The 66,626-nt window shown below is 47.0% G+C and overlaps 2 protein-coding genes and 1 pseudogene across 4 annotated transcripts in view; all 3 read left to right on the top strand.

The window, feature by feature from the left end:
• Window positions 1–13,033, top strand: part of LOC308504181 (solute carrier family 22 member 20-like) — a gene marked incomplete at its 5' end in the record, with an annotated part of 15,326 nt that extends 2,293 nt beyond the window's left edge. Inside the window, 8 exon segments of the mRNA XM_081064306.1 lie at window positions 1,014–1,032; window positions 1,342–1,510; window positions 2,061–2,184; window positions 3,059–3,174; window positions 4,294–4,508; window positions 6,730–6,838; window positions 7,002–7,205; window positions 12,802–13,033. Coding sequence (XP_080920432.1) covers window positions 1,014–1,032; window positions 1,342–1,510; window positions 2,061–2,184; window positions 3,059–3,174; window positions 4,294–4,508; window positions 6,730–6,838; window positions 7,002–7,205; window positions 12,802–12,898 — 1,053 coding nt within the window. The 3' untranslated portion in view covers window positions 12,899–13,033.
• A 17,376-nt stretch (window positions 13,034–30,409) lies between these two features.
• POLA2 (DNA polymerase alpha 2, accessory subunit) lies at window positions 30,410–61,156 on the top strand. Of its 2 annotated transcripts, XM_081065116.1 has the most exons (19): window positions 30,410–30,488; window positions 30,999–31,188; window positions 35,381–35,505; window positions 36,012–36,103; window positions 36,688–36,745; window positions 41,779–41,885; window positions 43,964–44,157; window positions 44,797–44,885; window positions 47,934–48,089; window positions 48,624–48,686; window positions 49,180–49,222; window positions 53,888–54,012; window positions 54,580–54,618; window positions 55,265–55,338; window positions 58,314–58,422; window positions 58,708–58,814; window positions 59,492–59,551; window positions 59,815–59,941; window positions 60,704–61,156. In XM_081065116.1, the coding sequence occupies exons 2-19, from the start codon at window positions 31,110–31,112 to the stop codon at window positions 60,854–60,856; spliced, it is 1,800 nt and encodes a 599-aa protein (XP_080921242.1). In that variant the 5' UTR covers window positions 30,410–30,488; window positions 30,999–31,109; the 3' UTR covers window positions 60,857–61,156. The 2 variants fall into 2 exon arrangements, with proteins under 2 accessions (XP_080921242.1, XP_080921243.1); XM_081065117.1 differs by lacking the exons at window positions 30,410–30,488; window positions 30,999–31,188 and adding an exon at window positions 31,489–31,625.
• LOC308504137 (complement component 1 Q subcomponent-binding protein, mitochondrial-like) lies at window positions 32,039–33,741 on the top strand (annotated as a pseudogene). The gene is made up of 2 exons: window positions 32,039–32,047; window positions 33,069–33,741. The product of its transcript is annotated as a complement component 1 Q subcomponent-binding protein, mitochondrial-like (transcript).
• Window positions 61,157–66,626: the final 5,470 nt, after the last annotated feature.

Genomic DNA, 66,626 nt, shown 5'->3' with positions numbered 1-66,626 from the left:
ACTGGACCCATGAGCTGGCCGCTCACTGGAAAGAAGCGTCCTCATCAGTTTATTATGGTTGCCTTGTAAGAGTGCTCCATGATTTATTTACCAGCGCCCCATGGAGGACATTTAGGTTGTTTACAAGTTTCACTATTTACAAAAAAAAAAAAAATCATGCAATTAAGAGCCATTATATTTATTGTATTTCCATTTCTACCAACGGTTAACATCCTTTGCCCTTTCTTTCTTTCTTTCTTTTCTTTTTCTTTTTTTTTTTTTGGCTTATTGGTTGTTTTCCTATTGATTTGTAAGAACTCTTCCGATATTAGGAAAATTTGCCCTTTATCTGTTACCATGTTTCCCAAAAAATAAGACCTAGCTGGACAGTCAGCTCTGATGCATCTTTAGGAGCAAAAATTAACATAAAACCTAGTCTAATATTATATTATATTATATTATATTATATTATATTATATTATATTATATTATATTATATTATATAAGGCCGGTCTTATAGTAAAATAAAGACTGGGTCTTATATTAATTTTTGCTCTAAAAGATGCATTAGAGCTGATTGTCTGGCTAGATCTTATTTTCGGGGAAACACAGTATGTGAGTTGCAGTTTTTCTTTCTTTTTTTTTTTTTTTTGCTGACATTATGACTTTGCTTATGGTGGTGTTTGTTTGTTTGTTTTTATTGGGGAAGGGGAACAGGACTTTATTGGAAAACAGTGTGTACTTCCAGGACTTTCTTTTTTTTTTCCAAGTCAAGTTGTTGTCCTTTCAATCTTAGTTGTGGACAGTGCCGTTCAGCTTCAAGATGTTGTGCTTGTCCTTTCAGTCTTAGTTGTGGAGGGCGCAGCTCAGCTCCAGGTCAGTTGCTGTTGCTAGTTGCAGGGGGCACAGCCCACCATCCCTTGCAGGACTCGAGGGATTGAACTGGCAGCCTTGTGGTTGAGAGCCCACTGGCCCATGTGGGAATTGAACCAGCAGCCTTCGGAGTTAGGAGCATGGAGCTCTAACCGCTTAAGCCACTGGGCCGGCCCGGAAGTCAACTTTCTTGATCTTTCCTTTCATTACTTTGGGTTTTGTGAAATTCTTAGAAAAGCCTTTCCTGACTCTAAAATTGAAAAAAAGAAATCTACAATGATTTCTCCTAATATTTTTGTGGTTTCATTTGGGTCTTTGGTCCACCTGGAATTTACCTGGGTGTAAGGAGTGAGCTCAGGACAACTTTGCCTATGTCTCAGTGAGTCTCTAAGATAATTTCAAGTGGCCCCCGTCATTATAGAGGGGACAGGTGAATTAAACAACCACCTGAGCGATGAGTACACTAAGCCTGTTGTGGTTTCTTTGCAGTCGTGGAATGGATGCCCACCCGGGGCCGGACCGTGGCGGGGGTCCTGCTGGGGTTTTCCTTCACCCTGGGTCAGCTTCTCCTGGCCGGAGTGGCATACCTGATTCGCCCCTGGCGCTGGCTGCAGTTTGCTGTCTCTATTCCTTTCCTCATCTTCTTCCTCTATTCCTGGTACGTCCTGAGCAGAGTGGGAGGGAGAGGGTGCCTCCGTTTGACTGAGCCCTCACCTGTCCCTCTGCGAGGCTTGGTCTGTGCACTGACTGGGGCCTGCTGTGTGTGGTGGGGCCACGGGCTGCCGAGCACACACATGGCTTTGGGGGAGCTCCGGTAAAATCCTTTACGTTAGCATGGGCTCCAGAACATACGAGTGCTTTTATCTTCATCAACTCATTTGTACCTCACAACAACCCCACAGCATTTTATAGGAGGGGAACTGAGGCTCAGCCCAGGGAGGGTCCATGCCTTATTTAAGGCCGCACACTGGGGTCAGAACTAGATTCTAAAATTCAAAACCAGATCTGTGGAAGTACCAGATCCCATGTAGTCTCTGAGTACCCTTAGTTATACACAAAAGGGAAGTCGGTACGTCCTCCAGTCTCCCTGATTCTGCAGACACCTTTGTGATGGTCTGAAAGAAGGTAAATGAAGGCTACTTGGGTTTGGGGAATGGAGTGAGCTCCACCCAGCTCTGGATCATTCTTCATCCTCCCCTTGGTCTCAGGTGGCTGCCAGAGTCATCCCGATGGCTCCTCCTTCATGGCAAGGCCCAGCTAGCTGTACAGAACCTGCGGAAGGTGGCAACCATGAACGGGAGGAAAGAGGAAGGGGAAAGGCTGACCCAGAAGGTAGGCTGATGGCTGGAAGGAAAAGTAGTTTTCAGTTTTGCTGGTGGCCTCAAGATGTGCTGGTGACTTCTCAGGACTCACCCACCATCTAGGTTAAGAGTTTGGGAATAAGGGAATAAACAGAGTGGGAAGAGTTCCTGTGTGGCAAGGATGTTTAATCATTGGATGGGTGTGTGATCTGGGATAAAAAATTTCAGTGCTTTGTTCATCAGACTATTCTGTGCAATGGGAAATAACTCAACTCACATTGACATCCAGCTGAAATTTAAATAAAATAATAAAAGCAATGAAAATATTAAAATAGAGATCATAGCATGCAATTATTCATGAACCAAAAATAAAAGTGCCACTTATTATAAATACTATTTGTGATGACAGTTACCATTTATTATAAATAAGTACCATTTATCGAGCCCCACGGTAGGCATATGCTAAGGGCTTTACTTACACAACCTTATTTAAGGTCTTATTTTTGCTGATGAGGAAACTTAAGTTTGGATGGGTCAGGTAATTTGCCTAAGAACACCCAGTGGGAAGTGGCAGAACCCCTGCTCGTAACCTTTGGCCAAGACTGTCTCAGAATCTCTACCAGGAATAGTGTGTGATGGTCCTGCTGGAACCATAGGTAATTATTTCAGCCTAATCAAAAGGAAGCTCAGGAGCCTTGGGACTCATGTTGGAGCCTCTGCTTCATCCCAAGGCCCTGGAAATAGCCCGTTGAGGGCCATCAGTCCCAGGATGGACAGGAGATTAGGGCCAGCCATCTTGCCAGGGACCTTGACCGTGGCCCTCCTCTCCACGGATGAAGGGAGACCCAGCAGGGAAATAGGGTCCCAGATCCCTCTCTTCCCCTGATCAAACTTTCCTTGCCCAGGTGGTGAACTCCTACATCCAGAGTGAGTTTACAAGTGTCCGTACCTCCAACTCGGTCTTGGACCTCTTCCGAACTCCAGCCATCCGCAAGGTCACATGCTGTCTCATGGTGGTCTGGTAGGTGATGGGCTCACGCCCAAGTCTTTGCCCTGAGAAAAGGACACATCTTTTGTCCCCACTGAGTAACTCTTAAATATGCTTCATGCAATGAGGAGGTGAGCCTTGTGAATTCAATCCTGCTCCAAACCTGTTCTCCAGGGTCCTCTGGCCCTTTACTGGGTGCTGAGATATGGTCACAGAGGAAACATCCATGCTGACCTAGGGACCCTGCATCTGGGCAGTGGGTCTCACCTGGATAGGGGCACCTATTGGAATCACCTGCACAGCTTTTCTAAAATGTATGTCTCATCCTGATATACCCTTGGTGATGTCCAGGGGATTCTGGGAAGTGTCCCACTCTGGAAAAACTCTTATGGGTGCAGAAGGGGACAACAAGGAAACAATAATTTCCATGATGTATGACAAGTGTCCTAATAACAGTCCTCCTGATTGGGGCTGCTGAGGGCTTTACGCAGGAGATGCCCTTTAAGTGAGTTTTTAAAGATGGTTAATAGAGTTTGCCAGGTGAGCAGGAAGGACCTCCTACGTAGATAGGCATGAAGATGTGAAATGGGCAAAAATACTAAGGCAACGCCTACCTGTTCGCACAGACTGGAAGCTCGCAGATCCCAAGTGAAGGGGCTAATTAAAACCAAAATACAACAAAAACCATTTCATTTTGATAGGATGTCCTAGATGTTAAAATACCGTGTTTCCCCGAAAATAAGACCTAGCCGGACAATCAGCTCTTGTCTGGCTAGGTCTTATTTTCGGGGAAACATGGTAACAGCGATTGGTATTGATGAAGCAGGGAATGTAGGCCATAAACCATCGGTTCTCTTGAGCAGACCCCGGCCCTCTCTTTAGTGGTAACCAGCTGGGCTCGGGTCAACCAGACTCCCGGGTCACCTGGAGCGAGTCAGCCAGCCTCCCACGTCTTAGCTTCCTACTGAAGCCCCCGCCCTTAAGGTCCTTGTGAGGACTAAAAGTTCAGACAAGTAACCCCACACCTGGCCCTGGGAAACGCTCAGGTAAAGAGTCTGTTCTCTGATTTGAGTTTGGGGCTGTGTCCCCAGTGCACTGGAATTGTGGGATTGTCCCTCACTCTGATGCAGACTATCCTGCCGCCTCTCCCAGGTTCTCCAACTCCATGGCTTACTACGGCCTGGCCATGGACCTGCAGAAGTTTGGGCTCAGCATCTACGTGGTGCAGGTCCTGTTCGGGGTCATAGACATCCCAGCCATGCTGGTGGCCACCGCCACCATGATTTATGTGGGCCGCCGAGCCACCGTGGCCTCCTTCCTCATCCTGGCCGGGCTCATGGTGATTGCCAACGTGTTTGTGCCAGAAGGTGAGCCACCCGCTTCTGCCATTACCATCTGGGAGCCTCTGGGGTTTGCTGGACAATAAATGTAACAAGGGAATGAGGCTGAGAGACATTTCTCCGGATCTGGAAAGAGAATGTCAGTTAGGAGAGTTTAATTAGGCACTCAGCGCCCAGCATCAGCGCCATGGTGGCAACCCTACAAAGGACATGAGTCTGCTCTCAAAGCACTTACCATCTGGTCAGGGAGATTAGACTGATACATAAAAACAACTGGAGAACTGAAGGGCTGGCTGGTTTGTGTCCCCTGGGAGTCTGACCCTACAGCATCTCAAGGGCTGAGAAGTTCAAGTTTGAACCTCAGCCTCGGGCCCTGGAACAATGGTTTGCAAACCTGCCTGTAATTATTACCACCTGGAGACCTCTGACAACTCCCAATGCCCAGGGACTCCAGGCCAATGCAGTTACCATGTTTCCCCGAAAATAAGACCTAACCAGAAAATAAGCCCTAGCATGATTTTTCAGGATGACGTCCCCTGAACATAAGCCTTAATGCGTCCTTTAATTAATTAATTTTTGGAGCAAAAATTAATCTGAGACCCGGTCTTATTTTCAGGGAAACACGGTAGTCTCAGCAGTGGGACCTAATCCTCAGTATTTAAAAAACTGTCCAGTGATTTCAGCAAGAAGCCAAGGTCAAGTATCAATATCCTAGAATGCGTGCTGAGCTGAGGGCCGCAGCTGTGACCCCAGCTGCCACCGTGGCCGTGGGCAGGGTGTCTGGTTTCTCTGTGCTTCAGTTCCTCCCTGTAAAATGGATAGACTATTACTATTGGTACTTTGACATATTTTCCTCCAATCTTTTTTCTATTTATAGTTTTGTATTTGACATAATTGAGATATTACTATGTATAAATATACAATAACTAACATAAAAAGGATTATGTGTATATATGTGTGTATATGTAGAATGTATCCATTTTCACACATGTTATATATGTTATATACATATATATGCACACATGCTTTTCCACGTTAGTACAAATGTTTCATGACCCTCACTTTATATTATTATATGATATTTTATCTAGATTGGTGTTTTTCAATTTTGGCTTCACGTTAGACTCTCCTGGGGAACTTAAAAAAAAAAATTACCCAAACTTCAGCCCAGCCCCAAGAGGCTTTGATGTAATGGAGATGGGTAGGGCCCAGGTGTGGGTGCTTTATAAAATCTCCCCTTCTGTTTCCAATGTGCAGCCAGAGCTGCCATCAAGCCCAGAGGCCACACCATAGATTCCTTGACTGTTGCCCGCTGTTGGACATGGGCACTGGGATTGTGCTGTTGATAACCAGCAGCCTGACACGCGTATTAATAATGGTGGTAACAGCAAACACTGCATGAGCGCTGAGCACTTTGCACTCATGACATTGTGGCACGCTCATCACAAGCCCGTGAAGCAAGTGCTGGTATTTTCTTCATTTCACAGATGAGCACAGGGAGGCTCAGAGAGGTTCATAGTGACCGAGGTCACTCAGCTGGGTCAGAGCTGGGATTTGACCCAAACCTAACTCCAAAGCTTGTTTTGACTCCCCAGCAGGACTTGGTGACAGATGAAAATAAGACTGTGTCATGCAGGGACTCTGGGTCCCACTCTCCGCATAAGAACACAGGATATGGTGAGGCCAAAAAGGAATAACCATGGAGCCATAGATAGGGGAGTCATGCTACTATATTCTCGCTGGCGGCTGGTTGAGACACAGGAAGTAGGATCAACGCGATCCGCAATGTAATCCGCTTGCTAACCGCACTTGCTAGCCGCAAACCGCAGTTCACTTCTCTGCCAGCCAACCAACCCCCCACCATAGCCACGGCAGTTATATTAGTAGCTAATAGCTAACCGGTTACAGATGATGGCTATCTCATAATTGAGCCAGCACCTTTCCACGTGAGGTTGAGAGCCTGGAAACTGCTCTTTGGGACTCTGTCCCCACAGACAGGAAGGAGGCAGAGGTCAGAGAAGGACAGTGTGGGCACTTCTGGGTCCCAGGTGGGAATTTGAGATGGTAGGAATCCTGATTCTCTCTCTCCTGGTTCTGGGCTCTCTGCCCACCATGGCTCTGCCCGTCACACCCGTCTAAGCTTCCTCCTGCTTTCTCCTCCCACCCTTTCCCCTCCTGAGTCCCCTACTCCCACCACTATCCATCTGTGCCTCCCTGTTCCCCTTTTGGGCTCTGTCCCCTCCACCAGATATGCAGACATTGCGGACAGCCCAGGCAGCACTGGGCAAAGGCTGCCTGGCCAGCTCCTTCATCTGCGTGTACCTGTTCACAGGAGAGCTGTACCCCACGGAGATCAGGTGGGTGCCTTGAGGGAGGCAGGGGAGAGCCCCTGGCACTTCTGGTGGACACCAGCTGGGCTTGCCCAAGCAGGACCCCTCTCTCCTTTCTGCTCTGCTCCCCGGCATTGCCAGCCCTTTGGTGTCCAGACCACAGCCACTGACCTGCCCACACTCCCAACAGGCAGATGGGGATGGGCTTCGCTTCAGTCAACGCCCGCCTTGGGGGCCTGGTGGCACCCCTGATCACCGCCGTTGGGGAGTTCAGCGCTGTCCTGCCACCTGTAGGCTTCGGGGCCACCCCGATCCTGGCTGGTCTGGCCGTTTGCTTCCTGGCTGAGACCCGCGACGCACCCCTGGTGGAGACCATCGTAGCAATGGAGAGGAGGTGAGGGGCCTCTGGGTGCAGTGTCGGGGAGGGGTGGCCAAACAAGCTGCAGTTCCTGTGAAACAACTGAGAGGCAGAGAGTGTCCTCCAGCTGCTGCTAACACATTGTCATGTCATCGTGGCAGGGCCAGTGAGAACTGTGCGGTAACGACCAGCCATGCCTTTCACCTTCATCTGCAGAGGCTTAGCTTTCCACAAGAACAGACCCATCAATAAACAGTGCAGTAGAAGCAGGAATCAATTGTATATTGAGAATAATAAGAAGGTGCATTGATGCGAAGCCTGTCAGAGAAGTGGGGGTGACGGTTTGAGGGAGGGGCTGCAGTTTGAAGCAAAGGCAGGCCCATGTAGCTGCTGTGGCTTTGAACTTGGTTCAGAGCTTCCTGGCAACAGTAAGGAGGACACTGTTAAGAAAAGGAGGACTTTTTTCTTATTGTCAGAGAAGAAAAAGAATACCAGTTCCTTGGGGACAGGGAAGCTTTACTTAGCACTGGAAGAAATTTCTCTTGTGGGTCTGCTTAGAGAGGTGACTCAGTAAGGTGACAGCAAAGTCCTTGACAGTGTTTCTAAAATAAGTGCCAGAGGGGACTTCATATGGTTTCTTGAAGCATTTCTCAGCAACAGTGGGCTCAGGGAAGATGCTTAGTCTTGGGGAGCAGGGGTGAGGAAGGTAACAGGGCCCAAATCTATAGCTTTCTCTGAGATCCAGCTTGATCCCACAGCTGAACCTATCTATGCCAGGAGGCCTATCTGGGGGGACTGTGTTTAAAACTCTTAAAAATGACCTTCCATGAACATCGCACATCTAACCTGAGCCATGGACAAAGGCTAGACTCAACACAGACCAAGGATCTATTCCTTGACAAGTCCTGTGAGTTCTGCTCCAAAATGTATTTGCCCATCCGTCTTCACCTTCGTGGCCAACCCCCTCTTCTTGGTCACCATTATCTTTTGTCTGGACAGCTACACGAGCCCCAGATCCTCTCTATCCCTCCCCACTTTCTCTATACAGCACTTCATGTGAAAGGCTCATCATATAAAGAAGCACGTCACCCCCTCCTCGGAGCCCTGCATTGCCTCCCTGGGGCACTGAGGATCAAATCTGAAATCTGATAAAAGGGTCTCAGGATCTGGCTCCTGCCCACCTCTCCTCCCCCCCAATCCCCGCCCCCATCAGCCCACAAGACTGTTTCATCTGGAATGCTCCTCCCTTTGTTCTTTACTGGCTTGACTCCCACTCATGCCACAGATGTAGGCGCTGGTGCTGGGGAGATATTTGTTGATAACCCCATTCAGAGCTTGCTTGGACGTACTCTGAGATATTGCCTGAGAAGCCCAAGTACATGAAAAAATGATTGGAGAAGTGCCCTCCCCCAATATTACAGACAGAACCACTGTGATGGTCTGGCCTGTGCATTTTAAAAATCAGGTTTGCTTACCCTGGCTATAGAAACATCCCGGTAATGCCAAATTAAATTTTAGTTGTAGGTAACATAGCTTCCTTTGATCCTGCCAGGATCAATTTATAATAAAACTACTTTATGCTGTTACTGAATATGAACCAATTAAAATTTTGAGACCATTTAGTAAGAATAATTAAAGCGCTTATAGTAGTTAGTAATGGCCCATTCATTCTCACGAGTCTGCTGGAGTTGGTCCTGTTAGGAGTCCGTTCCTCCCAGCGGGTGGGGAAGCGTTTGCACAAGCTGAAAAACTAATTGACATCCACAATGCGGGAAGCTCTTTTTAAGCTCAACAAATATTGCCAAGTAGTCCATATTTTGTATCGCTTTTTATTGCTTCTTTTTAAAATTGTATATGTGTATGTGAATGTGATTTGGAACAATCTCCAATGTACAGAAAAAGCTCTAGTGCCAGAAAAAGAGCTTTATATTCTGAACCATATGTGAGAAAGTTGTTGACATCTCTTCCATATGCTTTCATGTGTATTTCCTCCAGCTAAAGATATTCTCCTACATAACTACAATATATCACCCAGTCAGAACATTCATGTTGGCATATGACTGCCAAGTAATCCTCAGACCTCATCCAAGTTTTGCCGATCTGCCCCCCCTCGCCCCACCCACTCCCAACAACACCCTATAAAAGCAGGAGGATCTGGTTCAGAATCACAAGTGGCATTTAGTTGTCATGTTTCTTTCAGGCTGGTTCCTCGATTTTCACCACTCCAGCAATTACACAGGGTATTATAAGTGGAAGGGCTTACAAGACTCCACAGAACACACTTATCTAAGGCTTTCGTCAGACAAAGGTTACAAAACAGTAGGAGGGGGGAAAAAAACAGGCAAAAGTCAGGAAGGCTTGGGGCACCCAGGTGCATTCCTTGGGGTCCTCTCTTGATCCCCAGGATGTATTTCATCTCTGCATCCCACGCCATCAAGGTGAATGTGAGATAGCTTATGGCATCAGAGAAGCCAAGGCACAAGTTTGCTGAGAGGTCTTTTATATCCCGCTGGTCACAGCTCAAACCAGCTATGTCACCAGGTAAAGCAGATACAGACCATGGTGCTTATTTAGAAGTAGAACGGGCTGACAGCCTGGGGAAATAAAGGCCACTTTATTTCCAGCAAGAGCGCTTCCAGATGGAGCCCTGTTGCAAGCGAGTTGGTGAGATTTGTGATGCTACTTGGGAATATTTTGCAGAGCTGGAGGCCAAGGATTTTACCTGGTGTTTAGGCTTTTTGAAATCTAATTCATGTATTCAGTTATTACTTACTGAGTTCCTACTATGTACCAGTGCTAAGTGCGCGATGTAGAGTGAACAAAACAGATGTGCTCTCTGCCCTCTTGGCACTTAGGAGTGAGACACATAGAGGACAAATACACACAAATAAATGTGTAATGAAGAGAGAATAACTAAGGGGATGGGAATGCCTCTAGACTTAAAGGAGGAGGAGGGGTTAGCCTGGCTGAAAAGGGACGCATATCCCTGGAAGAGGGAACAGCCTACACAAGCCCCCTGAGGCCCCAGAGAGTTGGGGGGAGCCGAGTGACAGCCAGGCGAGGACTTGAAAAATGGGGCTGGAATGGTGGGCAGGGGCAGCCCTGGAGTCCACGAAGACAACTTGGACTTTTTTCAGTCGGGAGAGAAACCACTGCAGGGCTTGAAGGAAGGGATTAAATGTGGTCTGATTACTATGTTTCAAAGCTCTATCTGTCCCGTTGGCATTATTAAATCTCAGCCTCAATGGGGCCTTGGGTCTGGGCGTTTAGGGCAGTTGCTCCAGACAGTTACATTCTCATGCACCCCCACCTCTCACCACGGGGCCTTTTATATATTTCTTCCTAATCACACCCTACCCTCCCAATAACATTTGAATACCACAGAAGCACTGTATATCTGTCCGTGTCCTTTGGTTCTCTGGAAGGCCACAAACCAATGTAATATCTCAGATTTTTTGCCCCCCACCCCAAGAACCAATTTTTATCACCCCCATGAAAAATGCACGCTCCATGATTATGCTCATGTGTTCCAACAGCCGTAAGGACTCCTTGCAGTTAAGATTTTTAGCTCCCCGGAGAGTCTTATAATCAGATACACTTTTGGTATGCCCCTATGTGATTCTCAGGGGTTCTGGTCCATGGGTCTCTTCTAGAACCTGTCTGGGGTTCTTCTCCACAGCTCCTATCCAACCGAACATGAGACAGAAAAGCCTCGACTTGTTTTAGTCTGGTAGGAAATGGTGACGCTGAGGAACGGGAGGGGAGAGAGAGCCTCTCATGAATTGGTCAAATGGAGTTTCAGATCTTTGGACAATAAGAATTCAAGAACTCCTCAGCCCATCTCCTTTTTCTCAATTTCTAATCTCATCAAATAATTACGAGTGCCAGTCACAGGGCTGGGATGTCAAGGATTAAGATGAGAACAAAATGATCCTTTTCTAAGGTTCGAGTTACCAATCCCCAAGATGGCAGCAAGCCAGGAGGGATTAGCTCTAATATACCGATAACATTGGTTCCTGAGGTAAAGATAAAAGTGGACTTCCCCCAGATTTATTTCATAGGCTGACAAAACTCCATTTGTAAATAATTTATTTCTAAGTAGATTGCTGGATCCTTCATTAATCACAAGACCAGATACTATTTCTTCAAAATGGTCTGAATGCCTGGTGTGGTCCTGGGGTCAGCCCCAGTGAGCTTATGTCCCAGTTTGTTGGAGCCATATAGCAAAAGAACAGTTGACTCACCCTATTCAAAAAGTCCTTTTGTATAAAAACAGAACATTGACAAAGGAGGAAACGCCAATAAGAAGTAAAGTGAGGAAAAATGTCTACATCAGTCGTCATCAAAGACTTACAAATTAAAACAGGGAGATGTTGTTTTTAAATATTCAATAAGGAAAGGTTTTAAAACACAGTAATAGTAAATGCAGGAGATATATGCGTAGGGGAAGGAAATGCCCCTGCATCCTTTCTGGAAGTTTCTTTGGCATTACTGATCATGAGCTGTAAAAATTTTCATATTCTTCTAAGCAGCAATGACATTTCCTGGAAACTGCCCTAAGAAAATAATCTGAAATGTAGACAAAGTTTATTTATAAGGATATTCATCACAATGCTTAATGTACCAGGAAAAAATATAAACTTCTTCAAATATCCAACAGTTTATTGTGTAATAGCTAAGAATTTTGTTGATGAGGAGTTTTTAATGACCTGGGGGATATTTACAATATACTGTTTAACAGTATAATATAATTACTTAGTATATTTTCCTAATTGTGTCAAGAAATAGAGAAATATGCTAAAATGGTAACGGGTTGCTTCAAAGTATGGATGACGTTTTGTGTTTTCCTGGTTGCTTTACATTTTAAAAATTATCTCCAAATTATATATGTTGTGCAGGTTTTCTTTAGTAATCAGGGGGAAGAGGCACACAAGTTAAAAATGCATAAGATTTCAATTAGGTGTTTTTCCAGGCATAGGGCAGCTCCCCCTTTAAGGCCTATAAACTAGGGAAAGGATCTGGGTGAGGCAATGCTCCTTAAAGCCTGCCAAGATGGTGAGAAGACCCAGAAAAGAGGAGCCTGGCCTGGAGAAAGTTCCAAGGTTCCAATCAGTGATCTTCCATGGTGCTCCTGCCACTGTTAGGGGGTGCCTGGGGAGGTGAGGGGTGAGGGGATAGCTTTTCAGCCTTTCAAGCTCTCCACCAAGGCCAAAGCCCAGGCCCTTAGCCGGCTAAGACCTCCTGCCACCCTCCTTCTACCCATGCTGAGCACCAGTTATACAGCTGACCAAGTACTTTTTTTTTTAACTTTTTATTTATTTAAGTGTGTTTTTCCAGGACCCATCAGCTCCAAGTCAAGTAGTTGTTTCAATCTAGTTGCGGAGGGTGCAGCTCACAGTGGCCCTGTGGGAATCGAACCAGCAACCTTGTTAAGAGCGCCGCGCTCTAACCCACTGAGATAACTGAATGCCCCCAAGTACTTTTTTAATGCTAAATTCATTATATTTCAGACATTTAAAATGAAGACCATGGCTTTCAGGTCACACAACAAATAAACCCTTGAACATCATGTACCCACCACCTCCCTTCTAACTTTCCATGTCATTTTCCATTTGTCTTTTCATTTCCACAGAGTTAAAGAAGGCCTTCCCAGAAAGGATGAAAAAGGGAAGAAAGAAGACATTTCTCTTCAGCAACTGGGAGCTTCTCCCCTCATAGAAACCATCTAAGCTGCCAAGAGCCTGGCACTTGCTGGCAGCACCTCGGCCTGTGTCATAGCCCCCACGGCTTCTCCTGGTGCTGACTGGGGACAAGATTGGCCGAGGACCAGGGTGGCTCTGCCAGCCCATGACAAAGAGTCACCCACAAACCAGGGCTGAGGCTCCTGGAAGAAACTCGACTATCAGCAGCCATCAGCTTCAGGAATCTAGACAGTCAGGAGAAACTGCTCCCAGGGGCCAAAGGAGGAACTCGCTTCCTTTCTCACCCCTGACTCTACCCCTTAAAATCTCTCTTTTCATTCTTGTTAACACTGTGAGAACACTGTGTCTTTGTAGGGTTATGGTGACATTTTTTTCTGTTTCTGGTCATGCTTCCCACTTGCCCTTGAGGAAATTCCAGAACTCACTGTGCTCTACTCTTTAGGCATTTACTCTTTCCTGCCTTACACAATTAAAGCTCTCTCCCCCATGTGTGACTTACCGCCTCGAAGGCAAATGTCTCCATAGCATGGCCTTCTTGCCAGTCACAGTGGGCCTTGGAGGTGCTACATGCTCAATAAATATTGATGAATAAATGATGAAGCCAGTCTCGGGCAATGGATGGAGACCTCTACCCATGGTTGCATTCCCAGTAACACCACTTTGCAGAAGTCATACAGAGGGGTGAATCCCTGGTATGGTGCCTCTGACCTCAAATACATTTCCAGCCCGTATGCTGGGCCTGTGCCTGCATCCCAGAATTCAGATTACATTCATGAGGGATTCAAATCCTGGCCCATGGGTGGCCTTGGGCAAATTTCCTTGCTTAACCCCATCTTCCTGGAGTTGCCAGAGAGTCAAACGAGATCAACGCTCAGTCCCCTACAATCCAAGGAAAAGCACAATCTAGAAAAGAAGTTGGATTGTCAGTTTGGTCAGGAAACACTGCAACCTGACATTTCACCAAGGTCAGTCTTTCAGCAGTGTCGCCCTTGGAACAGAGCTTAAGTGAGACTCCTCCAGAAGGCCTTTCCTTGGTCCCTCCATAGACGTAACCTCTCGTTCAGTGATCTGCTACATGAGCTTTTCGTTTGAATTATCCTCAACCCACAGGCCTCAGCAGATCTGTACATTTGAAAGGCGGAGGGCTGCTGTGCTTGGTCACACTTTAAGATTCACCTGTGAGTCACCTGTTCCAGGTAGCACACTCTGACCTCCCCTGCCTGCCTCGGGGCTCCCAGGATGCCCTCTACACATCCTCCACACTGTGTTGTAATGGATCCATTTACCTGCTGGTCTCTCCTGGTAGCTCCCTGAAGGCAAGGCTAAGTCATCCTTGCCTGGTATCTTGGCCAGCACACAGTAGGTCCTCCGTTCCCATTGTAGGAGCGAATTAAATAGTCAGAAGGATTTTTTAAAAAGGGACTTGTCACTGCTGAACACTGAGGGAGGAGGCAGAAAAACTACACGAAGACTGGGTAGAAGAACAAGATTTTGTATGTATTTTAAAGACAAATCTGTTATAAACATCATTTCATTCATTTTTTTAATTTATATTTTATTTTTATTTTTGAAGATTTTATTGGGGAAGGGGAACAGGACTTTATTGGGGAACAGTGTGTACTTCCAGGGCTTTTTCCAAGCCAAGTTGTTGTCTGTTCAATCTTAGTTGTGGAGGGCACAGTTCACTCCAGGTCCAGTTGCCGTTGTTAGTTGCAGGGGGCACAGCCCACCATCACTTGTGGGAGTCGAGGAATGGAACAGGCAACCTTGTGGTTGAGAGATCACTGGCCCACGTGGGAATCGAACTGGAAGCCTTCGGAGTTAGGAGCACGAAGCTCCAACCACCTGAGCCACTGGGCTAGCCCCTCATTTTTACTTTTGAAGAAAATTTAAAATAATGATCCTCAATCCTGAAATCAGCTGTGAGCTTTTAAAAACTACCTATGCCAAGATCCTCTCCCCAGGATTTTGATGTCCTTAGTTAGGATCGAAAGCCGCTGATCTAGAAATAGTTTTCCTAACCAGCAAGAGAATTTATACAACTTAACTCAGTAGATAGGGTAAATGATAACCATACTATGAAGTCCTAGTTAGTGGGTTAGTTACCATGAGGTTGATAAGCTAATTTGACTTCTCAAGACAAAGATAATACCTACCTTTACATGAACAAGTCGGATTTTCAATAACAAACATTCTAGCAATAACGTTTCCTATGATGAAAACAAATAATCTTGAGGTTACAGGTCACAGTCCATGGGAGAAAATCACAAAGTCTTTGCCTACTCCGTCCTCAGCAAGAAACTGTTAAGTGAAGACAAATTCCCGATGATGATACATAGACTGGACCATCTAAGCAGGATTCCACTCGGCTGGTATCCCTGTAATAACCTTCTGGTAACTGGCAAACAGCCTCTAGACTTCTTGACTTTTATATCCTAAGGCACTGACCAGCCAGTGCATTCATTTTCAAGAGTCTTTGACAATCTTCTGGGCATCTCTAAGTTTCTCATTCGTTATCACTGGGCTTTGTGGCTGCAGGGAGATGGTTGCCAAGGAGCCCGGGGGCTTCCATATATCAAGGATTACCTGGGCCAGGTAAGAGCAGCTAAGGTAAATGGTAAGGCTGATGGTGTCCCAGGCTGCTGCTACCAACAATTGGAAAAGAGACACACGTGGCTACAGTAGCGCAGACCTCAATCATCACCGTCGCCATGTTCTAGGTACTTCCTCCCCAGCCGTCCCCAAGCACACGATTGTCACTGTTAGGAGGTTAGAGTCCATCCTGAAGAGGCTCCGAGCAGAAAGCCTCCGACATTTGCAAAGGGGCACCTCCCGTCATGAGTCCAGATTGCTTTTCGTGAATATGGTAATGTCTGATGAATATGACTTTTCTGGGGGATTTCCTACTACTTCTAGACAGTCATTTCTAGAGTAGTTGTATGCAAGAAAGGATGACTATGCGAAATACAAAACAAGAAAAAATAAACCACAGCTTAAATAATGCTACCATTGTTATCTCTTCAGGACAGGCTTTCATTGACTGCCAGTCCCCAGGGCCACTTCTCTCTTTAGCAAGCGCTCACTCAATGGCAACCCAAGGTCAGTTGTCATATAATCCTTGCCCACATCCAGCCCAACCTGGAGAGAGAACCCTGCCAGTTCTCCTGGTTCCGCTGGCAGGGCGGTTCTGAGCACACCCTTTCTCTTTCCTAGGCCAGCAGGAGGTCTCAGAAGGACTTGGTGAGGATTATAACAGACACATTGGGCAGAAATGCAGCAGCTGAGACGCCCAAGTCGAGAAGGGCAGCCGGCACAACGTGGTCCAGGCCAGTTCTGGCTACAAGCAAAGGGACCCTCCGGCATTAGCCAGGAATGACTGAATACAGCTTCATGGCCAGCTTCATGGGTGCAGCCTAAACAGTTGCACCGGATCCCACGCTCAGAATGGGCCCACATTTGCCTCAGTGCCCTCCTGCCCCATCTCGAAATTCTTAATCATTTTTGAACAAGAAGCCCTGCATTTTCATTTTGCTCTAGGCCTCTCAAATTCTGTAGGGGGCCTGTCTGCACAAAGCCAGACCTTTTCCATGGAAAGCGTTAATCTGTGAACAAGACATGGAAGAAGCCAGGAGAAGGAACATGGAGATACATCACTATTCGGAGAAACCTATGACACGTAACACAGTTTCTGTGTTGTCACTTTATTTTACCATAATGTTGAGTTTATTTTCTTCTCAAACTTGTGCCTAAATTCTTGTAAACACATAAAAATTAAGAACTGACAGATTACTTAATGTCCATCTGAAGCAAAAATTTCAATGTTTGGAAGTAAATTCAATCAGCCAACTTGTAATGATCATTTTCATTTACTATGCTAAATAAGACGCTGTTCTTGATCAGCAAACCACACTGTACGCAATACATTTTTGATGTTTAAAAAGCAGCAGAGTGACTTTAGAACATAAAGGGTACTTAAGTATTATACACAGAAGTAGAAATAGCTGAATTTCTTCTTTTATCTGAAAAAGGCTCAAAACATTGTAGTTTTTTTTTTGCCCGATTAGGAAAAGAGATATAACTAATAAACTGTTTAAACACATTAGTCAAAAGAAAACAAGATAAAGAATCATGAAAGAATGGAAAGACAGAATCAGCCTGATAATTATGAAAACTAGGATGTCAGAGTAAGCCAGGTGTAACTACTAAGACAAACTGAATGTCTGCTGTTCACTGAAAGTGGGGGAAGTATAACAATTGCAGATTTAATTCCATATAAACTGAGCTGAAGATGCATTACAGCTTTGTGGCCATGTGCCAGCTGCTGGTATGCATTCAGGGAGTTTGCTTTGCTCAGTCATAAAAACGCAGCTAATTCTAAAAAACAAAACAGAAAAAAAAATTGCCTCCTTGATAGCTCTGTCTTCCAAGGCTGCCTTACACACCAGCTCATCTTCCTGAAAGCGTAGACTGTTCCCAGAATTAGCCAGAAGAACCTTTGGATTTATTAAACTTGCCAACCTATCAGCCCAAGAAAGCTAGCATGCTGGAGCCAGCAGCACTCCTCCTGCTGGATCTTAGGGTGAAACATGTCAAAAAGGGAACAGCACCCCTCCTGAGCCACCATCCACATGTACTCACCAGCCTTGAAGGGGAGGGATCGGGAGGCAGCTCTTTGATAAATGGGCCAAAGGGTGGGGGAGGCAGGGGGAACGCAGTGAAAATGACCATGTTGGGTGGCTCTTCAGTGAATGTTTGTTAAAGAGAAAAGTAGAGTTCATCTTCGTGTTCACATGATCTATGGAGACCCAACTTAACTCCCATGATGTCACCTGTAAGGCAAGATAAACAGCCAAAAGTGGGGCCCAGCTCAGTCCTACTCTGGTTCTCAAAGGACAGTTAATATCACATCCTTAGGAAGAATGTGTAGAGGGTGACAATCTTCCACCTCGAGAACAGGGCTGCGATTGTGAGGGGATGAGTGATTGATGCCATTTCCATCTTTTTCGTTTCATACACAAGACTCCCAAAATAAACAAGTTCCCTCTTCTTCCTAAATTCCTGCAGTAGAAAGTGTTTCATTCAATTAAAAGACGCAAGTGGACTGACCATAATCCAGGGCCACCTAACCCATACACCACTTTGAGTGAACTTGAAGAAGTTACCCCCTCCGTGCAGAAGGAGCTCCCTGGGCACTCAGGTTGCCTTTGTACAAGTTGGACAGACTCTCACCCCCGGGGAGATACAGCTTCACAGCAGGAGGCACAGCTTGGCCAACAAACATGGACCAGATTTCAGTATCCCCATCCCCACCCATTTGGCCAGACACCGTTGCTCAGTGAACAGCCTGCACAACTGCCCTCAGAGGTTCTGCTTAATTGCTAAACATTAAGCAGTTCCACAAAAAAAGGAAAGCAATTTGCCTAGACTAATTCCTATCATGTGCAATTTACTGATAATTCTTAAAACCTCGCAGCAATAACTACTTTTCTTTCTTTTATTTTTTTAAGAAGAGGATTGTTAACTCAAAGAGAATCTCAGGAAGATTTCAGGTTACATAAAAGGAAGTGGAAAAAAATTAGAAAAGACTCAGAAAAACATTTGGGCAAAGGTACCACACAGGTACAAATGACATGGTCTCTAGAGTCAGTTGGAGGAGAGTTCAGATTCTGGCTACATGACCTTGGATAAATCATTTAGTCTCATTTTCCCCACCTTGAAAATGGAGATAATGTGCACCTTACAGGGCTATTCTGAAGAGTAAAGGAGGTAACATTCATTCATTCATACTTCCTTACTGAGCACTTTTTGCATGCCAGGCACTGAAATACAATTGTGACTATACAGATAGGGCCCCTACCGTCTAGTGTGGCACCAAAAATAATACCAAATTTCCGTTAGAATAAGAGTTATAAAAGGGTATGATAGAGGGTAATCAACCCAGTCAGGTGGGTTTGGGATAGTTTCTCATTGGTCTATGATCTGAAGAAAGAGTGGGAGCTGCCAGGCAATGAGAAGGGTGAAGAGAGACCAAAGCAAAGGGAAGGATATGAGCAAGGGTTCTGTGGCAGGAGGAAGAGTGGCTCATTTATGGAAGCAAGGCCACTGGGGCTGGAGCATGGAAATCAAAGGGAAGAGTGATACCAGAGGAAGCTGAAGAGAGGTAGCTGGGACCAGACTGGGCAGAATCTTGAGTCCTTGATAAGACTTCATCCTATGAATAGAAAGTGAAGGATGGGTCTTATGCAAAATGGGGCAAGAGGCAAGAGGAGACAGGTGTGACAGGATTACATTGCTTTTTGAAAAGATCACAGTGGCTGTGGAGTAAAAAAGATTGGGAGGGAGCCAGAGTGGTGTGGGGACCAACTGGAAGGTCATTCCAGCCATCCAGGTGAGGGAATGGTACCCTGGACTGGGATGGTGGTGATGGAGAGAGGAAAGGGGTTCACTGGGGAGAGAAGAGGGAAATAAACAGGACAGGCAATGTGGTGGGAGGGAATGAGAGCTTCGTCTGGTGACTCCTGGACTTCTGACATGTGGGCCTAGGTGGACATGGGTGTCATTCTCTGGAACAGGCAATCCCAGAAGAGGACCAAGCTATAGGGGAAAATCCTCATTGAGTTTAGGGAAGCCTGAATTTAAGATGCTTTCTCTCCAAAAGGGACACTAAGAAAGCAGTTGTGGGGGCGGCCGGTTGGCTCAGTTGGGTAGAGCGTAGTGTTCATAACACCAAGGTCGCCAGTTCGATCCCCACATGGGCCACTGTGAGCTGCACCCTCCACAACTAGATTGAAAACAACAACTTGACTTGGAGCTGATGGGTCCTGGAAAAGCACACTGTTCCCCAATATTCCCCAATAAAAATTAAAAAAGAAAGAAAGAAAAGAAAGAAAGCAGTTGTACCTGCACCTCTGGCCTCAGAGGAAAGATCTAGAGACCAAAATCCACCAGTCATTCATGTGGAGGTGGTACCTGAAGCCGTAGTTGTGGGTGAGGCTCCCTCAACAGCACTTGGATCATTGGCAAACTTTAAAAAAATCGTACACCTGCTTGTATATGCTTGTTCTATAATCAAATCACCACATACATGTTTTAAACCTTTTATTCTGTTGCTAAAAATTTTATATCTGACAATTTGGTAAGAAGTCATTGAGCCACGCAGGCAGCCACAGGCCCTGCTGGCTGCTGAACCAACCTGGACCACGGCCAGCACGGGAATTCTCAGATCCCAGGTGCCAGGTCCGGCAGTCTCTGGGCACCAGAGCTGCATTAGTTAGAAGACACACCGAGAGAGTCCAGAGCAGGAGCTGGGGCCAACAGGATCGTATTTGAATTTCAAAGAGATCACAATAAGGGGCGTGGCCGTCCATAGCAGTAATGCCACATGGGGTTGCCTTAAGGAGTAGGAATAACAGCAGAGACGCACCCAGCATGGTGGCCCACCTGGAAGTGTTCAGTAGATCCCAGCTGTTCTTATTATGCCTTGGGTTTACTGTCTTTGGGACCCAGCCCGCTCCCACCATCTCTCCACAACATGTCTTATGACATGACAGTAACTTAATAAACAGTAGTTAATTGGTTCAAGGTTTATAGCTTTATTAAAATCTTGCCTCCCTCTATCCAGAAAGACTTAATTTCACACGGCAAAGTGTGGGAAATCTGGGAAGGAAGGACTGTTTGAATAACAATCCTGGAGATGCTCAGTCCCTGAGACTGTCACACTGCCGCCCCCTGGTGGCAACACGCCTATAGTGCCTCCGGGTAACGTTAGTATCAAAGAGAAATAAAAGATCACAAGAATTAACTAACTGTACACTTAAAAAGTTTAAGGTGGTAAGTTTTATGATGTTTTTACCAAAATAAATAAATAAAATAATAAAAGTGTAAAATAAATGAAATTATAAGCCCTTTCTCACTTGACTTAGGATATAACATTGCTTATCTTGGGGTTACGTTGTAGTACTCTCAAATTTTACATCTCATTAATACCAATTACATTATTACATGACAATTAAAAGTATTTCTGTCCTATCTCTACACTTTCCTAAAGCCCTTTAAAATTTCTCTTTGACATCCTCGGGGAGTGTGTGTATTTGTGTATGTGTGTGTAATTATATACTATTACACATATATTATAATTGAATAGATTATAAAAAATATTATATATTACTTTATATATATTGATGCTATTTGACTCAATTCTCTTAAAGCCACCCTTTATTAAGTTTGCAGTTTCCAAACATATAAATTCTTGGCATCATGTTCCATCTGATTTCCACTTTGCATCTGCTCCTACGAGGGTACAGAATACATGTGACCTTATCCACCCTGTGTGTGCCAACAGCAGTGTACCTCTTTCTATTAACTTGTAACAACTGTGGGGTCCATGAGGTCCCCACTTGCAATCAGGAAAACCGCTATGGGAGCTGGTTTTAAATCTCACCTCATTGTTCCCTGAGAGCTCCCCACAATAGGTTCCCTAAGAACTGCTCCACAGTTTACCCCATTTCCTACCAGCTGTGTGATCTCCAGCAAATTATCTAACCTCTCTGAATTTACAGAATCCCTATCAGTAAAATGAGATTAACAGTGCGTTTCTCAACGGAATGCACTAAAAATCAAATAATAAAACACAGAACAAGTATTGTAAATTGTAAAGCACTGTGCAAATATTGTATTCCTAAAGATTGTGTTTTTTGGTTGGTTTGTTTGGTTGGCTGCAATTAAACCATGGACCTGGGGTGGAGACCTGGTCTGGACTGGATCTGCCTCTGTCATTTTTCAGAGAACTCTCCCCAAACATATGACTTCCCTCTCTGAGCTTTTATGTTCCAGTGTGGGGATAAGAGCTAACAATACTCATAACTCAGGCATTATGCCAACATTACATGACATAGCAATCGTTAAAAGGCTGTCCCAGAACAGGTGTTGGTCTGGAAGCCTCCCCAGGGAGTGGCCTCTTGGACTAGAAGCTGCCCCTCCCTCTACCATCTGCAGCCTGGATTTTCCACCCACAGACTTCAGTTTATGTTGGAAGAACAGCATGTCACTGCACAGGACATTGCTCATAAGTTATTCCCTGACCAAAGCATTTCTTTGAGATAAGTCACTTGAAAAAATGACAAGCCCTTCCCACACTAGCCCTTCAAGATAATAAGGTTTATTCATAGCTTAACAGAAATTATATTAATTATATAGTGTCTCACATTAAAGAAAAATATTTAACACTTATATTGCTTACAAAATACAGCTACGTGACCTTTTTTAAAAATAAAACCTTTATTGGGATAATTCACCCTTTCAAAGTGTACAGTTCAGTGGTTTTTAGCATATTCACAATGGTGTATATTCACACTACTGTGCAACCATCACCACTATCAAATTTTAGAACATTTCATCACCCCCAAAAAGAAACCCTATACCCATGAGCTGTCACTCACCAATCTTCCCTCTCCCAGCTCCTGGCAACCACAAATCTACTGTCTCTATGGAGCTCCTTGTTCTGGACATTTCAATGGAATCATACAATATGTGGCCTTTTGTTTCTGCCCTTTATTTAACATAATGCTTTCAAGGTTCATTTATGTTGTGGTATATATCAGAAACTTTATGACTGACTATCTCATTGCATGGAGATATACACCATATTTTATTTATCCATCCATCAGTTGGGCATTTGGGTTGTTTCTACTCCTTGGCTATTATATAATAGTGCCACCATGAACACCTTGTAGAAAAGTATTTGTGTGTACTCATGCCTTTAATTCTCTTGGCTATATACCTAGGAGTGGAATTACTGGATCACATGGTAATTCAATGTTTCACTGTTTTCCACAGTGGCTGCACCATTTTGCATTCCCACCAGCATGTCTAGGGTTCCAATTTCTCCACATCCTCAACATTTTTGTTCTTTTTTTCTCTTTAAATTATAGCCATCCTAGTGGATGTGAAGTGATATGATTTGCATTTCCCTAATGACTAATGATGTAAGCATATTTTCATGTGCTTATTGGCTGTATGTATATCTTCCTTGGGGAAAGTCCATTTAAGTCCTTTGCCCATTTCCAAATTGGGTTGTTTGTCGTTTTCTTGTTGAGTTGTAAGAATTCTTTATACTAGTATATGCTGAATATCAGACCCTTATCAGACATATGATTTGCAAATATTTTCTCCTCTTCTGGAGATTATCTTTTCACTTTTTTGATAGTGTTCTTTGATGTACAAATGTTTTTAAATACATGATCTTTTAAATGAAAATGAATGTTTATTTCATCATTATAAAAGTGACACATTTTACTACACCCACGAGTTAAAAGAGGAAATTATTCTCGTGTGGTGTTGGGTACAATTCAGGAGCCATTCCTAATAAACCCTAAATAAACTAGAACTAGAGGAAAACAACTGAGCCCGGATTATGTATTCTTAATACAGACCATGAGCAACCATCAAACCAAATAAGGCCAGGCTGAAGCCACTGCCATCAGAAACAGAAGAAGGTAGGGACACCCACTGTAATTCAACAGTGGTTTCAAGGCTTGGATCAATGCATTGAGGCAGAAAAGCAAAATGATTAGCATCGATACTTGAAAAGAAGGGGAAAGCGGTATCTTTATTAGTAGTAAATAACATAATCTGGAAAAATCTAAGACTCTCATAAAATTCTAAAATTAATAAGAGGATTTGGTAAAAATGACTGGTTGCAAGAAATATGTACAATTACTTTTCTTTGACCTGGCAATGACCAAATAGAAAACATCCCATTCACAAGAATGACAAAAAATATTATGTGTCAAAAACTTGGACAAAAAGAGGATCCATTTTAAAAACCATAAAGTTGTGTTTAAGGACATAAACACAAAGCCTGGAAAAAAGAGATATTTTAGGATTCTGCTTGGAATGCTTACTATAAAATGATCAGTTCTTCCCCAATATATAAAAATGTGAAATACTTCCTATCAAAATAGAGTGGACTGAATAAAATGATTTTAAAGTTTAAAATTATTTTTTAATTTGTTTAAAAAATTACTCAACAGTTTTTAAAAGTTACTTGTAAAGCTACTTGGGGCAAAGACTGCTAGGTGCTTGGCCAGCATAAACTCTCTCCTTTCTTACCAACAAAATTTGTATATTAATGAGGGTATACAAGTATTAATGTGTCTCCCTCATATTACAACATTATAACTCATAACCTTGCATTTCCAAGCCTCCCTTAAAGATAATGGCTATGTGACTAAATCTAAAAGTTGTTGGGAAGGACGTCTAGAATGATTCCTTCAAAGAAGAAGAGACAAAAATTTGGAAAAGCCTTTTCCACCCCTCTTCTCTTACACAGAATATAAATGTGATGGCTGGAATTCCAGAAGCCATTTTGGACTCAGAGGTGACCTTATGTATGGAGGCTAGTGCGAGGGTAGTAGAGCAGAAAGACAGAAGGACCCAGTCCCGATGAATTGGATGAGCCCTGGCCTGCCTAGCTCTGGAATTATTTTATCTGACAGAGAAATAAACTTCTGTTCTACCCAAGCCACTGTTATTTTGGAATTTGGCTGTATGTTACTGGTCCAAAACCTATTCGATATATTACTGCAATCAAAAGATTATTATATTGACACAGAAAAGGCAGCAAATAAATCAGTGGAATAGAATTTAAAAATCCAGAAATATATCCAAGTATTTATGGGGATTTAATACATGAAAGATCACCGTTTAATTCAGTTGGAGAAGAACGTTTTACTTATTAAGTGTAACTGACATACTGACTGCTTATCTGGAAGAAAACAAAGTTAAATCCTCACATTATAAATAATATTAATTCCAGGTAGATGAGAGATCTAAAGTAAAATATAAAGCAATTAATAAAAGAAAAATTAGAAGAATATTGGCATAAGCTTAGGTTGGGAGACCTTACTTATTAAGCAAAGCAGGAAACCAAAACGCCATAAAAAATATAGACATAAAAATTGTAAAACTTTGGTAGAAGAAACCACAAATTTAAAGGGCAGGTCGGAAAAATATGTGTGCATCATATCTGATAGACAGTGGTATTATCTATGCTAGGGGTCTGCAAACATTTTCCATAAAGGGCCAGGCAGGAAATATTTGAGGCTTAAGGGCCATCAGGTCTCTCCCAACTAACTACTCAAGTCGGTTTTTGTAGCAGACTCAGCCATAGACCATCCATAAACAAATGAGTTATGGCTGTGTTCCTATAAAACTTGATGGGTACTGAAATTTGGATGTCATACCATTTCCACACGTCACCAAGTATTAATTCTTTTGATTTTTCTCAGCCATTTAAAAATGTAAAAACTATTCTTAGCTTGCAGATCTTATAGTAACAAGGGGCTGGTCGAACTGACCTCTGGTCTTTGATCTGCCAAGAGCTCTTGCTGGTCGATAAGAAAAGACAAAGAATATAAACATGCAAGAGGCAGAAGAGGAAATCCAAATGGTCACTAAGCATTTGTAACAGGATGTGGAAGGAGATTTCTTTCCTGTTATCTGAGTACAATACATGACAAATGATCCCCCATTCTAGAGAGAGGGGCTTGATGTGCTCTTAACAGCTTTCTGTAAGAGTGGTCTCTTATAGAACCAGAACCAGACCAGAACCGTCTATCAACCCCTATCACCCACCTCCAGACAACAAATAATTCAGAAAAGGTTTAAAAGAGGGAGGAGGGTTGGTGTCATACCTAGCCTATCTGACCCTCAGAGCAGATGGTTTTTTAACTCTACCCTCCTCTATAAGACACCATCATAGGCATTACCATGAAATGAAACTATACCCAATATTGAAGGCGTACATGTGCGTATTTAAAATAGATCCAACCATTGTTTCAATAACTTCCTCTCTTCGTTTTTATTCTTTTTTGTTGGGCTCTACTGGGTCAATGTCTTTTTGTGTTAGGACAGCGCCCTCTTCACACTAATCTAGTCAGTGCTGTAAAGGGATTTTGCAGATATAATTCTGGTCCCAAATCATTTGACCTTAAGAAAGGGATATTATCTGGGTGGACCTGACTTAAAGCCTGGGCCCTTTAAAAACAGAGTTCCTCTGGCTGTGGAAGAAACCCCTAGAAAGGAATGCAGCTTGGCCAACACCTTGATTTCAGCCTTGCTGAGTGGAGAACCCAAACATGCTGTGCCCAGGCTTCTGACCTACAGAACTGTGAACTAATAAATGGGTGTTGTTTTAAGTCATTAAGTTTGTGAGAATTATTACATGGCAATAGACCCTTTATTGCCTGTACCCAGGTGGACCATTCCCATTCTCCACCCTAGGTCCCCACCAGGAAGAGGCCTGAGGGGAGAGTAAGGGGTTTTCCCTCTCCCTCCTAACCCCTGTATGGTTAACATGCAGACTGAGGACAAACAGGGTGCTGCCACTCTGCCTGCTCCCTGTCTCTCATCTGATGCTCTGAGCTGTCCCCTAGAAATCTTTGGCCTCTTTGGTACAACCTTGAGAATCACTGCTTTGGTAAAACCTGGTACTTTCCTTAATCAGCCCCTACCTTTGGATGTTCGGTTTCCCTTATTATTTTTAATGTGAACAAGGCCATGACAAACATCTTTGTACTTAAGCCTTTGTCTGGATTTTGGCTGCTTTTCTTAGGATAAGAAATGCTAAGTTAAGGAGGAATGAACATTTTTAAGGCTCCTGATATTATGTTGCCAACCTTTTCTAGAAAGACTTTACCAGTCTACCATCCCATTAGCGGAGCATGATGCCTAAGGTTGTTTGATCTAGGCTGAGCCAAGGGAGATTTTGGTTGAAGGAATTAGGAGATATTTCGGAGGGAAGGCCTCTTCTCAGTTTACCCCCAAACTCTTTCCCCCATGGTGACTTATCTGCACTCCCAAATTTCCAGTCGCCCACTGGGAACCTCTACCTGGAAATCCCAAAGGCATCCAAACCTAAGGTCCAAAACGAAGTCACGTGTTACCTTTCCATTCCTTTTCCAGCAAAGTGCTCCAGATCCAGAAAACAGACCTATCACTGTGACTGGGACCAAGGTAATAGCTATCATAACAATCGTGTCATGCAGGGTCTCTGGTCCCACTCTCGGCGCATGACACAGGATATGGTGAGGCTGAAAAGGAACACCCACGGAGCCATAGATAGGGGAGTCATACCACTATATATTTGCTGGTAGCTGGTCGAGACACAAAAGCAAACACCTGCCAGTACCCCAACAAACCCAAATACATCTGCAGTTGGGAGACCTTGGTTGGTGGGGAAATGCTTGCATCTTATCGATAACCGCCTCAGGTATGACCTATGTCTTACCTGACCACACAACACCCAAAAACTTGACAGATAAGCCGGGGCCTTGGACCTTTTCCGGGTTCACTGCCCAGCCAGGTGACTTCAGGGGGGAGAGAAGAGAGGGAGCTGCTTGCTCTAAATTTGAAAGAGATCAGATGTTAGTAAAATATCATCAACGTAGTGAAACAGGACCACAGAGGACGGGCGATCCCACTGTGCCAAGTCCTGGGCTACAAGCCCGTGGCAGATAGTGGGGCTGTGCAAATATCCTTGCGGAAGGACTTGAAAAGTCCACTGCCGCCCGTCCCAAATAAAAGCAAACTGCTCTTGACACTCGGGTGCAATGTCAATGGAGAAAATAGCATTGGCCAAGTCTACTACGTAGTGATATGTCCCCAGGCTGACAGTCAGACGATCCATCAAATCGTGAATTGAAGGCACTGCAGCGTGCAAAGGTAATGTCACCTCATTCAACTCCTATAGTCCACAGTCATTCGCCAGGTCCCATCTGGCTTCTTGACAGGCCATACTGGGGAGTTAAAGGGACTGTGCGTTGGCCTCACAACATGCGCCTTCTCCAATTCCAATACTGTACGACCAATCTCCTCCTGCCCTCCTGGCAGGCGGTACTGTCGCACTGTAATCACGCGCCAGGGCTGTGGCAACACTTGAGGAGGGTGGTGAGCATGCCCGCGTTTCACCGCTTTCATCACCGGGATCCGGAGACAGAACTCTCCTACAGACGTCTGTAAGCTGAGGCCATGTAGCACGTCCACCCGTAGAATATCCTCCGGAACGGGGGAGACATACACCTTGTAGGTACCAGGGGGAAGCCTTCCTATACCCAGTGGTAAGGAAACAGCGTTCACAGTCACAGTCTTTCCCCTGTAGCCATCAATGCAGATTGCTGGTCCAGGGAACAGTTCTGGGTTTCCATAAACAAGGCTGCAGTCTGCGCCAGTGTCAACTAGGGCCAAAACCCTCTGCACATTAGAAGGGGACCAATGTATGGACAGTTCCACCTGGGGCCTCCGGTCCCTGCTCGTCCCCTCTGACCGGGTACCTTGGGCGCCCCCGAATCAAGCTGAAAGGAGTCGGCCTCAAGTGGCTACATGAAGTCCTGGAGGGACACGGGTCGCACTTTCCTGGACTTCCCCTTTGGGCTTCGCTAGAATTGCTGTTCAGGAGGCAACTGTTTCCAAAGTTCCAACAAGAGTGTGTTCGGTTGTCGGTCTATTTTTTCCTGATCAACCCCCGCTGCCAGGAGATCACGCCACATCTGTGCGCGTGTTACTTTCTGAGGCCTGCAAGCTCGCCCCCTTACATTTGATTTGGGCTTCCAGGCCTTGACTTCTCGGACTTCATGTTTTAACTTCCCTTGCCGCCGGCTTTCAACATCCCCCAGGGTGGCCATGGCAGTTGTAACTTCATGGATCCGTCGCCCCACATAGGGTGTAAGAATGGCAACCAAGGATCCAAAAGCACTTGCAGGGGCAGTATCTAAAACCAGATCTCTCATGCTGGCTGTAAAAAGCTCATCATCTGGCCCCCGCATATTAGGGTTGAACATAGCATGTCTCATACCCATTTCACGGATGATTTGAGCAAGTTCAGCATACGATTGCCATTGACTCACAGTGTCTGGCAGCTCACCAGCCTCTCCCCAGACTGTGCGTACCGCCATGGTGAGCCACTCCATTAGAGTGTGGTTGCCCTTGTCTTGGTCCAAGCTATAGCAATTCTGCAACCGCTGTCGCAAGGAAGGATGCCCCGTCACGGAGGCTAGCTTTGCCATCTCGCCTGGGGAGCAGAGAATGCTGTCTGCCCCCTCATCCCATAAACGCAGCAGCCATGCCGAGACTGGCTCTCCAGGGCGCTGTCGGCATCGCCTCCCGAGCTCCCACAACTCAATGGGAGTGTAAGGGGTGTAGGTTGTGAACTCAGTCACTGCTGGGTTGCTGGCAGCAACGCTCCCAGGGCCCAAAGGTTTCTCCTGCTTCACCTTTTGCTGCACGATGGGCTGGGCATGGGGGTGGGGAGCTACATCGCTTCCATTCGCTTTGGCCGTCTCTGTCTCAGAGTCGCCACCATGGAACATCTCCTCTAACTGGCAGACCCGAGCTTCCAGCTTCACTTTTCCCACTGGGGCTGCCGATTCCGTCCCTGAGCTGCTTCAGTAAGCTCTTCTTCCATGTTACGACGCCACACAGTGAGGAACATCCAGCCCACCGGCCTGCTGCTCTTTAGGCCTTCTCTGGTAACTGCTCAGTTAAAACCTGCAGGGCCCTTTCTATGCTGGCGGGAGAGCCATCCACGTCTTCCCACCCCTCCATGGGGGTCCAACTCCTGAGAACAGTGGCTACGGGGTACCACACATTGTGTGGAGGCCACAGGTCCTCCCCAGAGTCAGACATCATTCTTACCTGGCCGGAATCCTGCTTGCCGCACCAGGTGTCCGAGTGGGTGGTGGCCCCGGTGTAAGATGTCCACAACTCTAGGAGCCTATGGCAGCAGTAGACCACCAAAAAGCAGGTGACACCTGACATGGCCAAGAGGATGATATGCCATCCAGAAGTTTGAGAGAACCACCAATTGACTAAGGGGTCATGTTTCTCCCAGGCAGATAGCATTTCCTGTTCCCCGTGCTGGTTGAGACTCTGCTCGCTGTGCCATGTGTAACGCAGGGTCTCTGGTCCCGCTCTCGGCGGGTGGACACAGAATATGGTGAGGCCGAAAAGGAACACCAATGGAGCCATAGATAGGGGAGTCATACCGCTATATTTTCGATGGCAGCTGGTGGAGACACAAAAGCAAACGTCTGCCAGTACCCCAGCGAGGGGTCTTCCTGAACCCCCGTCTCGCTGGTGGGCGGGCAAGACATAGGAAGTAGGATCAACACGATCTGTAATCCAAAATCCGCTTGGTAACCGCACTTGCTGGCCGCAATCCGCAATTGCTAGCGTAGCCACAGCAGTTATTATCAGTGGTTAATGGCTAACTGGTTACAGCTGTCGGCCATCTACTACCAGAGCCAGCACCTTTCCACTTGAGGTCAAGAGCCTGGAAACTGCTGTCTGGGATTCCATCCCTACACCATGGCAACCAGATTCAGATTCCCTAACAAAGCCTCCCTTCAAGATGAACTAGGGCACGCCAAGCGCAGACTTGAGGAGGGAGACAAAGAAGAGAAGACACGCCTCCCTTTCCCGGGCTGCGCACAGAATGTTTGGGACATCTGAGTGCCGTATAGGACAGCGCCTGCGCACCAAGGCACCGCGCAAAAGAGTGACGCACGTGCGTCAGGGGCCTTGGCCAAGCAGGCGGTGTCCAGAAAACTGGCATCCGAGTCTGGTACGGAGACGCGGTTTCCGTGCGCAGACCAGGGGACGTCAGGTTTCCTACGCCTCTTTCGCCGCCTGCGCGAGACAACCGCGCAGCCGCCGTAGGGCACAGCGACCGCCAGGGGCAGGCGCGCGAGCGCGCGTATTGCAGTTTTGCGCAGGCGCCCTCGAACGCGCGTGTGCGCGCGGCGTCCGAGAACCTGGAAAAGGAAGCCGAGGGGAAGGGGTGGGGTTAAACCCTGGTCTCGCGCGTGCGCGCGCTGCACAAACCATTTGGCGGGTTTTCCCCGGCTGCTCTGTGCTGTCCCGGCGTTTGAGACGCTCAGCGGTTGCTTTTAGAAAGTAGGACGTTCTCCCCAAGAGAGCGACTTCTCAAGATTTCTATTCCCCTTCCATCGGGGGTTTGGGGGCTTCCCCCACAATTTTTTTTAAAAAGTGTTTCCGTGACTGCCGGCTTGGGGCCTTCTGACCTCCTGAGGTCTTGGGCTATTTGGTCACCTTTCATCTCGCTCCCCCACAGCGCGACAGTATCAGAGGGACTTCGTCCTGCTCATCGATCCCCACGCCCGTGGGTTTTTTGGACTGAGGTCGGAGCTGGGTCGGCCTGCCCCCCACCCCCCTCCGAGTGACCATGGCCTTGACCTCACAGCAGCTGGTGGAGGAGTTGCAGATCTTCGGCCTTGAGTGTGAGGAGGATCTGACTGAGAAATGTGAGTCCCTCGCCCCCTCCCCGGACCTCAGCCTTGCTCTGCGCTTCCACGCTTCCCCTGCCCCGAGTCAGACTTCTCAGGGGGTGTGAGATGAAGCATTAAACGGCGTTTTGAGATGTGGGACGTGGGGACTTTGAAATGCTCAAAGTACTGCTTGGACCCCAACTCAAAAATAAGAATATACTGAAGTACGAGTTTAAATCCACACAGTTTCCGAAAGGGGGAATTGGGACGTGCCGGTTCTGATGAGGCCCCGGTGGTGTCTCCGAGTTTGGAACTTGTTGAAGCCTCTATAACAAAGCTAGGGGTGGGGGGGGGTATGGAAGTGGAGCGATTCGTTCCTGGCTCCTCCCTTTTCAGCCGACACCTTAAACTTCTGCTGACCCAGCACTTCTCATCACAGCGGTTGGTGATCTGTGCAAATACAATCCCCTGAGGTGGGTTCCTAAAATGGAATTGTAGCTTTGGAAAGCGCTTTAGGGAGCTTGTCAGCTGCTTACAGATGGAGAAACAAGACAAAAAAGGAGAGTTGATAGCCTCAGCTGGTCTGTGAGCCCGGGTCTCCTTTCCCGAAATCCAGAGCTCCACCATATTGGTCCATTGTGGGACAACGTAAGGACTTGTTTGAAGCAAAATCTGGGGACGTGTAGAGTTCTCAGTTTTAGAAATGGATTGAATGTGCGGCCGCCTTAGTCATAGATCAACACTGTGAACTTTTTAAATATTAACATGTTAATTCCATGTTAAGTAGCGTGTTAATGTCTCATGAGAGACCAGAGTACTCCCAAGTTCTTATGCCCAACGCATTCTCTTCCCAAAAGGAGACTTTGAGAAACCCAATCAGTCAGGAATGTATTTGGTGAGCTTGAAGTCAAAACAAGAGAAATTAGTTGTGGGAACCAAATTCGTTAAGGTCTTAGCCCCAGGTGCCTGTTGCTGCCGTCTCTCACTTAGGGTTATATTGGCAGTGACATTGGAATTCTAGTCTTTGAATTCATAATCATTACCCTCAATGGGACTTTCATATTGCCTGACAGTCATACCATATTTCCCTGGTCTGTTCACTCTGCGTCTTCTAGATGACTCTTTTTCACCTCCTTTAACATCTTTCTGTCCCACGGTCAGCTGATGAACTTAACTTCGTTTCACTGAAAAAAATAGAAGCAATTAGAAAACGTCTGTAAGCGATCACCATTACTTCTTCCTACCTACCTGCGTCTGCTCAAGACCTTGTCTGTCTTCGTATTACTATGAATAAATTCTCTATAGTCCCAGCAAAAGCCACACCCTCCTAAATCCCATTCCTTCTCACCTTCTTAAGGATAGCACACCTGTAATACTCCCTCATATATTTTGTGTTTTTCTCTCTATAAGATTTTTTTTCCTAATAGTGTAGAAATGTGGTTCTTATTTCTGTCTTTAAAATATTCTGTTGACCCACTTCCCACTCCAGTTCTTTCTTTCCAGATTATAGCAGATCTCAAAAGGGTTGTCTATACTTGTGGTCGTTAGTTTTTTTCCTTCTTAAACCCACATCCATCAGCTTCCGTCCTCATCTTGAATTATCAACAGCATTTGACACTGTTCATCATGTCTTCTTTAAAACACCTTTTTCTCTGAGCTTCTCAGACACTACTGGTTGTTCTCCTACCTGACTTGTCACCACTTCTCAGGCTTTGCAGATTCATCCCCCAACTTTCCTAAGCCTCAAGATATCCTCACTTCCGCTGCGCTGCCTGTTCCCGCCTTGGGCTCCATGGTTGCTGGCCTCTGTGCCTGCCCTCTTCTCCAGCCGCTGCTGCATGCCGCCCTGGGCTCCGCGGGGTGTGTGTGTGTGTGTGTGTGTGTGTGTGTGTGTGTGTGTGTGATCTGCGCCACAGCACAGCCTCCTGCTGCCTCACGGGCCCTATGGCTGTGGTGTGCTGCACAGGCACTCAGCACACCAAAGGGGACAAAGCTTTTGTGGAATTCCTGAGTGATGAAATTAAGAAGCAAAAGAACATAAGCTGTCTGGAGATTGGGAGTTGAAAGTGGGAATGGGACAGAAGCCAAATTCTTGCGAAGTGTTGCTGGAGAAATGATCAATGTCACTTTCAACATTAAGAGTAGCACCCCACCAACATTTGATGGGGAGAAGGAGCCCTCCCAAGGTCAGCATGGTGACGAACAGGAGCCTGAATTGACATCCCCTTGCAATTTCATAGTTGAAGTTATAAACAATGGAGGCAAGAAGGCTCTTGTGCTGGACTGTCACTATCCAGAAGATGAAGTTGGACAAGAAGAGGAGGACGAGATTGACATTTGCTGCATCAGGGAAGTGAGCTTTCAGTCCACTGGCCAGTCTGAATGGAAGGACACCAGTGTGTAACCAGTTGCACACTCAACACGGATTCCTTGGACTGGGCCTTATGTGACCACCTAGTGAATTTCCTTGTAGACCGAGGAGTTGACAGTACTTTTACAATGAGCTGGTGGAGCTCAGCACAGCCCTGGAGCGCCAGGAGTACATTACTTTTCTCGAAGGTCTCAAAAGGTTTTGTCAGGAGCCAGTAGAACAGATAAGATGCTGAACACCTTGCTTTGGCCAGTGAACAAAACCTCTGAAGCTAGACATGTGCTTTGAAATGGTTTTTATCCTAATATCATGGGAAATTATTAAATTTAAATTATTTCTGTTGTCCTCTTATTCACTATTCATTTTCTTCTCTACAAATCTATTATTTTTAGATTTTTGTGTAACATAATGATGGACAATAAAACTGGCTTATCTTCTCTAATTTAAAAAAAAAAAAAGATACTCTCGGCCCGGCCCGATGGCTCAGGCAGTTAGAGCTCCATGCTCCTAACTCTGAAGGCTGCCAGTTCGATTCCCACATGGGCCAGTGGGCTCTCAACCACAAGGCTGCCAGTTCGGTTCCTCAAGTCCCCCAAGGAATGGTGGGCTCCACCCCCTGCAACTAAGATTGAACACGGCACCTTGAGCTGAGCTGCCTCCCGGGTGGCTCAGTCGGTTGGAGGCGGGCTCTCAACCACAAGGTTGCCAGTTCAATTCCTCGAGTCCTGCAAGGGATGGTGGGCTGCGCCCCCTGCAACTAGCAATGGCAACTGGACCTGGAGCTGAGCTGCGCCCTCCACAGCTAAGACTGAAAGGACAACAACTTGACTTGGAATAAAGTCCTGGAAGTGCACACTGTTCCCCAATAAAGTCCTGTTTCCCTTCCCCAATAAAATCTTTAAGGAAAAAAAAAAGATACTCTCATCTCACTTCCTTGGTGATCTCACCTGGTCTCTTGGCTTAACATTCATTTGGGTGAATCCCAGATTTATAGCTCAGCGCAGACCCCTTGCCTGCAGGCTGACCTGGCCAACGGCCTACTTGACGTCTCCAGTTGGATGTCCAGTGGGCATCTCTAACTCTACACATGGAGAACTAAGTTCCTCGTATCTGCTCCCTCTCCTCAGAGTAGTTCTGCCGTCTTTCCCGCCTCAGCTAATAGTGACTCCACTCGTCCAGGTGCTCAGGCTAAAAACAGCATCATCTCTTCAGATGAGTCTGACCACTTCTCGTCCTCCTGATCCTGCCTTTGCCTCCTCCAGTCAATGGAAGTCAGATCATGTTCGGTTCTGTTCAAACCTAGCGATTTCCCAGCTTGCTCAGAGTACTACGCAGGGTAGTTACAATGGCCAACAATTTGCACCCCTTTTACCCATTCACTTTGTTTGTGTCCTCCCTCACTGTAGTCCAGCCACAGTGGCCTTGCTGATCGTGTGCCGACCTTAGGATTTTTGCCTGAAAGCTCTTCCCCTAAACACTGTGTGAGTCGCCATTTCCTTCAGGTCTTGACTTACGGTCTTCTCAATGAGGACTTCCCTAGTCATTGTATTTTAAGTTGCCAACCCCTCCCCCAACTCCCTGATCTCTCTCTTGGCTTTCTTTTTCTACACAACACATTTAACTGTCTACATCACTACATACCTTACTTATTTTCTGTCTCCCCCCAATAGTAAGCTTCGTGAGGACCAGGATTCTTCTCTGTTGTGCTCACTGTTGTATTCTCATGCCTAGAACAGTGCCTGGCACTAGTAGGTGCTGAATAAATATGGATTGAATAAAGAGGATTATTTTCTCTTTTCAAGGTGAAAGCTGCAAGAAATAAACGAAGTTCTTACTTGTCCAATTTTCCCTCCACAGTGGCAGAGCTGTGTGTTCTGTATAGACAGAATGAGGAGCAGATGTTGAGCGAGCTCATTGCCTTTTGCACCAGCACAAAGAAAGACTGTGTTACGGCAGAGACCTTGAACTCTTTTGAACATGAGGTGAGAGCACAGTGTAAGCGACCTCATCGTGTAATTCTCCATTTTGGCTCTGCAGGGAAGGTGGTATGATACATTGAGAAGAGTGTGGGCTTTGGAATCAGAACTGGCGTCCAGTCCCAATGTGAGCTTGGACAAACTACTTAATGTCTCTGAACCTGTTTCCTCTTCTGTCAGTGGTTCTGGTAATCATTTTTTTTTAGGGTTGTTGTAAGAATTAAATGAAAATGTATGTAAATCACCTAACACTGCCCGGCAGGTGGTAGGTCAGCAAAGATAATTGGTGTTATGAGAACGGTTATGCGTCGTAGAGAAACAGTCACAGAATAAGTCTTTTTTTTCTTTCACAAAACAAGACTTTATTTTTAGTCTACCATGTGTATCTTCTTAATTCTTACTTTGAGGAATTTTATATCTTTGATTATATTTCAAATGCCCGTTAGTACCTCATGGCTGTGGAAAACATCTCTAATACTTGACTGGAATAATCGTTGTCTTTCATTCCCCAGTTTCTGAGCAAAAGATTGTCCAGAGCCCGGCACCAAGCTTCCAAAGACAGTGGGCACGCGGGAGCCAGAGACATTGTTTCCATACAGGAGCTGTATCCTTTTCTGCTGAAGGTCTTTGCCCCAAGCCACATATTCTATTTTATAATTTGTCTAAAATTGCATGTGTAATTTTTTAAAAATATTCATTAGGAGCTTCTTTTTTTAAAAAATTTCATTGGGGAATACTGGGGAACAGTGTGTTTCTCCAGGGCCCATCCACTCCAAGTAGTTGTTCCTTCAATCTACTTGTGGAGGGCACAGCTCAGCTCCAAGTCCAGTCCCCGTTTTCAGTCTTTAGTTGCTGGGGGCGCAGCCCACCATCCCATACAGGAATTGAACCGGCAACCTTGTTGGGAGCTCGCACTAACCAAATGAGCCATCCGGTTGCTCCTCCGGCAGCTCAGCAGCAACTTGTTGTCTTCAGTCTAGTTGCGGAGAGCACAGCTCACTGGCCCATATGGGAATCGAACCTGCAACCCTGTTGTTCAGAGCTGGCTCTCTAACCGGCCGCCCCTGCACATGTGACTTAAAAACAAATCATACAAAGTACCTAATTTTCAGATTTCTTATTTAATCAACCCTTGCCTTAGGTTTTGGGTAGAAGTCTATTCCTGTTTTCCTTAAGCAGTGTTTCTAGAATAGAAGTGGAGGAGGAAGAAGAGACCCTTTTGAATTCCTATTCCACACCCTCCAAGGTGAGTGCACAGTGTTTGGAAATTGCGTTCTACAAGTAGCATTTTTTTTCTTATTCTAAAAATGTCAGAACATTTGAAGTTCTGAGGGAGAAAATTAACCACTCATATAGTTTCCATATATTTCCTACCATATTTCCACTTAAGGCATCTTCCTTCCTGATCGTATGTATACATGTGTTTATATAATGGCAGGCCTTATGAACATTGAGTAATCCTGCTTTTTTCAGTTAGCATATCATAAAATTTTTATAAATACAATTCCTCCATAACTGCTCTTTTTATTTTGTATTTTTAAAGATTTTATTGGGGAAGGAGAACAGGACTTTATTGGGGAACAGTGTGTATTTCCAGCACTTTATTGGGGAACAGTGTTTTGCAGGACTCATCAGATCCATCCAAGTCAAGTTGTTGTCCTTTCAGTCTTAATTGTGGAGGGTGCAGCTCAGCTCCAGGTCCAGTTGCTGTTGTTGGTTGCATGGGGCAGAGCCCACCAACCCTTGCGGGAGTTGAGGAGTTGAACTGGCAACCTTGTGGTTGAGAGCCCGCGCGCCAACCAACTGAGCCATCTGGCCACCCGGGAGCTCAGCAGCAGCTCATTGACTTCATTCTAGTTGCAGAGGGTGCAGCTCGCTGGCCCATGTGGGAATCGAACCAGCAGCCCCATTTCCCAGAGCTCATGCTCTAACCAACTGAGCCACCTGTTTGCCCCCATAACTACCCTTTTTAATGGTTGCGTAGTTTTGTATCAAGCAGAGGTACTATAATTGACTAAGCCAATTCTAGTGCTGTATCCCAGTGCAGGATAATAAAGAAACATTGCTTTCAAAGCCTGATTAGAAGACCTGCGTGATCTTGGGTGAGTTCTTTTATCTCTCTGAGCTGCAGTTTTCTTACCTATAAAATTAGGATTCGTTAATTCACTTACTGAGCAGCTACTATGTGCCAGGGGCTGTACTGGACACTAGGCAGACAGTGAATGAAAAAGGCATGGTTGACTCTGGGTGGTGAACACACAATGGGATTTATAGATGACGTAATACAGAATTGTACACCTGAAATCTATGTAATTTCACTAACAATTGTCACCCCAATAAATTAAAAAAAAAAAAAAGGCATGGATGGGCTCTGCCCTCCAGAAGCTCACGGCCAGGGAATAATAATCTATCTCAGAGGGTTTGAAGATAAAATGAGTATGTAAAGCGCCAAGCCCAAAGTAATGTATTCACTAATAATAGTTACTCCGTATACAAAATAAATTTGTGGAGATCCATAAACATGGAGTAAGCCTTAATTTTTCAAAGTAGATTACATTGTAAGAAAAACTAAGTAGTTTAAGTGCACCTATGGAAAACGAAAAAGCTAGAAATGTGCCCTGGGCAGTTGCTAACACAAAACCAGGTGCATGTAAAGGAAATAATGACATTTTCCTTAGCTTACTAAAGTTGATTATAAAATCAGCACTTGATTTTCCCCCCTAAAGATGGTCTTCTCCTAGAGTCCACAGCTTGGCAAAGGCACCTCCATTCTTTCATTTTCTCAGGTCAGGAAACTTGGAGACTTCTTGAGTCTTCCTTTCCTCTCAAACACCACATCCAACTTATCCGCCAGTCCCTTTGGCCCTCCTTCCAGGATCTGGGCCCCTCTCAGCACCTCCATAGCCCATTGTCTCCTACTTGAGTGGGACAGCCTGACTGGTCCCCTGGCCTCTGTCTGTCCACCTCTAACCAGTTCACACAGTAGCCAGAGTGCTCCTTTCAAATGACAGTCAGGCCAGGTTTTTCTTGCTCACAGTTCTCTACTAGTTCTCCAACTTCCCCAGAAACATTCAAAGACTGAGTGTGTGGGGTTCTAGCTGAGCTGGCCCATGGCCCCTCCGTCCTCTTTCCACACTCCTCAGTCTGGTCTCCTTGCTGTTCTTCAGACACACCAAACGTGTCCACTTCAGATGCCCCGTTGTCAGAGGGAACAAACTTGCCTAAAGCAGCAATACCCTCTTTTTTCTCTCCTTTCTTTTCTTTTCTTGCTTTACTTTTCTCCATAGAACTTACTAGCATGAGACATGTTATATATTTACTCTTTATTTTAGTCTGTCTCCTTCCTTTAGAATGGAAGCTCCTTGAGGGCAGACATTTGGCTTTATTCACTACTGTTTTCCCAGTGCCTGGCACATGAATAGTTGTTGGACAGACCTTCTGAAAGAGGGCTGTTGGTTGGCTCTCTAGGAAGAATCAAACAGAATTGCAGTCATGCTGGGGCCTCCACTGTGTTGATCTGATGGACAGCTTCCCAGCTCCAGAACTTATCTGCTTGGTCAGTACATCCAGAATTGAACATGTTCTTGGGAAGTGACTCGTGGTAAGCAGCTCTCAGTACACTGATGCACGCTGCACATTTTCTATTGAAGGATAGATCCTTCCAGTGACAACAATACCACATTGAGGACACTCCATTCCTGCTACAAACTGACCTCAAAGGCCCAGTTATGAATCAGAATTTGTGACCATGGAATCAAGCTAAATGACTCGGACTGAAATGAGCAAACAATTTGAAATAGGTATCCGAAGCTCAGAGGAGATACAGTATGGGTCTGGGCTGGAGATACATAAAATGCTTAGAACAGTACTCGTCGCGTGGAAACTGCCTGATCAGTTAGACCAAGCACCAGTGGCAGTATGACAAAAGTCATTGTTGGCTTTTACACACAAACAGGGCCAGCGTGAAGTTGCCTGACCCTTGTCAGGTCTTGGGGGCAGGTATACCTGTTACAGAGGTGAAAATGTCAGTGGTCTTGCTTGTCACCGTTAAATATTTGACTAGTGCAATTCACAGCTATTCTTTTGCCGCCATGCTCACCATAAATCTTCTAGTTATAATCTGGCTTCCATATGTCCTGCCTGACGGGAGAATGTGTTATCCTGAGGGTCTGAAGGGCCCATGCCGTCAGCATTCTATTTGTAGTAAATTAATGAACTGCATCCTTAGCTCTCGTTTGGGTTCTGTGTGGCGTGAGAATTTGCTTACCCCAGGAAATGAGAACAGGGCATGCTCTGTATTTCTCCTTACAAGGGAAGAAACCGGCGTGTAATGTCAATAGTGAGTATCATGAACTTGGTTGGAACAAGCGCCCCCCTGAGGAGTGGAATGGCAGAGGTGTGTTGACACAGTCAGGTGTCACGATGAGGTGTGAGCCTGCGGCGTCCCGGAGTGCCCATCCTGGGAGGCAGACTCTTTCTTGAAATAATCCCTGCACACATTGGCTGTAGAACTCTAGAGCCCACTGTGTATTAGAAGTGTCTTTCAGGAAAGTAGTTGGAGAAAATTTATCAAAACCATAAAATCTTTTCTATCCTTGACCCAATAATTCTCGCTAGTAACAATCTCTCCTACTATGAGAAAAGCTATGTGTGTGAAGGTATGCGTCTCAGCATAATTTATAATCACCCCAAATTACAAGTAACCCATACATCCAGCCATAGAAAAGTCATTATGTAAATTATTATGCATCAGTTCAATTCCATCAACCCAGCTACTAAAAAGGATGATTGTGACAATGTGAGAAAACACTCGTAATTAATGTAGAGCAAAAAAACCCAGTATACATAGTACTTAAAGGTTTATATTTAAACTAAGATTGTAACTATTAGAATTTGTTGTTTTTTTTTAAAAATTTTATTGGAGAAGGAGAAAAGGACTTCATTGGGGAACAGTGTGTACTTCCAGGACTTTTTCTTTCCAAGTCAAGTTGCTGCCCTTCCAATCCCAGTTCAGCTTCAAGTTGTTGTCCTTTCAGTCCTAGTTGTGGAGGCGCAGCTCAGCTCCAGGTCCAGTTGCCGTTGCCAGTTGCAGGGGGCGCAGCCCACCATCCCTTGCGGGAGTCGAACCGGCAACCTTGTAGTTGAGAGGATGCACTCCAACCAACTGAGCCATCCGGGAGGCAGCTCAGCTCAAGGTGCCGTGTTCAATCTTAGTTGCAGGGGGCACAGCCCACCATCCCTTGCAGGATTAGAGGAATTGAACTGGCAACCTTGTGGTTGAGAGCCCACTGGCCCATGTGGCAATCAAACCGGCAGCCTTTGGAGTTAGGAGCACAGATTTCTAACCACCTGAGCCACTGGGCCAGCCCAGAATTTGTATTTTTAATAGGAAAAATTTTAAATTTCTAGAAAGGAATATTGAAAAGCGATTATTGTATAGGGTAGTAGCATAAGGGTTTTTTTTTTTTACATCTAATTCCCATGCGAGCTCCTTAATGGTGGTTTTGAATCTGTTCTCATGTGAGTCCTGCCGTCTTCTCCAGTAGGCAGCTTTGGTGGCATGACCCAGATACACAGCCAGGAGGAGCCCAAGGGCAGAGAAAGCCTCCCCAGACCACTGGCCTCCTGATTGCAGTCTTAGCTCTGTCAGTTATCCTAGACTTCGGGGAGCAATAGGTCTCTGGAGTGCGGGTTTCATCCTCCATTGTGGGCATATCTTTGGATTCTTGTTGATGAGCAAAAACCAAAAACAAGTGACCACCCAGGAGGTGTTTGCTAATACTCTCCAAGTAGGAGCTCCACCATGTTACCTGCTTAGAGTCGTTTCCTTCTCTAATTTTGAAAACGTGTGGTGGACTTTGCCAGAATAAGTGGTAACATGGTCCCATCCCTTCTCAGCATAATGCGTCCATGCAGGTCAAAACCATATGCTTTGTAAAACTCACAGCTGTTCAAAAGCAAAGAGAAGTGGGGAAAGAGCGTGAACACATGAATGATTCGACAGGACACATTGCCTGCTTAGCAGTCCTTTTTGGGGAATGTTGGCACTTTTCATAATTGCCTTCAAAATGGGGACAGTATTCTGATGAAGGCTGTGTTACAGCTGCTGAAGATTTATTTCTGGGTGGGATTAAGCTCGGCAGATGGGGCCTGAAGACCCAATCTTATCTCATGCCTTTTATTTGAACACCATTCTCCTTTTCTTCCTAAGAAACTTCACGCTTAATTAGTAACTTGGGCCGTGAGTGACTGGGATTTTGTTTTCCATTTTGTTTCTAGGGTTCTCAGAAGCGCGATACCACCACCCCAGAAACCCCTCTAACAAAAAGGAAGGTGTCTACTCGCAGCCCCCATCAGCTCCTCTCGCCATCGAGTTTCTCTCCAAGGTATGATCAGAATTAATGCAGCTGCCAAAAGGCAGGCCTACCCGCCCCTTTCTCTGGTTATCTGATGGAGGCTAACTCTACAGAGTGACTTATTAAATGTGGGTGGACGGATACCTCCGCCGTGAACCGGCTGCAAAGCCGGTTGCTCTCTGCCCTCCCTGCTCTCTTCCTGTGTGGAAAATTACTGCTTCTTACAGTAATTAAGGAAACTCACTTTCCACCCACTTTTCTGGGGCTCCTTTCCTAGATCAGGAACTGATATGCTGAGAACAACCTGTCTATTCAGAGTCTGAGAGTCTACAAGTCCTGCCAGTGGAGACAAGTAGGCTTCTACCTGCTTCTCTTCGTGTGTTGTTGCGTTTCTTTTGTTTTTTAAGCTAACGTTTTTTTTTGTTTTTGTTTTAAGAAAAGCATGAATCTTTGTCCATAATGTTGCATAATCTATTTATTGTTCCATCTCAGGTTACAACTAGTTTCCGAGAGTTTTCTTATCACTGTGAATCTACACTGACTTAATTGGTATTTTATCCCTGCTGCCACTTCTGCACATAAATTCACAATGATCATGTGATCTTTTGAATTCTGTGAATGACGTGTCTCATAAGAGAATTCCACAGGCGAGGGCTGTGCTGAGTGGCAGCAAGGCTTTTAGGTGCTGCCACATCAGAATGGGGATGAGGCTGAGGAACGTCCTGTTAACCATTTAGGGACCTTAACCAGCGGTGCCACCCCCTCTCCTTTGGATTACTTCTGGACTAAGAGGAGCTCTAGCCCTGTTCAGCTCTGTCACTGTTGAAAAGAGGTGATAGCAGTCATTCAGGATGAGCGGTCTCTGGATGCTGAAAGACCGTGTCACTTCAGTATGGTCTGCCTCTGCCTTCGGAGTTCTCAAACTGTTTTTGGAAGCGAACTTTCTAGACTTACAAGAGCATCTTTGAACCTGGTGTACAGAGATGGCTGTCAGAGGTGCGCCAGCACTACTACAGCAGTTATCGTCTCTAAACAAGCAGTCCTGTGAATGTAGACCTGTTTACAGCTGACCTTGTGTGAGCGTCTTGCTGTGTTCCAGTGCTGGCTGCCATAGATGGTCCGCGGAGCCTGGCAGAGAGCGGCTCGGAGAAGTCAGCGATACGCTGCCTTGTCATCTTTAAATGCACGCTAATAAAGCTGACCTCAGAAACTGGTTTTGTAATTTATGAAAGTAACTTCTAAATTATTCAGGTAGAGGCATCACTGGAGATAGAGGTAGTTAAGTGAGCTCATTTTCTGTAGCCTGTGTGTGGAAAGAAGGAATGATGGCCCCACTTCTAATGGCCCCCACCTAAAATGCTCCTGCAGAGTTTCAGTGCATTAAACAAAGACTATTGTAAAAAGACCTCTCTGTAGTTAAGTTCACAACCGGACGATTAGAAGACCTCACTGTCTCACTGGCATCTAAACAGAGAGCAGCATCCGAATGTTCTTGGAGGTGTAATTTCCCAGTGGGGAGTGGAAACGTGAGAACGTGTCAGTTGAGCCTTGGAGAATGGGATTGTTTGTTCACCAGCTGACCGGGTTCATTGCGTCTCTACTTCTGAGGACACTGGGGAAGGTTGATTCATTTCACTTAACTTCATTTTGTTGTTGTTTCTACCTTAAACTATATTGTGAGGTATTACATATATGCACTTTTGGCCTATCCACAGTTCCAGGCTCTGAGGATCTAATAAATGCTAAATCTTCACAAGAAAGAAAAGAAAATGGCACTTGAAGCTTGCTTTTTAATCAATTCCGAGTTTGAGTTTTGTTTTGCTCTGTTTAGTTTTAAGCCAGGAGAACAACCTTTTAAAATCTGTCTCTGTCTCTAAACTTCTCTAAACACATTTGGTATTGCTCAGCCTGGTATTCTTCAGCCCCTCATTCCTGAAATTCCTTAAAGGTCGTGGTATGTCCAACCCCATTACGCTGATTAGATTTATAAAATGCGAAGCCAGCTTGACATCTCTCCAATCCCCACTTCCAAAAGGTAACCTCATTTTGTTCCCCTCTCTCTCTTATGTCTGAACACAGTAATGTTCATCTGTTTTGTTTCCAATCAGTGCTACTCCCTCTCAGAAATACAACTTGAGAAGTAACCGAGGAGAAGTGGTTACCTCTTTTGGCTCAGCCCAGGGAGTGTCTTGGTCCGGAAGGGGAGGAGCCGGCATCATCAACCTGAAGGTCGTGGGGTATCCAGAGTCACTAACCGGGAGCTACAAATCGATGTTTCAGAAGCTCCCAGATATTCGAGAAGGTGATCGTTTTTCCCTTTGAAATTCTGGAGAATATAAAGCCACCTGGAAAGGTGTAGAGTAAGTAGCAAAACTTCAGCTAGGCTGTAGAACAAATTCCAAGGTTGCCTTTGAATTTATAAGTTGGTAGATGTCCTCTGGGTGTCCCTATTAGTGGAGGGATGTGAGGTGACACCCTCAATAAGTCTCTCAAGGTACTTGTCTTCTCTAAAGAAAAAGCGAAACATAACCATTTCCCAGTAACAACCATTTGGACCGTGTAAAGGAAGCCGATTAAACTATTAAAGGAAACAGAGATATTTATGGCTTCTTCCTTGGGGAGAGTGGAAGACTGTCCAGGTTGGCCTTGACTTCTCATAACCCTCACTGACAACCTGAGTGAAAGGAAGGCTGGGGTAGGGATCCATGCTGACGCTCTGATTGTGTCACGTAATCCCCTGTGGCTAGGGAAGGCCAGGTTCAGTAGCCAAGTATCAGGAAATTGGCAAGGGCTTTAGAAAGTATAAATTGGCCAGATGTCTTAAGCACCCTTCCTGCTTCTGTAAAATGACTGGCTTTAATATTTGACAATGTGCTGTATTTTCTCTTCTTGGCAAGTGAAATGTCTTAAACACAATACTTTTTCTCCTCTGGGATTTCAGTTCTGACCTGTAAGATAGAAGAACTTGGCAATGAACTCAAGGAACATTACAAGATTGAGGCTTTTACTCCTGTTCTGGTTCCAGCACAAGTAAGAGTTGTTCTAATAGTCTTTCCTAATTGTTACTGTATTTTTAAATCGGTGGTAAAAATGCATCCTCTTGCTTCTTTTTTCACTTCTTGGCTACATTCTATTGAAAACATCTACCCTGGCTGGAGTTGGTAAAAATTGGTCCTTTTGAAGAAAGGCTTATAAGAGCTGTCTGGTTTTGTGACCAGAGACAGTCATTTTCTTTTCTTTCTTCTTTCCTTCTTTCCTTCTTTCCTTCTTTCCTTCTTTCCTTCTTTCCTTCCTTCCTTCCTTCCTTCCTTCTTTCCTTCCTTCCTTCCTTCCTTCCTTCCTTCCTTCCTTCCTTCCTTCCTTCTTTCCTTCCTTCCTTTTGAAATTTTCTGAGAGTTTGAGTCAAATAGAGGAAACTCTTGGAAACAAGATCTCAACAGACTGAGAAAAATGCTTTGGAGAACGACAGACAGTTTGCAGTTTTTTTAATACATGTGGATTTAAGGAGGGAACTGAGGAAGATTACATGAGGGTGGAAGAAAGCAAGGCGGGGATTGGTTTACATGATAGTTAACAAGGTTATGCACTCTCTTGAGGGTGGTTACACTTCTGAGGGGTCCCGAAAAGAGGTATTTCAAAGGTGTGTTAACCTACCATGTTTCCCCGAAAATAAGACCTAGCCAGACCATCAGCTCTAATGCATCTTTTGGAGCAAAAATTAATATAAGTCCAGTCTTATATAAGACCCAGTATATTACATTATATTATTTTATACCCAGTCTTATAGTAAAATAAGACCGGATCTTATATTAATTTTTGCTCCAAAAGATACATTAGAGCTGATGGTCTGGCTAGGTCTTATTTTTCGGGGAGACACTATATGTGTATACATGAACATATATATATATATGAACAGTGGGCAGGGCTGGCTTAAGGCAGAGAAAAACCTTTTACTGAAGAAGTTATATGACTACCCACCATGACTTACCTGCCCAGTTAGGAATTTATGATCATCCTGTGAGGTTACTTTGGGTTAGGATTTATTACAGTGCCCTGTTTTTGTCCCCAAAGATATTGAAAAATAGGAAAGTAATGTATTGAACACTCATATTTGCACAGGTCAAAATAAGCACTGCTAATAGTTTGCTTCATTTGTTATTTTTTTCCGTAAGAAATAAAATATTGCAGAAAGAGTAAATTCTCTTAACCCAGCCCTGAGTTCTGTTACCGTCCCCATCCTCAAGAGTGGCCATTGAGTTTAGGATATATTCTTCCATCTTGTTAAAGATAGTGTTTTACACGTGGATATGAATTCATAAACAATGCAGTGGACTATTTTGTATGTATTTTAACTTACATAAGTGGTAGCATGTTATTTTAGTCTGCTCAGGCTACCAGAGACAGAAATTCATTTTCTCATAGTTCTGGAGGCTGGAAGTCCAGAAAAATGGACTAGTTGATTCAGGTTTTTTAAAAATTTATTTATTTATTTATTTATTTATTTATTTATTTATTTTCAGCTACAGTTGACATTCAATGTTATTTTGTATTAGTTTCAGATGTACAGTATGGTGGTTAGACATTTATATAATTTATGCTTTGATTCCCCCCGATTAGTCTAGTACCCACTTGACAGCATACATAGCTATCGCAATATTATTGACTATATTCTCTACGTTGTACTTTTCATCCCTGTGACTATTTTGTAACTACCAATTTGTATTTCTTAATCCGTTCACTGTTTTCACCCGGCCCCCCAACCTTCCTCCCCTTTGGCAACCATCAGTTTGTTCTCTGTATCTAGGAGCCTGTTTCTGTTTCATTTTTTCATTTATTTTGTTGTTTAGATTCCACATATAAGTGATATCATATGATATTTGTCTTTCTCAGCCTTGCTTATTTCACTTAGCATAATACCCTCTAGGTCCAATCATGCTGTCGCAAATGGTAAGATTTCATTCTTTTTGATGACTGAGGACAGCTGTTTTCTCTGTGCTTGGGTTTGAGTCTTGCACATGAGCAAAGATTGAAGGCCTTAAGCGTTCAACTTTCGGGATGTGAGGACAACAACAAGGAGAGAGTTCCAGAAATGGAGACTCACAATCTCCCCCTGCTGAGTCTGTTATAGACCAACTGCTGTCAATAGCATCTTACACTGTGATTTAATCTGGCGTATGTTCCAATGCTTTCTCTCTAGGACATTTTTTTAATCTAAGGGGAGATATGTTCTAGAACACCCTTTAAGGAACCTCGGTCCTATATTTGCATTCAGAGAAGAATGACCAGTTGGGGAAGATATGCAAAACCATGTCATATAAGGAAGCTGGGGAAGAACTGGGAGGAAGGAGTGGGGTGAGGGGCAGGGAAATATAATCTTGTGGGAAAAGATTAGACTTCCTTAGTATGCCTCCAGTAATGAGAATAGGACAGAGGAAGCCACAGGAAGAGAAATTTCAGCTCGATTTAACGAAGCACTCCCTGTTAAGAGGCAGTATGATATGTGGTTAAGAATATGGCTCTAGAGCCAAACTTCTGAGCTTCAGACCCAGGCTTCATCCACTGTTTGACCTTTACTAAATATCTAATGTCTCTGGTGCTCATTTTTCTCATCTGTAAAATAGGTACAGCAGTAGTATCCACCTCAGTTGTGAGCATTAAATGAGTTAATACATGTAAGCCTTTAGAACAGTGTATTTATTAGATTGGTGCAAAAGTAATTGCGGTTTAAAAGGTTGAAAATAATCGCAAAAACCGCAATTAATAGTAAGCTCAATAAATGTGAGATATTATTAACAGTTATAGCCATTCAGAGATGCAGTGGGCTGCTTGGGGGGGGTGCAAATCCCCCATCACTAGAGATGCTTAAGCTTAAGGCAGCCACTTAGAGGGGCTCAGGCATTGAGTGGGCAGAGTAGATGCCCTTTAAGTTTCCTAACACCCCCGAGAGTCAGTGATGGTGCTTGTGCCTCGGGGTCAAAATGATGCCCCACCAAAATAATGTTCACCCCGTTGACTTCAGATTTAGAGCCTCTGTCCCAAAGATTGTATCGTTCTTTTGTTGCCACCTTACTTCGGTAGGAGCCCGTCACCCTGCTGGGCCAGATTGGCTGTGATAGCAACGGGAAGCTGAACAGCAAGTCAGTCATTCTGGAGGGAGACCGGGAACATTCGTCTGGCGCTCAAGTTCCGGTGGATTTATCGGAGCTCAAAGAATATTCTCTGTTTCCTGGACAGGTGAGATGGGGTGGGGCCATGCTCCTTACTCTGTAGTGTGTGGTGGGCTGTGTGGCTCTAGGAATAAGCATTTTGTCACTGGCCAGCTGCTCCTTGCTTTTGACCTCTAGTGCCACGAGACGTGGCTGGAGCACAGGCCCAAGAGCAGACACCAGAGTGGGGATTCCGATTTTCCTTTGTATGCTTTGTCCTTAGCTCTAGAATCTGACTGCCCAGGTTTGAATCCCAGCTCTAACCTCATGAGGTGTGTGATTTCTTAACCTTTAAGTAGTGTTACTTAACGTCTAAGCTGGAGTGTCCTAACCTGTAAAATGGGAATAATAATGTTTGGCTCAGAGGATTGGAGTAAAAGTGAGGTCATCCCTGTAAAGCATAATTACTATTACTAATACAACGCCCTTATTTTGTTTTCTAAAAAAATACCCACAAGTTCACAATTATAAAATGAGAGTAGCTGGGCAGGACTTTTAACTATCAGAATAATTCATTCCTGACCTCTCACGTATCTGCCCTGTTTGGCTTCTTGTATTTCAGGTGGTAGTCATGGAAGGAATCAACACCACTGGTAGAAAACTCGTTGCCACTAAACTCTATGAGGTACCCAGCAGTCCCCCGCCCTCCCTCCTGGTTTGCTGCAGGCACAGGATGTGCAGTCTGTCTGTCCCTTTTAAGAGCCTGTTTATTTGCTTCTCAATTCTCAGCTCTAGACTGGGAACCTACCTCTGGGCCAGAGGTCGGCAAACTGTTCCTTAAAGGGCCAGACAGTAAATAAGGCAGTAACCTTCCACAGATTTTCGTAGAATGCAAGGAAAACTGGCAGGTACCCTGCTCGCCCCTCCTTGCCTAGGATACGGACACTTGGTTCCCACTATTTGCTGAGTGTTTTATGAGTTTTGCTGTGATCTCCCGTTTTCTGGATTTCTTTGCCACTCTGAGCAATATAGAAAGATGGCAGGTACCACCAGCTGTGTGAGGTTTTAGCTGCAAGGAGCAAGACACCTACAAACATGCCCCTATTCGGGCCCCCCCTTTCCTTACCAACAGCGAAGCCTGGGAGAAGACCTCAGTTTAGCTTTTCTCCTGTTTTTAGGGTGTGCCACTTCCATTTTATCAGCCCACCGAAGAGGATGGAGGTAAGTTCTGGTTCAAACGTTGTTTTGCCAGTGAGGGTGGTGGGGAGGGGTCCAGGAGTGCAGTTCCTCGGGCCCCGAGAAAGCCAGAAGCTGTGAGAGCACCGTGAAGGCGCGGAGGGCAGCAGCGAGGGGGTGGGTTCGCAGGCCCCCTGTGTAAGGCCGGGGTGTGGGCCTACTGAGCTTTGTCAGTATTACCACCTGGGTCTGAGAACACGAGGCATGTTGTTCAAATCTAATGTTTAACAGATATTTGAAGGTCGCTTTGAAAAAGGAAAACTAGCGGGCATTTAAAAAAGCATTTCTTTAAATGCGGTGTGGTATCCTGGATTGGGTCGTGGGTGAGAAAAGGGACATTAGTGGAAAAACTAGTGACATCCAAATAATGTCTGTAATAGTTAACAGTCATATGTCAACCTTAGTTCCTTCGTTTTGACAAGTGTGCCGTAGTCAGGAGAGATGTCGACATTTGGGGACACTTTGCAACTTCTCTGCATTTCTGCCGTTGTTCCAAAAGAAAGTGTTTGTTAAAAAATTAGATGAATTTCTAAGAAAGTCTAGGGTTATTTGGCAACTCATCTAGATGGGAAAAAACAAAGACATTTTAACACCCTTGGCTTAAAAATATTTTGAAGCAGTTTTGTAAGGAAAGCAGAAGTGAGATGCCCAAGCCGAGCACCCTAGGCACAGTAACGGTGTATGAGGTCATTCTTGGAGACGACCTAGAATCCGGAATGAAATTTAGGAATTTATGATACTGTGCGTTCTATCAGAAAATATGTGCTCGTGGCAGTAAGAGCAGCGCGGGGGTATGACAGCACCTGCGAAGAATGCAAAGGAGCTGATGGGGCTAGATGCCCGAGCGTGCGCCGCAGGCCAGGGGAGCCTCCGCGAGCGGCTGAGTGTGCTGTGAACGGGTATTTTGCGCCGGCATATTAAGCGAGCCCCTCATGGAGGCAGAACAAGACATGGGCCCTGTCCTGGCACTTGCTAGTTATTCCGATTGCATCTCTTACAGGTTCCTGATCGGGAACCTAGTTTAATTTTGTCCTCTGCCCTGCATGAAACTCACTCTTCCCCTTGGAGTCTATCTCAGTGCATGATATCGCCACTCTGGTGGATGAATAATGACCCCCCCCCCATCCTTAATCCCTGGAACCCGGGAATATGTTACTTTATATGACAAAAGGGACTTTGTAGGTGTGATTAAATCAGTAGTGTTGAGATGGGGGGTTATCCTGGATTGTGGGGGGCAGTGTGATCACAGGGTCCTTAGAAAAGGGAGGGCAGAAGGGTCAGTTTCAGGGAGATTAGAAATGTTAGGCTGCTGGCTTTGAGGTTGGAGGCAGGGCCGTGAACCAAGGAATGCAGGCGGCCCCTGGAAGCTAGAAAAGACCAGGAAACTGAGTCTTCCCGCAGGCCCCCAGAAGGAACATAGCCCTGCCAGCACCTTGATTTTAGGACTTCTAACCTCTACAGCTGGTAAGTAGTAACTGTGCATTGATGTAAGCCGCTGAGGTTGTGGTGATTGTTACAGCTGCCACAGGAAACAAATACAATTACATGTGAAGAAGTCAGGGATTTTTGCATTTGGCTGTCGTAAGCTACAGAAACTGGTTCAGACTGTCTTAAGGAAAAGATTTGTTCGGGGAGACCCAGGTAACTCACAGACTGGACAGGTGGCTAGAAATGCAGGCTTAGCACCAGGATAAGGACTTAGCAACTCCAAAGGTCCAGGTACGAATTCCAGGTCCAGGTGTCTCACCTGGTCACCTCTGCTGGAATAGGTCAGCTTCAACCTTTTTGCTATCTTTGCACAGTACACATCAAGATTCCAGAACCCGGGAGGAGAGTGTGAATGGCTGAAACTGGGTCACATGCCTGCCTCTTAGCTAGGGGAGGACACCTCATTTACAGCCCCCGAGACTGTTTTACAGAGGAGAGGGCTGGTTCTCCAAAAAGAAAGCAGATGATGTGAGGAAAACAACAGTGCATGACAGGCAGCCAACACAAAAAGGCCCTGCGCCCCATCGCAGTAGGGTCCTGTTTCAGACCCTGCGCCCCATCACAGCAGGGTCCTGTTTCAGACCCTGCGCCCCATCGCAATAGGGTCCCGTTCCAGGCCCTGCACCCCATCGCAGTAGGGTCCCGTTCCAGGCCCTGCACCCCATCGCAGTAGGGTCCCGTTCCAGGCCCTGCACCCCAACACAGTAGGGTCCCGTTCCAGGCCCTGCACCCCATCGCAGTAGGGTCCCGTTCCAGGCCCTGCACCCCATCGCAGTAGGGTCCCGTTCCAGGCCCTGCACCCCATCGCAGTAGGGTCCCGTTCCAGGCCCTGCACCCCATCGCAGTAGGGTCCCGTTCCAGGCCCTGCACCCCAACACAGTAGGGTCCCGTTCCAGGCCCTGCACCCCAACACAGTAGGGTCCCGTTCCAGGCCCTGCACCCCATCACAGTAGGGTCCCGTTCCAGGCCCTGCACCCCATCACAGTAGGGTCCCATTCCAGGCCCTGCACCCCATCACAGTAGGGTCCCGTTCTAGGCCCTGCACTCCAACACAGTAGGGTCCTGTTTCAGACCCTGCGCCCCATCACAGCAGGGTCCTGTTTCAGACCCTGCGCCCCATCGCAATAGGGTCCCGTTCCAGGCCGTGCACCCCAACACAGTAGGGTCCCATTCCAGGCCCTGCACTCCAACACAGTAGGGTCCCGTTCCAGGCCCTGCACCCCATCGCAGTAGGGTCCCGTTCCAGGCCCTGCACCCCATCGCAGTAGGGTCCCGTTCCAGGCCCTGCACCCCATCGCAGTAGGGTCCCGTTCCAGGCCCTGCACCCCATCGCAGTAGGGTCCCGTTCCAGGCCCTGCACCCCATCGCAGTAGGGTCCCGTTCCAGGCCCTGCACCCCAACACAGTAGGGTCCCGTTCCAGGCCCTGCACCCCATCGCAGTAGGGTCCCGTTCCAGGCCCTGCACCCCATCGCAGTAGGGTCCCGTTCCAGGCCCTGCACCCCATCGCAGTAGGGTCCCGTTCCAGGCCCTGCACCCCAACACAGTAGGGTCCCGTTCCAGGCCCTGCACCCCAACACAGTAGGGTCCCGTTCCAGGCCCTGCACCCCATCACAGTAGGGTCCCATTCCAGGCCCTGCACCCCATCACAGTAGGGTCCCGTTCTAGGCCCTGCACTCCAACACAGTAGGGTCCTGTTTCAGACCCTGCGCCCCATCACAGCAGGGTCCTGTTTCAGACCCTGCACCCCATCGCAGTAGGGTCCTGTTTCAGACCCTGTGCCCCATCGCAGTAGGGTCCCGTTCCAGGCTCTGCACCCCATCGCAGTAGGGTCCCGTTCCAGGCCCTGCACCCCATCGCAGTAGGGTCCCGTTCCAGGCCCTGCACCCCATTGCAGTAGGGTCCCGTTCCAGGCCCTACACCCCATCGCAGTAGGGTCCCGTTCCAGGCCCTGCACCCCATCGCAGTAGGGTCCCGTTCCAGGCCCTGCACCCCAGCCTGTATTCTGGTCTCCCCTGTATTCCACATTGTCCAGCCACACTGGACCACCAGATACTCCCTCATACCGAGCTCACTGAAATCACAGTGTGCTCTAGGACCCTGCTTGCCCTTTTTCAGGGAACGTCTACGTAGAGTAAGCAAAGTGAAATAAGCCAGCCACAGAAAGAGAATTGCTGTACGGGTCCACTCACAGAGACAGACAGTAGAATGGTGGGGGGTGCGGTCGGGGAGGGGGTGTGGGGAGCTAGTGTTTATTGGGGACAGTTTCAGTTTTACAAGATGAAGAGTTCCGGAGGTAGATGGTGGCAATTGCACAACAATATGAATTTATTGAATACCATTGAAATGTTAATATGGTTAAGATTAAATTTTATGTTATGTATTTTGCCACAATAGAAAAATTGGAGGGACAGCACCGTAGGCCGATGGCGTCACTTTGACCCATTCTTTCCTGACTGCCACTTTCGTCACTGCTAGTAACATACCTATCGCCTGTCCCAGTGATTGGCACACCTGCCTGTCTGCTCTGGCTAATGGACGATTTTTTGAGGTTGGGGATGAGGTCTTAACTCATCTTGGATTTCTGGAGTTGCACACATAAGAAGACTCATTTAATCAAGCCCTGTGGCATTTTTCCCTAATTGTCTTCTCCCACCATCCCAGTATCTTCTTTTTTTTTTTTTTAAAGATTTTATTGGAGAAGGGGAACAGGACTTTATTGGGGAACAGTGTGTACTTCCAGGACTTTTTTTCAAGTCAAGTTGTTGTCCTTTCAATCTTAGTTGTGGAGGGCGCAGCTCAGTTCCAGGTCCAGTTGCTATTGCTAGTCGCAGGGGGCGCAGCCCACTATCCCTTGTGGGAGTCAAACCGGCAACCTTGTGGTTGAGAGGACTCGCTCCAACCAACTGAGCCATCTGGGAGCTCAGCGGCAGCTCAGCTCAAGGTGCCGTGTTCAATCTTAGTTGCAGGGGGCAGAGCCCACCATCCCTTGCGGGACTCGAGGAGTTGAACTGGCAACCTTGTGGTTGAGAGCCCACTGGCCCATGTAGGAATCAAACCGGCAGCCTTCCGAATTAGGAGCATGGAGCTCTAACCGCCTGAGCCACTGGGCCGGCCCCGTCCCAGTATCTTCTCATCAACACCTTACAATCCTTTCGTCTTAGATTTTGAACAAAACATGGTCCTGGTGGCCTGTGGGCCGTACACCACATCTGACAGCATCACGTATGAGCCCCTGCTCGACCTGATCTCGGTCATCAACCGCGACCAGCCAGACATCTGCATCCTGGTAGGACACACACATACACACATACCTTGGGACAGCTTCACGTGGGCATTCAGCCTCAGAAAAGGGTCAAGTGTGGTTCTGAATTCGTAGGAAGCATGTCAGGCTCTCCTCCTTTTTAAAAATCTTTTTTCGTTCTTAGTCCCACCTCTGGCGAGGTGTTCATATAACTGCATGCCTTCAGCTAATCCAAAAGCCCACCACTTTCTGCCACCCTTTGTTGTCTGGACAGTATTGTCGCCTCCTTCTGAATTAGTCTCTTTTTAAAGCTCAAGGTACTGCTGTTAGCAGGGTGGTCGATTTCACTGGCTAGGCTTGGAAAGTCAGGAAAAAGCCCCGTGTTGTAGGAGGCGCTACAAGTGTTTGTGGGGCCCTGGAGACCGTCTGCTGCCGATCCTGGCTGAGCGCCCCTGCCCCATGTGTTAACTGTCCCAAACCCTGCAGGCAGATTTGGCGGGGCACATGGACCCAAAGAACTGCCAGGAGAGGTTAGGTGAAGGTGCTCACGGACACGTGTGATTCTGATTTGTTCTTTTGCTACCTTTGTTTTTCCCCTCGGGCTTTTTGCAGTTTGGCCCTTTCCTGGACACTAAGCATGAACAGGTTGAGGTGAGTGTCGGCTTGGGACCGGGAGGGCGTAGTGGATGTTTGCATCCAATTGAGCTCTCGTTGTTCTTTTCATCTCTTAGAGTTTACCCTGCATCTAATCCCTGTGGGTAATCAGAAGGGCATTGTAGCTGGGCAACTTCTATAAAGATAATGAATTTGAGGGCTTCATTTCACCAGAATACAAGGCCATTTGGAAGCTGGGGGAGGGAAATACAAATGCATGAGTCATGGTGTTCCTTTGTGATGCCTGACGCTAAGGCACAGAGGCAGGTGTCCAGGAGTCACGGAGCTGCACTGTGGAAGTACCTGCTTCCCTCAGCCTGATGACCCACGTCCTTTGATGCATTAACACAAATGGCCCTTTCGCAGCCATCTCCTACCCTTGTTGGTGTCAGGATATTTCACCTTCCACAGAAAAGATTTCAGAACGCTCGTCCTTTTGGTGTTTCAGCTTCTATTCAAGAGGATTCATTCTTCCCGTCTCCTTTCCTCTCCCCGACTAGACTCAGCTCCTTGAGGACAGAGAGCTGTCCCCCCGTGCATCTCCTCTAGCTCAATACCTGGTACCCAGGGTCGTCTAACAAACGTTAAACAAGTGCCTAAGCGCCAAATGTCTACCTTCTAAATATTCTTTCTCTTCTTGCAGAACTGTCTACTGACGAGTCCGTTTGAAGATGTTTTCAGGCAATGTCTACGAACGATCACTGAAGGGACACGAAGGTCAGAATTCAAAATGCTGGACAGAACCTTAAGCGGCCTAGGTTTCTACAGGGCTTCCCGTTAAAAAAAAACTGAAGTGTTCAAAAGTAGTGGTAGTTCCTATCCTTTTATCCTTTTCAACTAGAGATCAGATGGAACTCTTGAACTTCAAGTGCACAGACGCCGAGTTAAGAGGCATCTTTTTAAAACACAAAGATAAACATACTTGAAAGGAAAAAGCTGCATCGACTTGTGCTCTTCCCTTGCTCTGTTTACTTTCTTCCCTCTCTCGCTCCTTCCGTATAGACTCATATTCCACGGGAATCTTCCCAGGATGGTTCTGAGAAGTGTTTGATGACTTACACAACAAAATCCCAAGAGGCCCTAGACATCTCGTTGTGTGAGCGATCGTTTGGGGGCGAGCCCAAGGCCTTCCCCTGAGTCACTGCTTCCCCACAGCCAGAGAAGCTGCAGTAGCAACTCAGTGCGGGTGGGGCTCTTGGATCCCCGCCACAGACCAACGGGAAGGAACTGTGAAAAATCGTAGCGGTGATGACAGAGACGCGTAGTTGTAATTTGAGAGAAAAAGCGCTCTTCCGGGGAGAGTCTAAAACTGCGGGTAGAGGGTTATCCGCGAAGCCCACATCCTCATTTCCTGTCCCTTTTCCTCCAGTGCCAGGGTTTAAAAGAAATTGGTATAGGTGATGGATCTCTGGGGATTTGTTTGCCTGTAACTCAGCTCATAAAAAAACAAACATTCCTGAGGCTAAGATTTTCAAAACAAGTCTGTAACAAAGGTAGTTTTTAAAACAAGATGTATAATCTTCCACCCCTTGGCCGTGAGAGCTGATCCCAGAGTTGATTAGTCGGAATACTACCTTGTCGTACCTGCCACGTGGCCTGTATGGTGGGCCTCTTGGCCTGGGGAGAAACAGCCCCTACCTTACCCCAGAGTCAGGGGACTTGAATTGTGCCAGTGACAGCCTGCAGCTGGATCTGCCCCTTTCTCTCGCTCTGGAATGACAAGGACACAAGTGCCTTCCCTCTCGCCTCCTAGGTTTGTTGGGACCCTGAACCAAGTTAGTCAGACCTGGAGATAAACCCCCGAAAAACAGGAGCAGGGCTGCCATCCTGGTGTTGTCAGCCCTCTGGTGTCCTCGGGGCCAGGCAGGGGCTCTAGCAGCGCCCCAGTACTGGCTGGATGCTTTCAGTGTGAGATTGGGTTCTGTTTTGGTTCCTCGCCCTGTGTGGCATTCACAGCAGTGGGACAAACAAAGAAGAAACCAGGCTTTGTTACCCTGGCTGCAGCAGCCAGCACCACCAGGCACTTTCATCTGCAGCCTGGGGGGCGGGGAAGCTGCCCCACCTTTCCCGAAACAGTATATAAACAGTCCTCGTTTGGAGGATTTCTCTTTATTCCTGAGAGGTCAAAAAAGAAGAGCATGAAGCTGACTTATCAGTGACAACCAGAATCAGGGCGGAAGCCCAGCAGAGCCCCGAGTTCTCGTGCTGTCTGAGGACCCTCCCACTGTGATGTATGAAGTTGTGCAATACTCAGCATAGTTGGAATTTTCTCTCGGATCCCTCCCCCTACAGCCAGCCTATAACCATGAGCAGGAAGGCTGTTTCTTCCTTAACTGTTGCTCTTCCAGCGCCTACACTGAAACAGACCCATTCCACCTTTTAAGAGCGGCTGGCTGTCCCTCCACCTTTGTGTCCATTTCAGACCGAGCCCTTGGGATCTAGAGCACACACTGTCCTGTTCAGGTTACCCCCGGCCTGGGTGCCGGATTCCAGCACCCAAATTGGTAGACGTGGATAATTATAGTGAATTTTTGAACGTCAAGGGGACTATAACTAATAGGCAGAGTTCCTTTGGTCCCATTTTCTGATTTTCTGTTGCAGAAGTCTTAGTTCATACGTTTAGCAGACATGACAAACAGGTGACAAGTGTGACAACAATCACCAGCACAAGAGGCAGCCAGGAACCTGTTACTACATTTGGGAAGGCCTCGTATTTTAAGCAAGAGAGGGAGCTGGCAGTGAGAGTTATTGGTGGGTTTTAAACAAGCCCCCAGAGTTGTGCTTTACGCCTATTTGGTTTATAATAGGTCCCTCTGCCAAGCACAGCTGAGGAAATGGGACTTTTTTTCCTTTTTCCGTTTGTGTGGCTGGGGAGGATAAGCCATTGGCCCCCAGAGTTAAAGGTCTTTACTACACGTTGTAACCCTAGAGGTTCTCCTGTCTCCATCAAAGGAGACATCTGTCAGCCATGCTTTTACTGTTGCTCTTAAATATTTCTTCCATTTTTGCAAGACAGCCTGCTCATAAATAAGCACGGAGGGCATCGCTTCCCAATGCCAGAGGGGAGGGACCAGTGCTGGGAGAAGCCAACCGTGTTTTACCCCATCACTCTGAAAATGTCTCTGTCCTTGCTGTTGAAGTTGTGACCCAGTGTTTGGTTAGTCAGAGATTGCAGTTTAATCTTCTAAATATGAAGGCAGTCTTCAGATCTGATTAGCCTGCCGGGTCTCTTCCTAGGAGAGAGCCCTGGTCTGAGAGACTAACGCTTTTAAGCCACATCTGTTCGCATAGTGTCAAGAGTCAGAACTTCGGTTGCAGCTCTGGCTCTGAGGGCTGATTCTTTGGTCAAGAACTGTCTTTCTGGATTTCCTAGACCCCAATTTCTTCTCCCCTTTTTCTACCAAAATGTAGTCCCATCATTCCCCTGGGTAATATCACACAGAGCCAGCAGAAAGTGTGTCCTGGGCGACCTGCGGCTCGTCATGGTAGATGTGTGTAAGTGAGAACCAAATTGTCACTCATGGTGTCCCATGGGACATGGCCCCTCTCTTCGTAGGAGAGTGCAGTTCTGAAATCCTTCCCCGGAAGTAGGGCCATATACAAGCTGTGACATTTTAAATCTGTTGTCCAGCTGTTCTAGTGCAACGGCACTCACTTCTCTCCCTCTTCTGCTGATGTTTTTGACTAAGTAGCTCCGGCTCTCACCTCGTCTTTGTGCCATCGTGGAGAGACGTGCACCATGAGCCTGTGTACCCACAGCCGCCTTTCAGTTACTCCGATCTGCCTCATGAGGACAGAAAGGTACCGGCGTCCCCTCCCCAACCAGCAGGCAGCCAGAATCCAATGTGCCACAGGTGACCCAGTTCTGTCCCCAAGTGGAGGGTGAATGTGCCTTTTCAGGGCATGCATAGAGCCTAAATGTGAAAGTGCTATTTTTGATAGGCACGTGTGCTTGTAATTTACTGTACGTTGGTTTGGTCCGCCCTTTCAGTGGCCTCCCCAGCCCTGGGAGACCTCCCCCTTTCATGGGGAAGAAGTTTGTAGCTCTGGTGTGCAAATGTATGGCTAAACCCCTTCTCTTTTTAGCGAGTGCTCTTCGTGTCGGATCCCTGCAGCCTCTCCATAAATGGCGTGGTCTTTGGCTTGACGTCCACAGATCTGCTTTTCCACATCGGGGCTGAGGAGATCAGCAGGTGAGGTGCATATTCCAGCCCAGCAGGCAGGGCGGGCGGCTTTCCCCCAAATCCTTTGGCCATGTGAGGGGGGCCTTTGTTTCTGTTACCACTTATCTACAGTGTTTGGGACCCCAAAGAACCACGTCTGTCTGCCTGCACTTAATTTGAGTCATAGATGGTCGTCTGCTTTCCTTCCCCTCCAATGTTTGTGACCTAAACAAAAGTGGGTGTCCCTGTGGGTGGACGATGACCTGTGAACATACTCTGAAGGCTGCTCTGCATAGAACCAGACGCAGCCAGCTCTGTGGAGTGCAGGTTCGGCAGTTGCGTGAAGATGGGTGTGTGCTTATTGGTGGAGGTTTAAGGTGCAAGGTCACCCCCCCGCTTCACGCCCACCTCACTCCAGTGCAGGTCTGCGTGCTCTTACACAGCCCGGTGCTGGCTGTCTTGGTCTTGAACACAGGGATTCCTGCACTTTCCCTTCTCAACTCAGCATCCCACTCCCCTCCTCCTGTGGGAACAGACCCAGCTATTTGTGGGTGGGTCCTCACGCTTCCCCAGAGGGACCCTCTCGTCACTATGTCTTGGCCCAGTAGCCTCTCTCTAGTTTATCAAATCCTCGAGTCCGCCCCAAAGACAAACGGAAACTGAGAAATGAGACTGCATTCCGTTTCTTGCTTTTCTGCCTTCCCCAGTTCTGCCCGAACTTCAGACAGATTCAGCCGAATACTCAAGCACATCCTGACCCAGAGGAGGTGAGCTGGCTCGCTGGAATAACAGCCCCTGCAGGGAGTGCGCTGGGGTCACAGAGCCCTGACACACTTGAGTGTGAGAGAGCCTTCCCCAAGCCACGACCAGGGAACTCCACCCTGATGATAAGCCTGTGTTCTGTTCCCCAACACGGGAAAGGGACCGACGGTCTGGGACAGCACGGGAGTCCGTGACACAGGGGATCCCTTTGGGAAGGGAGGTCCCCACTCAGCTGCCGTTGATTGATCATTTCTCTTCGTCTCCGTAGCTACTACCCACTCTACCCTCCCCAGGAAGACATGGCCATTGACTATGAGAATTTCTATGCCTACGCACAGCTGCCCGTCACCCCAGATGTGTTCATAATCCCATCAGAGCTGAGGTACTTCGTAAAGGTGGGTTTCAGCTCTGCTGTTTTCCCTGACACGCCAGAACCAGTCTGACTTTCCCTTCTAGGCCACCGGCACCCACTTCATGGGTCTGCTGATGTCGGGATGGTGGCCTCGTTTCTTGAGGCAGGCAGTAGGGCTAGAGAACAAATCTGTTAGTAAAATGCTTAAGTAAATGGCTTCCCTTTGCTCCCCTCTTGCCCCAGAGCTTGGTGCTTGGTCAGCCCAGCCCGGGAGCCCCCAGGGCCCTCAAACAATGATTCTCAGGCGGGGCCCTGCAGGGTGACCTGGGGAATGCTTCACACATGTACTTGCCTGCCCCGTCCCTGAATTCTGATGTGACCTCCAAGGGCCTCAGCCCTGAAACTTAGAGGACATGCTCAGGTCATCTCTGCCACCAAGGCCCCGCCCACCTGGGGATTGGGTCCCTCAGAGGGACTCCACCCAGCCAACCCCCCTCTCACCAAAACAGCCAGCTCCACCTCAAGAGGTAAACGTTTTTTCACATTGGAAAACAATAACCAGGTCAGGTGGATCTCCAAGTTTGGGAGCTGATTGTCGCGCTGCCGAGATACCCTCTTTCTCCTGTTTCAGCGACTCCAAGGGAACTCAGAGTTTTCCAATAATAAGTTAACGTATTTGACTGAAGATGTGTTTGGTTGCCTTCATTTCCGGTTTACAAAACCTCCTTTGTTAGATGATTCCAGCTTCGTCACATTAGTCCCGCAGTTTTGGCCTTTCCAAAGCCAGCCTTCTCTTCTTTCCCAGGATGTCCTCGGCTGTGTCTGTGTGAATCCCGGACGCCTCACTAAAGGACAGGTGGGGGGCACCTATGGCCGACTCTACCTCAGGAGGCAGACCACAGAGGACAGGGAGGGGAGGCGGAGCCCCTGTGTCGCCGTCCAGGTGGTCAGGATCTGAGGCGTCAGCTGTTTTATTGTCCTCCCCTGTTCGGGTCCTCACAGCGGCTGAGAGCCCAGGAACAGCCCTCGGACAAAATCCCCACTGTTGGAATGTAAAGGAGAGGAGGCGGCCAGCTGGGGAGGAGAGGCTGCGGGGAGTGGGCCCCCGGGGAGGCCTCCGGCAGCTGGCCCCCGACTCTGCGTGAGCGGCTCTGGAAGAACGCTTTAGTTTCTGACCTGCGGAGTCCAGAGTGAACAGGCTGTGGATGGTTTTTGGATTTTTTGGAAAAATAAAAGTAAATGCTGAGTGTAACTTCTGAGCCTAATCTTCTTCCGCCCTTTCTTTTTCCTGGTAGCAAACAAAGAATGTCGCCTCCTTGACCTATGTCCAGAGAAGGCAGAGCGTCTGTCCCCCTGGGTCTCTGGCCAGCCCCAGCCCCCGTCCTCCTAAGGCTGCTCCCATGGCCTCCAGGCTGACGAGGTGTGCTGGGCCCAGGCCACGGAGCTGGGCTGCGGAACTAGCAGCTGGCTGCGTGCCTGGCTCTCCCGGCACAGCCCTCACATGCGTGCTGTGGGCCCAGCCTGACTTCCCTCTGGAGGGGGCGGCCTCAAGGAGCTGTGCCAGAGTGGGGTTCCCCGCCTGTGGCCCAGAATACTTGGACAAGGCCGAGCCTTCCGGGGACCCCAACACGTGCCTGTGCCCATGTGTGCTGGCATCTGGGGAAAGGCAGCTGGCTAAATGTGGAGTGGGTTTCTGCCCTGAGCCTGCAGGTTGTCCTGCCTCATGCCAAAGCCAAGACAGGAAACCCCAGATACTGGGCTGAGGGGAGTGTGCCTTGAGTCAGAAATAAATAGGTAACCTAACAGTGGCCAACCTTTGCCTCCTGCCTCTGACGGGGAATGGAATCAATGATGGATCTGCCCGGGCTTGGATAAAACTGGTCTCCCTTTGAAAACAAGCAGCGGCTGTTGTGTTTCTTTCGTGTTATCAGTGCCTCTGAAAAGAACTGGGGACAAGCCCCAGCTTGGGCTGATTTTCCCTCCCCAGGATCCCTCACACGTGAAGCACCCAGCCGTGATTTAAAGGGCCAGCGACTTATCAGCCTTCAGATGTGGTCTTTATGGAGCCCAGCTTCTTTCCAGACCCTGATACAGTTGCCCCCGTTCAAGAATGTCATTTGTATTTCCACCAAGACTGATGTCAGCTCAAAACCAGCCCCTCCCCTCCTTGGGAAACCCTTGCCTGGGAACATTAACCAACAGGCCCTCAGCCACAATAAATAAGGCTCCAAGCCTATCGCATGAGCCCATGTGTGGCTCTTGGCAATTGTTTTCATACTGCTTCTGAAGAAGCCTTGTGGGGAATGGTAAGGTCTTGCTTACCACTTGGCAAGGTCCGGAGAGTCCCCTCGCCCCTCAATAGACTCAGGAAGACCCAGCGGCCCAGTTGGGATGGGGGGATTGACAGTGGGGGGAGGACAACTGCATCGTGGGGGGAGGTGTGTGCAGGTCTGGCCGCCAGTGATGCTCGACCTCCCAGGGCAGAAAGCTGGAGCTCGGCTTGAATGGAAGTGAGAGCCGTTAGAAGTGACCTGGGAGGTCCAGAACAGGCGTTCAAATCTCGGAAAGGTAAGCCGGGTGTGAAGCCCAGAGAGCAGATAGGTCTGGCAGAGGCACCTCTCGGCCACCAGACGGTTCCCTTTCGCACGTTAGTAAGTCGGTGCCCAGTGGCTGCCAGCTGACTTCCTAGGGCCCACTTTAGTTAAGTCACCAGTTTCCTGACCTGTCATCCCTATTGCTCATGGGGGCTTTTGCTCCCACCTGTGCTGGGGCACGTGACTTCTGGCTGAAGTTGGGAGGGGACATGGGGGATGGGGGATGGAGGGTGGAGGAAGCGAGGAACCTGGGCTGAGCCTGGACTCCTGGATACCCTGTGCCTCAGAAACCGCTCCCGTAGGATCTCCCTGGTCCTGGTTGTGCCCCATACCCTTGAGACAAGAGCCCAAAGACAAAGCTCTCACCAAAGTTGGCCTTCCCCACCTCCAGGCTCCAGCCCTGCCCCAGCCCTGCTTTTCGCCTCTTCCTCACGCTGGTGGGGAAGCCTGAGGCTCCCTCCCTTAACCCCTGCATGGTTGCCTTTTAAGATTCAGGCTCTGTCTCTAGAAAGGTCAGGGGAGAGCTGCTCAAGGAAACAAAAGCCCCTCATAGCTCCCGTGCGTGGGAACCCAAGTGGATGCCAAGAACAGAGCTGGGGAATTGGGGTGGTCGGGGGCACAGGGGGGTTGGATGGGGGAGAGGGTTGGGGCAGGGCCATGACTCTGCTCTCTGCTCCTTGGCCCTTTATCCTGCTCTGCCTTCTGCAGCTTCTTCAGGCTTGGTGTTTCCTTTCCCTGACCTTGGGTCACCCAGCTCAACTCAGCCCGGCCCTGTCATTTCCTCTGGTGCTGAGAGTAGCCATTTGGGCTGATTTTTCACTTCTCTATTTGGCACATATTTCCTTTCCCTCGACCTTGGGGTTCCTGGCTGAGCCACTTGTAAGCCGGTCCTGGGTGGGCACAGGTGGTCTCTCCAGATTGTGAGCCCTCTAACCAGACGTGGAAGGCCTTGACTGACTAGGGTGGTTAGATTTTTTTCTTTTTTCAGCATTTTAAAAATTGTTGTTAAGATATAAAAATAACATAAACTTCACCATTTTAATTTGTACAGTTCAGAGGTTTTTGGTATATTCAAAATATTGTGCAAATATCACCACTAGCTAATTCCAGAATATTTTCATCACCCCAAAAAGAAACCCCATACCCATTTGCAGTCACTCACCATCTCCTCTCCAACTCCCACAGCCTGGAAACCAGGGATCTACTTTCTGTCTGCATTTGCTTATTCTGGTCATATCATATACATGGAATCATACAATACGTGGTCTCATGTCTGGCTTCTTTCACTCCATTATCATGTTTCCAAGGTTCATCCATGTTGTAGCACGTGTCAGCATTTCGTTTCTTTTTATTTTATTTTATTGGGGAATATTGGGGAACAGTGTGTTTTTCCAGGGCCCATCAGCTCCAAGTCGTTGTCCTTCAATCTAGTTGTGGAGGGCGCAGCTCACTGGCCCATGTACGAATCGAACTGGCAACCCTGTTGTTCAGAGCTCGCGCTCTAACCCACTGAGCCATCCGGCTGCCCCAGTACTTCATGTCTTTTTATGGAATAATATTCCATTGTACAGATAGATATATCATATCTTATTTATCCATTCATTAGTGGATGGACATTAGGGTTATTTTCACTATTGTCAACGCTGCTATAAAAACTTATGTACAAGTTTTAGTGTGAGCATGTTTTCACTTCTCGGGTGTATACCTAGGAGTAGTGAGGGGAGGGGCTTTAGATTTATAAAGGAAGGAAATGCAAGGGACAGGAGGGAAGAGGAGACGGAGGAGAGACAAAAGGAGAGAAGGACAGAGGGAGAGAGGGAAGGAAAGAATGAGGGACCTGGAATGGTGCTTTGGAGCCACATTGAGGAGTCTAGAGTTCGCAAAGGAGTTTGGACTTCATCTCCAAACTCCAGCAAATCTCTGAAGGTTTCTGAGCAGCAGAGGGACAATATCCAACCAGCATCTGAGGAAAGGACTGGCGGTCTGACAAAGGGCAAAGTGAAGCCGGGATAGGCAGGAGACCAGAGAAGACACTTTAGGAGCCATCAGGGGCCAGAGACTCCCAGCACCCATGTTCCGTTCCTATGAAAACAGTACCCCAGGAACCACCCCTCTTCTATACTCCTCCCTTGCCTAAACCCAACAGCACATTGCATCATCTCCCTGTCCTCAGTGACTAGCCAGAAATAGGCATGACCTAGCAAAATCCAAGCACGATGACTACAAGGCTTGTGCTTCAGTGGTCAAAAAGACACAGCTGCAAGGGTGGAGCTGCTGCAGCCATCTTGCCACCATGAGGGAAAAACCATCCTGAGTGTGGACTAAACCAGAAAACACAGAGCCAAGAGATGGAAAGAGAGAGGTCAGCACCAGGCCATGTCGTCTGAACTCTGGTGAAGCTGGCCCCCACCCACAAACCTAAACCACAAATACCATCTCCATATTTTCTTTTTTTCTTAAACTAGTTCGAGATGAATTTTCTGTCACTTACAACCAAAACGATGAGGCCCTGAACCAGGGCCACAAGACTGGTATGACTGCCAGGGAACAGACAGAGAAAACACAGCTAGGCAGGAAGAAAAGGGAATTAACATTTCGGAAGACCTACTATGTGCACTTTCATGTAGAGATCACAATTCACCCTCCCAACAAATCTTGCTGGCAGGCTCCAAGAGGTTCAAAGTTACTGGCCTAGGTAAATGATGGGGCTGGGATTTAAACTCCAAAGCTCTTGTCTCTCCAACCTGCCATGCTGACCAACTTGGCCACCCACCAAGGACAGACTATAAGAGGAGTCTCAGGGCAGCCTAGGTGTCTGGGAGCACGAGGGAGGTGGGATGGTTTGAGAAGAGGTGCTCCAGGAGGTGTCTGAGTCTGTTGGGACCGGTTGGGATTAAAGGGAGCACCCAAGTGGGTACAGCCTCCTATGGGCTGTTGGGATGACAGGCGCAGCACTCTGACGAGGAGGGGGAATGGAGAGGTTGATCTGGGAGTCGCCTGCATAAAACTCATTACGTTAAAAGCTACAGAACTGGGAAGCACTGGGGGGCCAGCTGAAGAGAGGGGAGACCAGAGGTGAAGCTGACATTCCTGGCCTTGCAGTCTGGAGTCACAAAGGTGGCTGTCACTGAGGGACTCAATCATCTGTGCTCAGGCATTTGGGCCCCTCTGTCACCTTGGCCTCTGTCATTTTGGGTTTTCTTTCCCTGAGCGGCCAGAATTATCTCTGCTCCCTCTGGGGCTGTCCTGGAAATGCCAGGGCCCCAGAGGCCTAGGGGCTGGCGTGACCTTGGATCCATCTCGGCCCACGGCCAGCTTCAGCTTCCCCCACCCAGACCCACCCTCCTCCTCAGGCTCCAGGCTTCCGCCTGGCCAGAGCCCGCCTGACAGCTGAGAGCCCTGCAGCTGCCCTGGTCCAGGGGCCTCTCAGAGGTCTCAGGGACAGCTGCTGCTCCGTGACCCCACTGACCCCTGGTCTCTGTACACGGCTCCCTGAGAGCCCAGGCGTTTGCCCAGCAGCCTGCGTGGCCCAGGGCCCAGCCAACCAGTCTCCTCTGCCTGCTCCCAACACTCCCAGACTCCCCAGGGCCCAGTGAGCAGGCCCCACCCCTGAGGAGTGGGAAAGAGGAGAAGCCTGGTGGCCAAGGGCGACTCCAGGCCCTGCAGCCCCACAGAGGCAATGGCGGTCCCTGGTCCCTGCACGAAGCAGGCAGCAGTGGGAGGAGCACTGAGCCAGAGGTTAGAAGGCATGGCCATTCTTGATCCCAATAGACTCCCCCCAAAGCCCACTTTCCCCAAGATGACCTAAGTACCCTTCTAGGGTTCTGCCCCTTGGAATATTTTTGGTAACAGTGATTTACTTCTGGGGATCATTGTCAAAAGGCTAGAAATCAGGAGCTGGAGGGCGTGGAGAATTCTTTGCCATGTTCACTCTCATAACCTGTTTGAAATATTGCCATGAGCATAGATTACTTTTTTTTTAACAACTTTTTTTTAACTTTTATTTATTTAAGTGTGTTTTTCCAGGACCCATCAGCTCCAAGTCAAGCAGTTGTTTCAATCTAGTTGTGGCGGGCACAGCTCACAGTGGCCCAGGTGAAGATCAAACCAGCAACCTTGTTTTTAAGAGCACCG

Source organism: Rhinolophus hipposideros (genome assembly GCF_964194185.1).
Source record: "Rhinolophus hipposideros genome assembly, chromosome: 10".
NCBI classification, from domain to species: Eukaryota; Metazoa; Chordata; class Mammalia; order Chiroptera; family Rhinolophidae; genus Rhinolophus; species Rhinolophus hipposideros.
The sequence above is the reverse complement of the archived record's forward strand: the minus strand, read 5'-3'. Positions and strand labels throughout refer to the sequence as shown.

Excerpts from the sequence above, each read along its gene's own strand:
- POLA2 (XM_081065116.1), top strand. The coding sequence starts at position 31,110 with ATGGCCTTGACCTCACAGCAGCTGGTGGAGGAGTTGCAGATCTTCGGC. Across the intron at positions 36,104-36,687 it reads ATTGTTTCCATACAGGAGCT|AATAGAAGTGGAGGAGGAAG; the intron begins GTATCCTTTTCT and ends CAGTGTTTCTAG. Across the intron at positions 54,013-54,579 it reads AGCCAGACATCTGCATCCTG|TTTGGCCCTTTCCTGGACAC; the intron begins GTAGGACACACA and ends GGCTTTTTGCAG.